A 72089-nucleotide genomic window follows, 5' to 3' on the forward strand; every position below is an offset into this window, starting at 1 on the left:
CCGCTAATTTTTGACCCTCACTTCTAGCCTTTATGACGTTAGCACAAACTGTTTTGTCCCTATATATCTTTGAAATTTTAACTTCTTGTGGGATTTCAACCATCTCATCATTGTCATCACCAAATGGGTCAACATCATCATCAAATAAAAGGGGATCCATACTTGTGTACCTACATTTGAAGAATAATAAAAGTTAGCTCACAAAGTATTGCATTGGTTTCCCACCAAAGGTTGATAAAACAAAATGCAAAGTACATTGTTCTAAAAGTGTTTTCATGTAAAAATCACTTAATTTGTCAAGTAACACTTAATTTTCAAACCATAAACCTTCACCATCCTCACGTAAACCAATGTTTGCATCCTCAATGGTTCCATCAGGAAGTGGTGCGTCAAGCACAAAAGTTTCTTGTTCGAGTAAAACATCGTCGTTGTGAGATTCTTTTAGGTGATAGTCTTTTGGTTGACTTGTTATCACAACCGACCAACGAGCATCTAAAGGATCAGTGACATAGAAAACTTGCTTGGCTTGGGACGCCATTATATATCGGTCAGAGTTGTGCCCTATTCGATTCAAGTCAACCAATGTAAATCCGAAGTTCTCTTGTTTAACCCCACTATCACTCTTCACCCAATCACATAAAAAAAGAGGAATTCGAACATTTATATAATCTAAATCCCAAATTTCTTTGACAACTCCGTAGAATGCCATATCACATTCTATGGGATTTTTATCTTTGGAACTAGATACTTGAAAAGTTTTGGCGACAATGCTAACACCATAATTTTGTGTCTTTCTACTATTATCATTATTTGTGTTAAATGGAGTACCATTTATATAATAAGATTGATATTTAATCACATTAAATGTAGGGCCTCGTGATATCCATTTTAATGATTCTGACATTGTATTAGGTGTTTTATTTAATTTAATTAGGACCTACAAACAAAAATTAAAAAAAATAAGATATATAAAATATAAAAATATCATCCTAACTAAAACTAGGCCCACGAAGCACAAAACAATAATTTTTTACCTGCTTTTCTAACCAAGTGCTAAAATTTCGATAATGTTCATCTTGTAGCCATTTTTTATTCTTCGAATTAGTTGGGTAGGAACTTTTGATCCAATTGAAATGCTCCCTTGAAAATAGAGTGATCCAAACTTCATTATTGTTTTCAAAGTTAACTACTTATATCGTTAAATTGCTCAAAATAATTATAATTAAAAGTATCTTACTCAATGTAAGGTTGAACATCATTAATATTTTGAAAGACTAAGCGATGAGCTTCATCTCGATCAACTTGATTTATTTCCGAAACTACACCACCAATTCCACCTTTACTAATTTCAATCTCAATTCGAGATGGATATGCCTCAACACTTGAAACACCTGACAAGTAATCTGAACAAAACTCTATTGCTTCTTCAACGATATAAGATTCAATAATGCAACCCTCAAGCCTGCTTCTACTCAATTCATATCCATTACACCATCAATCGATCTCCATAATTATTTTTCGCTATTGCTAATCATAAAAATATACATAATTTATATAATAAAATACCAAAAATAACTAAGCAAATTTCAATCACATAAAATGCATTACGAAACTTCTCAAGCATTTTATCAAACACTTTGTGTGCAACTCAAAATCCAAACTAACTTTTAATTTACAACCACAAATTCATACCATAAACTTTGAGATTTTAGGATTTTAAACTTTGAAATCTTTAAATCTATACAAAGAAATCAAATAATAAGTCAAAACTACAATTAAACATACATAAAACATAAATCTTAATACCAAAATAACAAATATTAACTCCTTGTTACCTCTATTGGTTACCTCTTCCATGAACTCCTTGTTTTTAAGCAACTGTAAGAAGGAAATAAGTTAAGAGGAATTCGATAACTTTCAGTACTTCCGAATAAAACAACATCCCAAATTTAAGTTTTGTGTGTATAAAATAATCAGTGGCAAACAAATGAGAGGTGAAATTAAAAAAAAAAAACTAGAAAGCATTTAGATGAATTTGGGCAGGAAAAAACATATTACATGTTCTACAAGCGAGGTTTTGGTGTACCAAGGTGCAACATAATTGGTTCTGATGTTATCTATGACCCATTCATAAGCCAGATTTTTAGTGAGCTAATTTATTGCAGCTGAATATATAGAGAAAGATAAAGGTCGTGAGCTGCTGATGAGATTATTTTAAAATGGAAAATGCAAGAGATATCATCAGATCAGAACGGCTACTCACCTTTTCTTGCCGCATATACGCTTCTGCTACTTGTATCAACCAAACAAGAAATAGAGGAAATGAACACGACATTTCCTACTCCAGATGCTTTCAAAAGAGGATGTGAAAGTTGACAAACGTGATACACGGAGTCGACGGTGTCATGGTGGGCTGGCTGGTGGAGGCTGAACGTTTTGGTTGGAAGTGGAGGCTTACTGTTTCGGCTGGAAGAAAGAAAGAAGAAGAGGGAAAAGAAAGAAAGAAGGAAGAGGGAAAAATTGAGGCGTCGTGGTGGAGGCTGAACGGTTTCGGTTGGAAGAAAGAAAGAAAGAAGGAAGAGGAAAAAATTGAGGTTTGGGGGGAAGAAATTTACCAGCAATTTTTTTTTAATGGGCAATGCCGACACCTATAAGCTGTCGCTATTCAATAGCGACAGCTTATCGGTGTCGGCATTGCCCCTTAAAAAAAAATTATTTTCTCAACAGCGACACATTTTAACTGTCGGCATTGCTCCAATACGTTTTTATAAAAAAAAATATTTAAACATATATATATATATTAATAAAAAAAATCATAACTAGTAAATTTATATATTAAATTTTTTTACAATATTTTTCTAACTAATAAAACAACTCTTTTTTAACTAATACAAATTTTATAAATGTGTTAAAAGAATAATATAGTTAATTTAATTTATAAATATGTTAAAGAATAATAAATTTAAATTTTGATATAAAAATTATTATAAAAATACAAAAGATAATAATATGAAAAATTTAGAAACGAAAAAAATCTAGTTTTAAAAGTTTTTAATAATTTATATAAATATATATATTTACATAATTTAGTTTATTTTTAAAATTATAATATTTATTAATTTTTTTACAATATTTTTCCAATTAATAAAACAACTCTTTTTTAACTAATGCAAATTTTATAAATGTGTCAAAGAATAATATAGTTAATAATATAATTAATTTTATAAATATTTTAAAGAATAATAAATTTAAATTTTGATATAAAAATTATTATAAATACAAAAAATAATAATAGGAAAAATTTAGAAACAAAAAAAATCTAGTTTTAAATTTTTTTAATAAATAGATAATTTTTATAAATATATATTTACATAATTTAGTTTATTTTTAAAATTATACTATTCATTAATTTTTTTACAATATTTTTCCAATTAATAAAAGAACTCTATTTTAACTAATACAAATTTTATAAATATGTTAAAGAATTATATAGTTAATTTTATAAATATGTTAAAGAATAATAAATTTAAATTTTGATATAAAAATTATTATAAATACAAAAGTAAACAAAAAATTTAGAAACAAAAAAATCTAGTTTTAAAAGTTTTTAATAAATACATAATTTTTATAAATATATATTTACATAATTTAGTTTATATTTTTTAAATTATACTATTCATTAATTATAATTTTTTATTTGAATTTTGGTGATATTTTATGACTGTCGACATTGGATTTTTATTAACTTTCGGCGTTGGAGTCAATAGTGACACCTTTTAACTGTCGGCATTGGTCTCGAATTAACTATTGGCATTGGGCTCAATAGCGACACCTGTTAACTGTCGGTATTGATCTCGAATTAACTGTGGGCGTTGGGGTCAATAGCGACACATTTTAACTGTCGGCATTGGTCTCGAATTAACTGTCGGCGTTGGGGTCAATAGCGACACATTTTAACTATCGGCATTGGTCTCGAATTAACTGTCGGCGTTGGGGTCAATAGCGACAGTCAAAAGCAACGGTGACAGTTATTAGCTGTCGGCGATGGTCTCTATGCCTACAGTTTTTTACTGTCGGCGTAGAGTCTTGCTAAGCAACTACGACAGTCAACAGAGTTTGCTGTCGTGGTTGGGTGTCGGGAAAGCCCAATTTTGTAGTAGTGTCTAATTCATATAAGTTCTCTCATCATGTAAAACATATTAAATTTGACCTATTCAATATCCAAGTATATCTATAAAGTAGACAGAGATTATCACACCATATTATGTTGTTCAGCAACTTGATGACATAATAAAAAAAACACTTAAGATATTATGACGCATAATGCACATCATAAGAAGAAAAATTATTAATAAAAACTTATTATGATGTACAATGGGAGTTATATGAAAAGCCTCATTCGTAAAATAAAATTAAAAAAAGCTCATATATGTAATTTGCTGCTAACTTATAATTTGCTGCTTTTTTCTTCTTCTTCTTCTTCTTCTTCTTCTCTCTCTCTCTTCCTCTCTCTTAAACCCTCAAACCAAACCTTCTATTTCTCCACACATCCACCTTCACCAAAGCTTCACTCCATACATTTGCCTCTCTACACGTCCACCTTCGCACGTATGCCTTTGAAAATGGCTGCCTCCACCGAGGTCATGGATCTGCTATAGTTGTGGGGCCTCTTCCTTTTTCACACTATAGGTCTTCACTTTCAACTGTGATTTCCTATTCCAAATATGTGATTTGAGGAAATTTAAGGTATTCCAAATATGTTTTTGTTTTGGGTATTCCATTTCTTGAATAATTTATTTTTACCTAATTTTTTTTTTTACTTTAAGAATTTTTTTTATTCTATTTTTTGTAAAAGTGTATGCTAATTTTTTTTTGTAATATATGATTTATCGTTTTGCATAAGGGTTTAGAAATTTTTTGGTACATTTACTTTTTGATTTCCATAGGGTTTAGATTTTTTATTTTTTTTACTTCTTTGCAAATTTGTATGTTGAGATTTTGGTATCCAAAAACAAGATACGATATTTTACTTAGTTATATACCATGGAAAGAAAATGTTTGTTCTATTAAAGAATAAGATCAATATAGAGAGAATGAAAATTGCATTTTGGAAAAGCATTGGGTATGAGCACTTTCGAAAACTCTTACAAATTACGTCTAGCTATGCTCGACGTAATGACACTTATTACGTTGAGCATAGCTTGACATAATATCCTCTTCTATTATGTCATAGGTTTGTACATTGTTTGACTATTTGACATAACAACTCTCTTATGACGCGTATTGGATGATGCAAAAAGCCCATATTTGTAGTAGTGAAGTAAGCTTTGCATTTGTGGGTGTGATTATCAAATCCTCCATTTTCTCTCAAAATTCTTCTTTGTAACGCCTTACTAATCTAGGACCGTACTATGTGTTTAAAATAGTGCTTAACTCATCAAGTGAGTCATTTGGCCTCAAAAGTATAACTAAAGCTAATAAAAGATTTAGGTATTTAAAATTTTGGTTAAACATGGGATCCAAAAAAAAAAGTGTTTTTTTGAAATGTAGCTACAACCAGGGTTACAAAAGTAGCTAGCCTAAGCGGAAAAATCATACTCATATCATATGCCCCTCAAAATAACTCGACCGTGACGATCGAGCTGGTCGAATATGTATGCCCTGCTCCAAAGCTCTCCCATTGAGCACCCGTGATCCGAAACCCAGCAAGAAAACCCCCACAAGGCATAATAATAAACGAATTGTTTATAAGCAATAAATATATGCTTCAAAGATAATAAATGCATTTATTCCAATCATATAAATCTTACACACGTTTCATAACTTACAAGTATATTTATTTCAATCATATGAATCATTTACATGGCCCAGGAAAAATATTCTAGCCGACCGAGTTGGGACAGCACCCTCAAAAGGATTTCACCGTCAATCCTTAACCAGTTCTCACCAACATATTTAACTCATATTCGAACCCCTATGGGTAATAAAACACTCTCTAAAATTTTATGCTAGTGTATGTCTCATACTTCTCCCAACATAAGTATTGTTGCCATACCTTAAACACAACATCATTGCTATCAACTCAAAGTCTTATGTAGAATATTTTTGTTCTTATTTCTTTAACTACCGTGAAGCATAAGCAATCACATTCCCAGCCCACGTACCGGCGCATCCTAGTCCCTATCGTACTGCACCTCGAAATACTACGAACTTCTCATTTTTAAACAGCATAGAATGTATCCACTATAAAGTCGTTGTATATCAGTCCACCATATACTTATACTGATACCATGGTGCAATGATCAGCCTCTGTTTCAACTCTTGGAACCCTAGTTCACATCTACCGATCTAGACAAACCTCAGGTTCTCACATGTTAATTTAGTCAAGGGTACTATAGTCTTCGAAGATTCTTCAACAAAAATGGTGATGGTATTTTTCCAATCCTAAGAAACTTCTAACCTCTGAAGCATTCCCTTGGCCCATCTTTTATTGCTTCTATCTTAACTAGATCAAGCATGATCCCATCCTTTTCCCTAACATAACTCCAAACATCACTCAAAGATATCAAAACTCATCCATCTTGAACCTTTCCTGCAATTTATGTTTCCTTAACCTCTGCAATAACCTGTGCAATTGGCCAATTTGTTACCAATAAACTCAAACACAAAATTTCCAAATAATCCTAGAACTCTTTATTCTTCAAGTCCACGTAGGCCGCTGGAGCATTGGTCAATTCAAAAGCTTTCACTGGGTAGTAATTCTTGAAATGTCTTTTCTCTTGATCCTTAGCTGGTAATAACCAGATCGAAGATCAATCCCTAGGAACACTACCTTATCTTGCAACAGATTACACAAGTCGTCAATTCTCAGCATTGGATACTTACTCTAGATAACCACCTTATTCAGCTATTCGTATTCGGTATACATCCTCACTGACTTGTCCTTCCTCTTAACAAATAATATTGGCACACCCCGTGGTAAGAAGCTCAGTCTAACCAATTCAAGGTTGAGTGATTCCTTCATAAAAAACTTTAGTCCTTTCCACTTTACTGGTGCCAATCTATACGGTGCCTTGAATACCAGTTCTATCCCTGATTTCGATTCAGTAATAACCTCAATCTCCCTATGCAATGGTAATCCCGGTAGACCATCTAATCTCACTGCTACAACCTTTGTGGTATCCACCACACTAACTAGGAATCCCATGTACCCTCCTTGGGATAAGTCTCTATCCTTCAATACCAAGGTTGATTTGCGAGGCCCATTCACAACACCCATATACACAAATGAATCCTTCAAACTCAAAAGTTACCATTTTCCTCTACAGTCTATGGTCGTTCCAACTTGGCCAACTAATTTTATTAAGCCCGCAGACTACTCCGTACTATTTACCTCTACTAGTAAAAATCTAATTCCACCTTCTAGAGTCTACCGATTTCACGTAGGCGACAAAGTCCCAAATTACACAACATACATACCACGGGGTCTACCTAGTTTATCAATAACCTATTTAAATAAACAATAGCATGTCTAGCACCAAAATAAATTCGTATTGTACAAGAAATGTCAATGCTAGAAATTTGACCTGTCACTGCGGATGGACTAGCCTTAGCCTTCATCTGTGTCAAAGCAATTACTCAATTCAGAATTGAATTATTTCCTTTCCTTGATTCCTCCTTTTTTCAATTGCGGGTACTCTTTCTTGTAATTTCCCAACACGCTGCACATGAAACATCCTTTAGCATGAGATTCTCCAAAGTGGCGTCTCCTGCACCGAGCGCACTTTGGGTAAGTCTTCCAGTTCTCACCCCGCCCTAACGGCTACTCTGAGCTCCCTGGAAGCCTCTCTCTGTTTTAGGGGGCTAAATGTGTTTATAGCCTTTCTTTTTTGATCCCTGGGGTCTCTGCCCCTACCCAATCCAATAAACAGAGGTACCAATCTCCGAGCGTCATGCCCTATGGTGCTCTCTCTCCATATCTCACCCTTTGCACCCTCAACAGTAAAGGCCTTATCTACTGCCTGAGAATAGATAAAAATCTCAGTTACTGGGGCAATTCTAACGCCCTGGGCTACCTTGAACTTTAGCCCTCGAATAAATCGCTCCTTCCGAGCCACAACAGTCGGCACCAAGTCAAAAGCAATCTTGACTAATCATTCAAATTTAATGGCATACTCTGTCACTGTCATGTTGCCCTGAACTAGATTCATAAATTCGTTTTCCTTCGCGATTCGTACTGCGTCATTGGAATATCTCTTATTAAAAAACTGTCTAAATTCCTCCCAGCTCATCGTAACAGAATTTCAAGTCTGGGATACCATTTCCCACCAAGTCTGGGCGTCATCCCGTAGCATACATGTGGTACAAAACTCTCTATCATTGCCTACCACCCTCATAAGGTTGAGGATGGAGTTAATCATGCCCATCCACTACTCAACTCTAAGTGGATCTACAACTCCCTCAAAAGATGGAGGGTAGTATGTCTGGAACCTATCGACTAGTGGTTCCCATCTGTTCTCAACCCTATATTGAGTCAAATCTGGTGCCACTACCAATGAAACAAACAGAGAAACATTCCTTAGCAGAACCTGCTGTCTCAACCATCTGATTTCTTCATTTTGCCTCTGCAATCTCGCTTGCATATTGGTAACCCTGTATAGCCAATCCCAAGGGACAAACAGAGGGTTTTGGCCTCTAAATCAACACTGCCTGGTCCAATTGACTACCTTGGATGCATAACTTCCAAGTACGTTTGCAATCAATGACTTGGCCTGCCAGGCATGATAATCGTATCCAGAAACCATCCCACTGTCAAAACCAAACAACACAACATCCACATGCAATAACAATACTATGACACAAGTCTATAACATTCATGCATCAATCAAAAGGCCAAGCTCTAACAATATATATTATGTTCTCTATTATAGCATGCAGATAAGGCATACAGTTCAGATAAACAATCAAACATGTATTCAACCCATTAACCACCAAACCCTGAGTCGAGCTTGTCTAAAGTAGCGAGCGTACATATTCGGTCAATCTTTAGGAACCATAAGCCTTGGTGGCTCTTATAAAAAGTTGTAATGTCATACTAATATAGGATCGTTACACTGTGTGTTTAAAATAATGCTTCACCTGATAAGCGAGTCATTTGGACTCAAAAGTGTAATTAAAATAAACGATGGTTTAGGTACTAAAAATTTTGGTCAATAAAATTAAACTTTTCATTAAAAGGTTTGAATATATACACGGGATCCCAAAAGTTTGTAAATAAAAGATAGTTATATTAAACATTACAAAAATAGTCGACTTAAGCGGCAAAATCGAACTAATGTTCTCAGTTCCTCAAAATAACTTGATTGTGTTGGCCAAGCAAGCCGAATATGTATGAGCCGCTCCACAGCTCTTAACTCATGGTTGGTTACTTAAAGCTTGCCCTTATTTACACCATAGAGCACCCATGAGCCAAGGTCCAACAAGAAAACCCCCACCAGGCATAATAATAGTATTAATAATCTCAATCCAATTATTCATAAGAAATAATCATATGCTTCAGAGTCGATAAATGCATTCATTCTAATCATATACTTCATAAACATGTTTCACAATTACAAGTATATTTCTTACAATCATATGAATCATTTACACGGCCTAGAAAAAATAGCCTTGCAAAGTGAGTGGAGACTGCACCCACAAAATGAACTCGCTTTCACGACTTGCATTACACACTGTACATCCTGATATTTCAGCCCGGGTCTTTCGAGGCAGCTTGAGTACAGCTGGTTGGTTAAGGAAAATGCTAGATAAGCTACAAGTTGAGATATCCTTTGCAAGGTAGTGAGACTCCCTGGGGAAAATAGCACGAGCTGAAGAATACGGAGCAGTAGGACACGAGCTGGAAACGCATATAAGCGCACCATCCTAGACGCGAGTCGGCGTTACGCCCAGGTCAGGGCATGCTGAAGATCTTCCATTTCCAGGAACCTTTATAAACCTGGATACGCAATATAAACGTGCGTGATCAGACATCCAACACGTTTATCCTTGCATTCTCAGACACATAACATAAACGTGCCTAATCAGACATCACATGCCTGATTATGCCAAACGATCCCTGATCAGTTTTATCTAATGATTAGACCTTACCTTAATATATATTGTAATATTCATCATTTGTACAAGACAGGTCATAAAAAGGATGTATATTCACGTGATGACCCCAACACCTATCCTGAGATGGTTCTTCTATAAATACCAAGACCTTGGATAGAAAAAGGGGTTGGGTTCTTTCTCTGTAATGCAAATACTCTGCCAAAATACAGAGAGATATATAGTAATAATATCGACTCGTGGACTAGGGGGTTTTGGCCCTCGAACCACGTAAAAAGGAATAAGTGTTCTTAATATTTTATTCCTGGCATCCCTAAGTGTTCTTATCCTTATTACAGTTTATCCTTAAGCATTAGTTTATTCCAGCTAATTACGTAATTCACTATTGGCGAAAAACCGCGTCAACAGTTTGGTGCTTTCATTGAGAGCTGCAAATTAGTGCCATTGAAAAGATTCATAACAAAGTTCATCATGGTGGTCACTCGTTCAAGGCACGGTTACGAAACAGATCAGCATGGTGGGCGAAGGCTCACCATACCGCTGTTTCCGACGAACGAAACCCGGAGATTCAGCAGCGGTCGGGAAAGCAACCGATGGGCCACGGTGACACTGGAAGTTCAGCACCTCTACTGCCGAATCCAAATTCGAACTCGAATTACTTGATTGCGGTGGAGTTGGAGAACATGCAGTTGAGGAGCCATCTAGCCAAAGAAAACAAGAAAATTGAGGAAGTCTTGGCTCGGCTACCCCCTCTTACAACCGACGTTATAGTTGGAAAGAGGTAAGGTGGGACTCATAAGCCCCGCCGGGATAGTCGACCTAGGCCCAGTCGGTCAGTTAGAACCTCAACTCCATGTTCTACGCCTGTTTCGCACTATCACCAAGAAACCCCGTTTGACAACTTTCCCAGGGATCGTCAACGGGCCAGCCGGTCGGTCAGGGCCTCGACTCCGAGTTCAGCACCATCGTCAAATGCGCGCAGGAGTGCCCATGGAAACCCATGTAGAGGGTCAAGGGAAAACTCATAAAGACGGCAGGCCACAACCGACTTCCCTGTACTGCGATCAGATCGCCAGACACAGAGAATCAGGAATGATGGAGCAGAGCGACCGCGAGCTAACTTGGTCTGACCTGATGGGATGAGAATCGCCTCACTGATTAGACATTCTCCTTCACCGATAAGGCATCCATCCCCACCTCGTTCAGCTCAAGACGTTCCTACCTACGGAAACAACAAGAGGAATCCTCCTCCCGTCGTTCCTATCTAGGCCCTGCGAGCACATGGAAATATCCCAGATCCTAATCCTCGACCACAAGCTCTGAGCAATGGAAAAGGCATTCTATCTGCTCGTGGAAGAGCCTCTAAAAGCTTACTTGAGAAAGTTCGCCAATATTGTTGTGCGAGCTAGGGACGCGGATGAAAGTTCTAGGCTCATGGCAATGAGAATAAAAATCCTTGTTAGGAGCGACCTATGGAAAGAAATCTAGAGAAAGGGCGTCAGCAGCATGGATGAGTTCCTAAACAGGGCTCAAAGGTGGATCAACTTGGAAGAGGCATGAGCTTCAATCGAAGGAACCAGCCAAGTCCCTACCCAGCTTGTTGGAGTGGTAACGGATGCCACAGCTATAGCTCAAACCGTTACCCAGAATAACCAAGGGGGAGGTAACAAGAGGAAGGGAAGTGGTGAGGGCAGCCCGAACGGTTCAAAGAAAAATAAGCTCATGGAGAAGTTCAAACTGGTCTATGCGACTTATGCTGACCTCACGGATACCAGAGAATACATCTTCTTGGCAAATTCTGCCCGCCTTTTGTGGAAAAAGCCGGAGCCTCTAAAAAATCAAAGCACGAAGATAGACCCTTCAAAATTTTGTCGATTCCACAATGACATCGATCACAACACCGATGATGCATGCATTTGAAGGATGAGATCAAGACGTTCATCAGGGCCAGGCCTCTGGCTCAATATACCCAGAATCGAGTCACTCTTAATCAGCTCGCTGGGCAAAACATTCAATCAGCTCTGGATGTTCCCGCAAATCAGGCTGGTGCTCAGGTGAATCAAGATACCCCTCCTCCGATAACAGGGGGAGAAATAACAACCATAATTGGAGGCCATCATCTGGCAGGCACGAGCAAAAGTGCCTAGAAGAGGTATGTCAACAAGATGAGGTCTCACAATGGAGTTGAGTTCATCCCAAAGCAGCGCCTATCTAAGCAGCAGATATTTGAGAAGCAGCCAATTATTTTTACTGAAGAAGATGTCAGACATGTACAGTTCCCGCATAACGACCCTCTGGTTATAACCGTCCAGCTCGCCAATTGGAGAGTTAGACGGACACTGGTTGATAATGGGAGTTCTGTGAACCTGCTATTCAGGACCACACTGGAGAAAATGGGATTATCTGTGACAGAGCTAAAGGCAACTTCCATGATGCTGTATGGATTTTCCGACGAGGGGTCGACAACTATCGGAACGATCAAGTTGGTGATAACCTTGGGTGAAGGACCACGAACTGTTTCAAAGATGCTAGAGTTTGTGGTTGTCGATTGTCCAACTGTGTACAATGCAATCCTAGAAAGACCCACGCTGATGGCATTCGAAGCCATAACATCTATCCGCCACCTCGTGATCAAATTCCCCTCATCTACGGGAATATGTACTGTCCAAGGCGATCAGCTTGCTGCCAGAGAATGCTATAGCATTTCCATGAAGGGAAAATCACAACCCGTGTAACGCCCTAGATAGCCAAGACCGTTACATTGTGCGTTTATAAAGGTGCAAGACTTTCTAATCAAGTCATTTAATTCAAAACGTGTTACTGAAACTATAGTTGAACTAGGGTTAAACAATTTTGGTCTCAAAAGCTGCATTTCTTATAAATAAACATTTTCTTTTTACATGGGATCTGAAAAATAATAAGTTTAAGACTGTTTACAAAAGATTCAAGATTTAATTACAGTGATTAGCCACTCTAAGGCAAAACAGACAGTTAAGCATTTCTCGTCCTGTTCCACTCCTCGGCCGTGGCGGCCGAACAGCTGACTATGTACATTCAGTCCCGTTGCTCTCCATCTCAGGGTGGTTCCAGCTGGCCTTTTCCTTTACCTGCACCACGTAGCACCCGTGAGCCAAGGCCTAGCAAGAAAACACAATAGCAGAGCATAACCATTCAACAGACATTTAGATAACTCATACAACATAAGCATGTACTCAACAGTCTAAGCATTCATGTTAATCAAGTATCCAGCATACCAAGTATATCATTCCATATCAATAATCAATTCACATATGATAACTAGGGTTAACGCCCTCAGGCCACACCCTCTATTTATCCCATTGACTCCGTCCCGCTTAAACCGAGCTCAGTGAATATTAAGCTGTCCTCAGCTACTAGTAGCCGAGCCGCACCCTGTGCGCAAGTATTAGTTACGACACCCTTAGGCCGTTTATCACATGTCCCATGGCATAATACCATCAATGACATCATACAGATATTGGGAACTCTTAGTCCCATCACAAACACATAACTGGGTGCAGTTTTCTTACCTTTAGATTCGCTAGCTTTTTTCAATTTGATCCTCAAGCATGATCTCGTCCGAGCCCTAGCGTACACCTAGTCATAGCCATTGATCAGAATCATCACCAAACCTCAAGTCCAAAACCTAGCCTCGGGACCATTCCCGAGCCCTCGGGAAGCCCTAATTCCACCAAACGGGGTGGGGAATCAAACCCTGAACCCCCGGGCAAAAACCCTTGAAAATAACCCAAAAACCCCTTTCTGGAAACAGGGTAGCACTACAACGCTCTAAGGAGAGCGCTACAGCGCCTAGTGAACCTTACCTCAAATGATGAGTATCCCCTGTCAATTCCTCAAGCCAAACCAGGGACCCTAGCCTCAAGCTCCTGCCTAGACTCTTCCTGAGTTTTAGCTCCAAGAAACCTCAAGAAATGGAGAAAAGACCTCCAACCGAATGAGAGAGAGAAAAAGACTTCCAATTCCCCTTTCTTTTCCTTTTCTCCCTTTTCCTTCAGACTTCTAGCTCTTTCTACACAATCCACTAAGTATAAAACTTAATAATACTTATCCCTTATAAACCAAATGACCAATTTTCCCTCCCTTAATTCCTAAGCCTTTAATCAACCTAGGGGCATTTTGGTCAATACACCCAATTCCTGCTAATTCATCGAGTGTCTCTAATATTTACCGCTTACTTCCCGACACCTGTCTAATCACCAACTATATTCCTCATTATCAAAATAGACTCCAATATATACTCTAAATTCCCAAAAATACCCCCAGGCTCGCCCCGAGCCGTGTATAAATCCCCGTCGTGACTTTTTCGCTAAATCGCTCACTAGGATCGCCTCGAATCACAGATTACAAATATATCCACATAATAATGTGGTCTCGAAAATTTATCACATATATATACAGTTATGCCCTCAACGGGCCAAAATTACAAATATGTCATTTTAACCTAATCAGGGCCTACATGCATACTAATACACATAGTCATGCATCACAGATATTTAAATAATCACATAACATGCGTTTAATCATTAAATCACATATAATCCAATTATGCCCTCCCAGCACACTAATCAAGGCCCTTAAACCTTATTAGCAAATTTGGGTCGTTACAACCCGGGAAGTAAGGATTGATCCTGGGATGGAAGAACCTCGGCAAGACAATGACAGGGGAACCACCCCGAATGATGATATTGATCCATGAATAGGCGAGGATAGGTCCGAGATCCAGGCTATTGAAGAACTCGAGGAAGTGAACATCAATCCCAAAGATGTTTCGAGAGTAGTTAAGCTCGGAAAAAGTCTTGACGTTGAAAGAAAGGTGGAGCTGGTCAAATTCTTACAAGTAAATCTAGATGTTTTTTCCTGGTCTCATGAAGACATGGTAGGGATCAGCCCGAGTGTCATAATGGAAACCCTCAACCTGGACAAAAGCATGCCTTCGAAGTCCCAGAAACAGAGGCGTCTGGGTACAACTCGAGATGAGGCCCTGGAAGAAGAACTAGCTCGACTCTTAAAATGCGGATTTATTCGTGAAGCCAAATATTTGACCTGGGTCGCGAATCCTGTATTGGTCCCAAAGTCAAATGGAAAATGGCAGACCTACATCGATTTCTCTGATTTAAACAAAGCATGTCCCAAGGATTGTTTCCCATTGCCTAGGATTGACCAATTGGTGGATGCCACCGCGGGGCACGAACTCATGTCCTTCATGGATGCATACTCTGGATATAACTAGATTGCTATGAACCCCGCGGACCAGGAGCATACTAGCTTTATGACTCCAACCAACGTTTACTGCTATAAAGTCACACCCTTCTTGCAGAAGAACGCTGGGGCTACCTACCAAAGACTGATCAACAGAATGTACACTGATCAGATCGGGAAAAACATGGAAGTGTATGTTGATGATATGCTAGTCAAGTAAAAAACTGCTGATAACCATGTTCCTAACTTGAAGGAATGTTTTGAGATCTTAAGGAAGTATAACATGAGGTTTAATCCCCAAAAGTGTACTTTCGGAGTAGCATCAGGGAAATTTCTGGGGTTCATAGTCAATACCAGAGGGATAGAGGTGAACCCTGACCAAATCAGATTGCTACTAGAAATGACTTTGCCCAGGTCGCATAAAGATGTCCAAAGTCTGACAGGAAGAGTGGCAGCCTTAATCGGTTTATCTCTAAAACCACTGACAAGTGTTTGCCATTCTATAACCTACTCCGGGGAAACAAAAGTTTGAATGGATGGAGGAGTGTGAGTAGGCTTTCTTCGATCAAAAAACACATATGGCCGAGCCACCAGTATTGTCTAAGCCAACGGCGGGAGAGCCCCTTTTTCTTTATTTAGCTGTTACGGAAAATGCCGCCTGCGCCGTGATGGTCAAGAGGAGGACCGGGTTCAAAAGCCAGTATACTATATAAGCAAAAGAATTCTTGTGGTTGAATCACGGTATCCCTTGATGGAAAAGACGGCGTTCTACCTAATTACGACCTTTAGGAAGCTTAGGCCGTATTTCCGATCCCATTCAATTCACGTCATGACCGATCAACCTTTAAGTCAGGTATTGCAGAAACCTGAGACATCAAGACGTCTATTAAACCTCATCCAGTTCAAAATAATGTACGTACCCTGAACTACGATCAAGAGCCAAGCCCTGGCTGATTTCATGGCTGAATGCATTGGATTCCAAGAGGAGCCCTTGAGAGAACCGGTGCAGGCATTATGGAGAATCTTCATGGATGGCTCATCTAATGAGAACGTGTCCGGAGCTGGGATCATCTTGATATCCCCAGAAGGGCATCGTTTCCACTCCACGTTGCAGTTTGGGTTTATGGCATCCAACAACGAAGCCGAGTACGAAGCCTTATAGGCCAGGCTTAGAGTGGCGAGGGAGTTGAAGGCCAGGGCCGTCCAATGTTACATTGATTCCCAACTCGTGGTAAACCAGGTGTCTGGGGAATATCAAGCGCGGGGGACCAAGATGGTGGCTTACCTGGCCAAAGTAAAGAAGGAGCTCTCCGAGTTTGAATATGGTCTAGTCGAGTAGATTCCTCACGAGCAGAATGCCAATGTCGACACTTTGGCTAGACTCACTACCTCAAAGGAGGTCGAGACTCTGAGCATAGTACCAGTAGAATTCTTGGAAAATCCAAGCGTGGCAAAAAGTATGATGGAGGTCAAGATGATCGATATCAGGCCGACTTAGATGACTCCCATAATAGAGTATCTTACGACAGAGAAGTTACCTGATGAACGAAAAGACGTGAGGAGGATACTTTATCAAGCTCCAAGGTATGCAATCGTGGACGAGACACTGCATTGACGTGGCCATTCCTTACCTCTTCTGCGATGTGTTCTGCCTATGGAAGCCAAAACTATTTTGCAGGAGGTGATCATGCTGGGGGCAAAACCAGGCCTTAAAAATATTACGGTAGGGATATTATTGGCCCACTTTATCAAAGGATTTCGCCTCCTATGTCCAAAGGTGTGACAGGTGCCAGCGATTTACCACAATTGCCGAGCTCCACCAGTCAAGCTAAAATTGATCTCATCCCCATGGCCTTTCACGTATGGGGAATCGATTTAATTGGAGCTCCGCCCACGGGAAAAGGAGGAGTTCGCTATGCGGTGGTGGCCATCGATTCTTTCACAAAATGGGCAGAGGCAGAGCCCCTGGAAACCATCACCTCGAAAAAGAGTCCTTGACTTTCTAGTCAAGAATATTGTTTGCCATTTCGGGCTACCAAAGAAGATTGTATCGGATAATGGAACTCAGTTCGACAAGGATCTCTTCATCAACTTCTGTGAGAAACATGGCATTCTTATAAGTTTCTCTTCAGTGGCTTACCCACAAGCCAATGGACAGGTCGAGGCCGTGAACAAGACGCTCAAGGCGAGCATAAAGAAAAGATTAGACGAGGCCAAGGGAGTTTGGCCTGAGCAGCTACCTCAGGTGCTGTGGGTGTATTGGACCTCCCACTGAACTTCTACGGGTCATACCCCTATTTCCTTGAGTGAGGTCGTCCTTCCCGTCGAAATAAGGGTAGCCACGCACAGACTCCAGACTTTCAGCGAGGAGCAGAATGATGAGTTGCGAATTATAGGAAAGTTGGCCCGCGTTATTCTCAAGGCTAGGATTTGACCTTCAGCAAGTAACTTACACACCAGCATAGTGTCATCAGACACGAGCTGCCAGTAGTCCTTCTCGCTGGGCGGGAGCCCCGCCAAAGTATCATATTGACCCCCAAGGGTCACTGATTTGGCCGTCATCGTGAAAATGGCTGCATGAAGACGCTCCATTCAATATACACGCAAGAAAACTAAGTATGAAAAGAACTTTCTTTTTTACGAGCAAAGAAAAGATAGAAGACTTACGAGGGCGGTTGAAATATCGATGTTTGCAATTGCGAAACCCATTCGACATAAAGAACTGGTCTTTAAAGTCGTTGGGATGACTGGGCAGCTCGATGACTGCGGATGAGTTCAGGAATCGGGTCAAGTAGTAGAACCCTTCGCCTCGTCCCTGTTGATCCGGGCTGGCTTTGAGGCAGAAGAAGTAGAGAATGTCCGCCGGAGTGGGGACCTCCCACTCATGCTTCAGAAAAAGGTACTTCAACCCCGCCAACAACTGATACGAGTTGGGGGGGAGCTGGAACGGTGCCAACTTCATGTAGTTGAGGAAGTTGGTGAAGTATTGATCAAGGGGAAGGAAGGCCCCTGCCCTTAGGTGCTCGTCACTCCAGGCCGCGAAGTCATCCTAGAGTGGTGCACAGCTCCGTTCTCCTTCAAAGGGAGGTCGAGCAATCAGGGTACCGGACCCAACCTCGATGTTGTGGGACAACATAATTTATTGACCCTTCCTTGGGTCGTGATCTTGGAGACGATCCTATTCGCCTCGAAAAATGCATCGGGCCCGACCACGACCTCCTCCTCCACCACAGGGCCGAACTGAGGGATGGGAGATTCAGAGGCAACCTCCTTTCCCTTAATGGCTTGTTGGGATGATGAGCCAGCTACATTCTTCTTGGATGTGCCTTTCTTGGGTGCCATTAGCTCGCCTATCGAACAAGAACGATTGAACTCTTAGTGGGCGACCTAGAATTTTTATATAGGCAAGAAATAACAAAGGTTGAGGAATCTAACACATGAGCTGATGCAATCTCAGCCCGCGATGTGATGTCACCCGCTACCTATGCTACGTGCCTAGACTTCATAACAGACCCCTGATGTTTAGGGATCCGTGTGTCAAAAAATCAGGCCACTACCCTCCTTGGGAAGTGGTTTAGGGAAAAACTGCCCAAGAAGCGTAGTCCCTAAGCAACCTACTATTGAACCCTCAAGAACCTTTCATCTTCCAAAAGCTGAATGGGTATTTCCTGAAGTTAGCCAAAAATCCCAGAACCTACCTAGTTTACGAACATCGCAATCCTAAACATATTTTAGGGTCTACTCAATAAACTCAAATCAAAACCTATGTACCAGAAATGCTTAGAAGCAACCTAGTGGTAATGACGATGAAGTAAAAATTGGCATGATATAAAAAAAAGAGGGGGAAAAACACGCGAAAACCAGTAAAACAAAAAACTTACAGTGAATTCTTTGGCGAAAGGAATGAGCAACGTAGAAGGAAAGTTCCTGGAAAGATACTTGGAGACTAGGTTTCCGAAGGTTTTGGTGATAGATTTCTGGGATTTTATGAGAAAAGGGAGAAGGGTTTTGAAGTGCAGAAGAGAGAAAATGAAGAAAAGTTTCGAGTGAAAGGTGATGAGACTGAAATTAATTTGCCCCTTTTATATGAAGAAGGCATAAAGCAACATGGGCTGTCTAATCAGTGCAGTCCAAGATCCAAGGATAGCACTTTGAAAGATGAAACGACGGCAAAAAGTTGAGCAACCCATTAAATGCAATCCTCGAAACCCGAACAGACGCCAATCGCGACGTTCCACGTGTCCAGTACTCAAATAATGGGAAAAGCCTGGATAATTGTGACAGAAGTTTAAAAGTCACTGCCGTGTAAATCAGAAATGACATAAAATTCATGAGTAGAGACTTGGGGGGCAAGTGTACGTCCTGATATTTTAGCTCGGGTCTTTTGGGGCAGCTTAAGTACAGCTGGATGGTCAAGGACAATGCTAGATGATCCACGGGTTGATATATCCTCTGCAAGGGTAGTGAGACTCCCTGGGGAAAATAGCACGAGTTGAAGAATACAGAGCGTTAGGACACGAGCTGGGCACACATATAAAGCGCACCATCCTAGACGCGAGCTGGAGTTACGCCCAGGTCAGGGCACGCTGAAGATCTGCCATTTCCAGGAACCTTTATAAACCTTGACATGCAATATAAACGTGTGTGATCAGACATCCCACACGTTTATCCCTGAATTCTCAGACATGTAACATAAACGTGCCTAATCAGACATCACATGCCTGATTATGCCAGACGATCCCTGATCAGTTTTACCTAATGATTAGACCTTACCTTAATATATATTGTAATATTCATCATTTGTACAAGACAGGTCACAAAAAGGATGTATATTCACGTGATGACCCCAACACCTATCCTGGGATGGTTCTTCTATAAATACCAAGACCTTGGATAGAAAAAGGGGTTGGGTTCTTTCTCTAATGCAAATACTCAGCCAAAATACAGAGAGATATACAGTAATAATATCGACTCGTGGACTAGGGGGGTTTTGGCCCCCGAACAACGTAAAAAGGAACGAGTGTTCTTAATATTTTATTCTGAGCATCCCTAAGTGTTGTTATCCTTATTACAGTTTATCCTCAAGCACTAGTTTATTGCAGCTAATTACATAATTCACTGTTGGCGAAAAACCGCGTCAACACACACACTTTTCGATCGACCCCACGTTCAAGAATGATGGCCAAATATAGATCATATCGTCATACAAAGATAATTTAATGCTAATATGCATAGCAACTAATCAAATCTATGTGAATATGCCAGTTTTCTACCTCAAGTCCTATGCTGATGACAAGGAGATCTCGAGTGTGATCCTCTTTCCTAAGCCTCGTGAAACTCCTAGCCACAAAATAAATGGTACACTTATTAAGGACTAAGTCTCAATCACGGGTTTCAAAACTAAACCCTAGCTCTCGTGACCTCCCATTCCATTCAACTGGGTAATGGAATCGTGTCCCGAGCCCTCAAGTGAGTTCCTAAATCCTTAAACAAATACATTAGCACCACGATGCCCCCTGCACTGCTGCGACTCTAAACGAACTGAGAACCCCTTCTAAAATTTGTGCATTTTGAACCGCGACAGTCCCATAAACAGAGAGCTTTCCCCTATTGAAAATTCTCACATTAGCATCGCAGCATCGTCTGGAAGGGCCATAGCACCATTGCGGTCTAATGGCAAACCCTGCCCTCAAGGAAACTCAATTTTGCCACGCTGCTATTCCCAATCGCCGCAGCACTACTGTGGAAAATCTAGAACTACATTTTTGCTAGAATTCCAATCTCAAAGTTTCGACCCCAAAACAGATTCCTAGCAGTTTATCGACCATAAAACACTTCATACTACTTAGAGAAACTATACCTAACACCAAGATACTACAAGATGCGCCCAAACTCAAAATTCAAAGCCAAAAGTTTCTAACATTCAAAAACACCATAGACAATGGATTTTTTTTAAAACAAAGAAGGAATTACCCACTGAAATTCAAGACCATAGGGACTAGATGATAATCTTGGCAGTTCTACTCCTGTTGGACACTTGAATATCCTAGCAATTTCCTCAAATCCCAAAAGATTGATCCTCTACTTAAATGTTCTAGCTCTTGAACTAGTTAATAGAGCAAGAGGGAAATAAAGGGAGAACGTGTATGAGCCAAGTTCTCAGCACTTAGTCCCCTGCTTAGTCTATACTAATGGTCAAATGACCATTTTTCCCCTACCGTTGACTTACTCTCAAAGCTAAGCAAATGGAATTTCGGTCATTTTGCCTAAATCTCGACTAAACCACAAATTTCACCACTAATACCCAATTAAATCCTCCAATATTCCAAATACAAATATTTTCCCCCAATTAATATCTTATATTAACCTTAGAACATATGAAATTAACAAATTTCCCCTTGGTTCACCGCAAGCTAGGTATAACTCCCCGTTGTGACTTTTTCGCTAAATTTCTCAAAAGGATCACTTCATGCCGAATATCACAAATATATCTAAATAACCATGTGGTCTCAAGTATAGCATACAAAATACAAATATACCCTCAATAAGTTAAAATTACAAAAAATGATCATTTTTAACAAAATCGAGCCTTTAACCACATTTAATACACATAATCATGCACACTCGATTATATTCTAATGTAATTCACACATTTCCTCCACTTGCCATCCCGGAACGTTAATCCAAGCCATTAATCTTATTAGGAAGTTTGGGACACTACACTGCTAGGGCCATTCTATACGGTGCCTTGAATACTGTATCTATCCCTGATGTAAGTACGGTAATAAACTCAATCTCCCGATGCGATTGTAATTCAGGTAGACCCTCTGATCCAACTTGTACAACTCTTGTGGTATCCATCACACTAGCTAGGAATCCCATGCACCCTCATTGGGATAGGTCTCTAACCTTCAATATCAAAGTCATTGGATTTGCGAGGCCCGTTCACAACACCCATGAACACATATGGGTCCTTTAAACTCAATAGTCACCATTTTCCTCTTACAATCTATGGTCATTCCCACTTGGCCACCCAATCCATACTCAATAACATGTCAAACTCTTTCACTACTAATTCTATTAAGTCCGCAGACTACTCCCTACTATTTACCTCTACCAGAAAAGATCTAATTCCGCCTTCTAGAGGATGTTGATTTCCAATAGGCGACAATGTCCCAACTCCCACAACATACATATTTCAGGATCAACTCAATTCACCTATAACCTTATAAAATAAACAATTGCATATCTAGTGCGAAAAATAAATTTGTACTGTGCAAGCAAAGTCAATGCTACAAATCTCACCTGTCATTGCGGAGGGACTAGCCTCAACCTTCATCTGTGCCAACGCAACTACTCAAGATGGAACTGAATTGTCAACTTTCCTTAGTTCCTCCTCCTCCAATAGCAGGCACTATCTCATGAAATGACCCACCACGCCACACAGGAAACATGCCTTAACACGACATCCTCGCAAGTGGCATCTCCTACACTGAGTGCACTTTGGGTAAGTCCTCCATTTCTCACTCCCACCCTGACGGCTACTCTGAGAGCCCCAGAACCCTCTCTTTGGTCCATGGGTACTCAATGTATCTATAGCCTTTCTTTTTTTTATCACTGGGGCCTTTGTCCCTACCCAATCCAATAGACGGAGGTTCCACTCCCTAAGCGTCGCGCCCTATGGTGCCATCTCTCCATATATCATCCTTTGTGCCCTCAACAATAAGTGTCTTCTCTACTGCCTAAGCATAGGTAAAAAATCAGTTATTGGGGTGATTCTGACGCACTGGCTACCCTAAAATTCAGCCCTCGAAAAAATCGCTCATTCTGAGCCACATCAATCGATACCAAGTCAAAAGAAAAATTTACCAACATATATAGAATTTAATGGCATACTCGGTCACTGTCCTGTTGCCCTGAATTAGATTAATAAATTGGTTCATATTTGCACTTTGAACTGCGTCATTGTAATACCTCTCATGAAACAACTCTCTAACCTCCTCCCAACCCATTGTAACTGTAATGCCCCGAAATCCCTAATGCGGTTTAATGGCTGGATTAATAGGCCGGGAGGGCCATAACTGTTTAATTATGTCATTAAATGAATATATGCATGTTTATGCGAATTATATTATAATCTGATGTTATATGCATGCATGTGGGTCCACATTTGATTATTAGGATGTTTTGGTAATTTGGCCCGTTGAGGGCATATTTGTATATTGGGTGCATATTGTGATTTTTCAATGAGATCCCATTATTATGGAGATATATTCGAGCTATTCAGCATGAGACGGTCTTATATTATTGATTAGCGGTTTTGTCATAACGGGGGTCTTTTATTGGGATATTGAGTCATGAGGATGTTATTTGATGTTAAATTGGGAGTTATTGAGATCATGAGGAAATTCTGGGAGTTTTGACTATAATGTCCCCGGGGGTGTTTTTGGGACCCCGAGCACTAGGTTTTATTTGAGGTTACTTAAGTTTGAAGTAGCTTGTCAGATAGAACCATATGTTAGAAAACCTCTCGTTCTCTTTCCGTTAGTTTGTTTTACCGTTTGAAGCATTTTCGAAGAAATCTCGAGTTCTAGGAGTCGAAATCAAGCGAGGATCGAGGCATAGCGATCCTAAGGAAGATTAGAAGCTTATTACCGAAGGATTTAGTTGGAAACAACTTAATTGGTGGTAATTCAAGTTTTAGGTTTTAAGTTTTTAAAGTTTTTAAGCTTAGAATTGGACATTATGAATCGTTGAGTTTTTGGTTCGTTTGAGCCTTGGGATTTGATGGTTTTGGATCATTGGGAAGCTTGGAAACTTTGATTTGATGATTTGGAAGTGTTTAGGTATGTTTTTGGAGGGTTTGGGATGAAGGAGAACGAGTTTGGGGATGGTTCTGGGTTGGGGGCCGAGAACCTGTTCTTGGGTGCCGCGGCCCTAGCTCGAAGAAGCTGGTGGAGCAAGTTTGGCCTTGCTGGACGTCGCGGTCCTAGGTGTAGGGCATCGTGACCCTTGCTCCTGGAGTGGCTGGGGGCCACGGCCCAAGGTGTTAAGTCCATAGCCCTTGGTCAGGTTTGAGCCCGTTTGAGTGTTTTGGCCCTAGGAACTTGGTTTTAGGCCTCGGGATTGTTCCTACTACTCGAATTAGTGGGGTTTGATGTCCCACAGGCTAGATCTTGGTTTGCGAACCTTTGATGTTTATTTTATTGATGGTGTCCCATATTTGGTTATGACTAGGTGACCGCTAAAGGATTAAAAGTTGATCGTTCTCAAGGGTCGTTCTTTTATTCATTCTCGCTTGAATCAGAGGTAAGAAAACTGCACCCTGTGTATATATGACATGCATGGTTATTCTTGATGCATGTTGGATGGTTAAATGGGACATGCATGGTTATTGTTGAGGCATATCAAGTGATTAAATGAGATGCATGTGATGCATGAGAAACATGTGATTAGGGCATACTATGAATATTGATTATGAGATTGATCAGAGCTTGAGTCTCTGTAATTGTGCATGATTATAAATATGCTTTTGATTACTGAATGAGCATGCCAAATGCCTTATATCTGAATATTTGACATATGATATATGTCTGTTTGTATTACCTAAATGAGGAAGCACTGACTTATTAGTCAGGGATTGGCAATGGTGTCAATATCAACTATGAAGCCGTGACTCATTAGTCATTTTCGGCAGTGGTATTGAGCACTGGCCACATTGGATTAACTTATAAGTCAAGTATGGCCTTAGCATGTTTAACGCAAGCCGATAAAAGATTAGATCTAATCGACATCTGCATTGAATGACTCGAATGAGCATTAATGCCGGACCAACCCTAAGGTCGATGAAACTTATAAGCGCTTGTCTAGTCTATGGGCTAGTTAATTAGAGCCAGAGCCAGAATGGCTAAGGTGAACTATATGTCACATGGCTAGGAGGGTATGGGAACTCCAGAGCGTGACTCATTAGTCACCTATATAGGGTATGACTCATTAGTCATCCACACTGAGATTGACTTATTAGTCATATATACCAAGTGTGACTTATTAGTCACCATTACAGAGTGTGACTCATTAGTAACCTATACAGGGTATGACTCATTGGTCATCCACATAGAGATAAACTTATTAGTCATCTATACAGAGTGTGACTCATTAGTCACCTAGACAGAGATGGACTCATTAGTCATCTACGCAGGGCATGACTTAGTAGTCATCTATACAGAGTGTGACTCATTAGTCACCTATGCAGGGTGTGACTCATTAGTCACCCACTCCGAGATCGACTTATTAGTCATCTATCCAAGAAGCAGGACCCCATAATCATTTATTTGAACTTATTTGCATGCATGATGGAAGCTATTATTGCTAGGCATGCACATTATGATTCGATGTTATGTTATTACTGGTCATGAGCATGTTGAGTTTTCTTGCTGGGCTTCAGCTCACGGGTGCTATGTGGTGCAGGTAAAGGCAAAAGAAAGCTGGACCATCCTTGAGTTGGAGAGCGTAGGTGACGACGTGTACATATGCGGCTGCTCGACAGCCACGGCCGAGGGTTGAAAGAGGAACTAGGGTTAAACCCTATTTTGCCGCTTAGATCGACCTTTTGTAAATATTTTCTTATAATAGACCTTTAAATTATATTTTTGGGATCCCAATGTATACAATAAATGTTCTAATGAAATGTTATATCTTAACCAAAATTTTTAATCCCTAAACCACTAATCATACTTAGTTACACGATTTTGGCCAAATGACTCGATTAGCGAGTTTAGCACTGTTTACAAGGCACACTGTAACGGTCCCTGGAGTTTAGGGCATTACAACTGGGTATCAGAGCGAGCCAAGGTTTATGGTTCCTGAAGACAAGCCAGGCTTGTACACTCGTCACTGAAGACAGCTTCACTCAGGGAATGGTTACTATTTCTGTAGTTATGTGCTTAACTGCTTAAATAGAATGTAAATGCTTTACCTGCAAATTGTATTAGGGAGCATGAGATTCTGATAGAGCCTGGCTCTTGACTATATGATTATATGCTCCGTGAATATTTATATGAATATGATCATATGATTACCTGCTCCATGAGTATATAACAGTAATATTTGCATGTTGGAGTTAGAGGCATGGTGTGGATATTGAAAGGGCAGGGATCATGATTAATGTATGAATGTCGTGGGCATGTTTTAGCACTGCAAGTGGTTAATGAATGTGGTGTGGTAAGATTTATTCTGTGGGGGAGAGCTCTTGATATGTACATTATGATTAATGGGTTAAGTTATTGACTGCAGATTCAATCAGCAGATTTATAGCCAAGGCAGATAATGAGGCCTGGCGATGGTTTTACAGAGGCTGGGAGTTATAGCCAGGGTATTAGTTCTTCATCTGCTCCTATGAATTTTCAGCAGATGTTTACAGATTTGTAATCAAGATTGCAGAGGCAGGAGGAAGAGGTTAGGTGTTTGAAGCAACAACAGAATCTGTTGGGGAGCACTTCTTCCTTTGTTGTGCCAAGAGTGGCACCAGCTTTGGCTTAGCCTAGGTTGAGAATAGATGGGAATTTCTCTGTGGAAGATTCCAAGAGTATTACCCTCCAGTCTTCGAGGGAGGCCTAGATCCATTTGGAGTTGAACAATGGATGGGCATGATCAGTTCCATTCTTGACAATATGGGGCTGGTGGGTCATGATAGGGTGATCTACGCTACATGTGTACTGCGGGATGACGCCCGGACATGGTGGGAGGTCGTATCCCAGACACGAAACACAGTTGTGATGGACTAGAAAGAGTTTAGGCAGCTGTTCAATGAAAGATATTATTGTGATGCAGGTAAGACTGCTAAGATGAATGAGTTTGTGAATCTCGTTCAAGGAAGGGCATCAGTAACCGAGTATGTTAGCATATTTGATGGGTTGGCCAAGTTTGCTTTAGACATGGGACCCACAGATGTTGCTCGGAAGGAAAAGTTTGTTCAGGGATTGAATCCTGGAATAGCTCAGGGCATTAGAGTTGCCCTAGTGCATGAAGTCTCTACCTATGCTCAGGTGGTAAAGAAGGTTCTTGCTGTTGAGAGCATAAAAGATGAGAAGAAGAGTGCTAGGAAGCACGGAGCTCAGATAATGGTATCTCCACTTATTGGTGCAAGTAAGAAGGAGCACTGGAGGACTTATCCAATATGTGTTCGATGCAAGAGGCGCCATTTGAAGGGGTGTCGACCAAAGACATGTTTCTTATGTGGAGTGGTTGGACATATAAAGAGGGATTGCCCAAGGCTAAGAGAGGATGAGCAAAAAGGGATAGACAACTCGATTCCAACTCGAGTGTTTATTCTGAGGCAGTCTGAGACCGAGACCAGTTCCTCGGGGGTGGCAGGTTAGCTTTTGGTCCTGATCTTTATTTTGTGTTGAATGACTTAGTGCCATGCTGTTCTTTATTTGTTGCATATAGAGAAGCATAAAGTTGCTACATAGGCCATATGGTTGTGTTGTGATGAAAAAGTGATATTGTATTGGTAATTTAAGAGATCAAGTGAATTATTGTGGAAAGGCTCATTAGTGGTTTTCATGAGTTGGTTATGACTAACTGGTTTTAGTATGATCCAGGGTATGGATTGGTTAGCTAAGTGTGGGGAAATTTTAAATGGCAAGGAAAGTATAGTAACTCTTAGGCTTAAGAGTGGAAAGTCCTGTGATAGTTGGTACTGCGCATGGATCTGATGTGTTTATGACATTTGTAGTGGGAGCTAGAGTTTTATGGCAGAGAGATGCATGGAACTCTTTGCTAGAGTGGTGGATCTTGGATCTAGTTAGGACCAGTTAGAGATTGGAGAGGAAGTTATATAAAAGACTGTGTTTGTATCAGATAAGGGCACTGGGAGTGCTGAGTATGTCTTGAGAATTTGTTTAATGCCAAGTATTTATGAATCAGATGAACAGAGCATTCAAAGGATTATTTGAATGAGATTTGTGACTGTCTTGGATGATGGTATTGTGGTATTTTCTCTGTGGATATTTGCCAAGGTTAAAGAGCGCCTTAGGGGCAGGAGTGTCCTTGGGTGGTAAAGATATTTCAGGTGCCTTGGGAAATAGTTCTGAGTCTTCCTGTAGGTCAGAACCAGTTAGTAGGTCGTTATGACATCTAAGTGACAGAGAAAAGTAATTGCCTATGCAATATGTTGGTTAAAGGATCTGACCAGAACTAGAGTATAGTTTCTGGTGGGCTAGGTGGCCAGTTTTATGTTTGAGATTATCATTTTGGAAAGGATAAAAAGGAAAGATGACTAAGTGAACCACAGATAAGAAAGATTGAATGGAAAGTCTTAGCTGGATTAGCTAAGATTTGTACAGTGTCAGATATGAATTTATTGTGGTATAGGATCGGATTTGAAATCCGATGGACACTGAGATTAATTGGGAGATTCCAGATGAATCTCGTGCTATTCTTTTATTCTCTTCATTCAGACATCATGGAAATGTAACAGGATATGAAAGCTTTATAGTGGTGGCCTGAGATGGAGAGGGATGTAATGGAATGTGCAATAAAGTTCTTAGCCTGATAGCAGGTCAGATTAGAGTCTCAGAAATCGGTGAGGCCATGGTAGCCTTTGAGTATTTTATAATGGAAATGAGATAGCATCGCGATGGGTTTCACGGTGGGATTGCCCTGGTTAGTGGGCCAGTATGAGTTGACATTGATTCATTGTGGACTAGTAGTCCAAGTGGGAATATTTTTGTCAGCAAGGGTGAATAATACAGCTGATCAGTATTCAGATCTCTTTGTGAGAGGGATAGAGCGCCTTCATGTAACTTAAGGTATATCTTATCAGATGAAGACTGTATTGTGACTTCCAGGTTTTGGAAGGGTTAAGAAGGCGATGGGTATATAGATGGAATTCAATACAGTTTATTACTCTCAGACTGATGGTAAATCAGAGAGAGAGGGTTATCCAATTATTATTGGAAAAACATCTTATAAGATGAATGAGTTAATATATATCTGGATCCTGAGGTGGTTCAGGGGACTATTGAGATTACTAGAGATTGGAGCTTGGATGCTCACTTCTCAGAATAAATGGAAAAGTTTTGCTGAATTGAAAAGCAGGAACATGGAATTTCAAGTAGAAAATTATATCTTCTTTAAAAAGTATCACCATGGAATGAGGTGATGAGTTTAGAGCAAGTCGAGCCCTAGAGTAGCAGAACAGTTTGAGTCCAAGATAGGACTGGTTAAGTTGATTTTGGTTCGACCTTGTCTTTGGCACTGCCAAGTATATACAGTGTATTTTGTATTGGCATGCTGAGGACATGGGTCAAAAGAAACTCACGAGCTGAGTTATGAGAATCAAAGATTTGAGACTGAGTTATCTTGTAAAGAATAGTTGGTCCAGATATGGAACAGAAAGAATAAGATTCAGAGGAACAAAGTTATACCTTGAGTTAAGGTAATGTTACAGAAACAGTGAGGTTGAAGGAACGACCTGGGAAACTAGAGTTAGTTGTGCGGAATTTATATTCCGGGCCGTTCAGGTAAATTTCGAGGACAAAATTTCTGTAAGGAGGGGATAGTTGTAAGGCCCCAAAATCACTAATGCGGTTAATGGCTGGATTAATAGGCCGGGAGGGCCATAACTGTTTAATTATGCCATTAAATGAATATATGCATGTTTATGCGAATTATATTATAATCTGATGTTATATGCATGCATGTGGGTCCACATTTGATTATTAGGGTGTTTTGGTAATTTGGCCTGTTGAGGGCATATTTGTATATTGGGTGCATATTATGATTTGTGAATGAGATCCCATTATTATGGAGATATATTCGAGCTATTCGGCATGAGACGATCTTATATTATTGATTATCGGTTTTGTCATAAAGGGGGTCTTTTATTGGGATATTGAGTCATGAGGATGTTATTTGATGTTAAATTGGGAGTTATTGAGATCAGGAGGAAATTCTGGGAGTTTTGACTATAATGTCCCCGGGGTTGTTTTTGGGACCCCGACCTCTAGGTTTTATTTGAGGTTACTTAAGCTTGAAGTAGCTTGTCAGATAGAACCGTACGTTAGAAAAACTCTCGTTCTCTTTCTGTTAGTTCGTTTTACCGTTTGAAGCATTTTCGATGAAATCTTGAGTTCTAGGAGTCAGAATCAAGCGAGGATAGAGGCATAGTGATCCTAGGGAAGATTAGAAGTTTATTAGCCGAAGGATTTAGTTGGAAACAACTCAATTGGAGGTAAATTCCAGTTTTAAGCTTTTAAAGTTTTTAAGCTTAGAATTGGACATTGTGAATCGTTGAGTTTTTGGTTCGTTTGAGCCTTGGGATTTGATGGTTTTGGATCATTGGGATGCTTGGGAACTTTGATTTGATGATTTGGAAGTGTTTAGGTATGTTTTTGGAGGGTTTGGGATGAAGGAGAACGAGTTTGGGGATGGTTTTGGGTTAAGGGCCGCGGCCCTAGCTCGAAGAAGCTGGTGGAGCAAGTTTGGCCTTGCTGGGCGCTGCGGCCCTTGCTCCTGGAGTGGGTGGGGGCTGCGACCCAAGGTGTTAGGGTCGCAGCCCTTGGTCAGGTTTGAGCCCGTTTGAGTGTTTTGGCCCTGGGAACTTGGTTTTAGGCCTCGGGATTGTTCCTACTACCCAGATTAGTGGGGATTGATGTCCCAGAGGCTAGATCTTGGTTTAGGAACCTTTGATGTTTATTTTATTGATGGTGTCCCATATTTGGTTATGACTAGGTGACCACTAAAGGCTTAAAATTTGATCGTTCTCAAGGGTCGTTCTTTTATTCATTCTCGCTCGAATCAGAGGTAAGAAAACTGCGCCCTGTGTATATATGACATGCATGGTTATTCTTGATGCATGCTGGATGGTTAAATATGACATGCATGGTTATTGTTGAGGCATGTCAAGTGATTAAATGTGATGCATGTGATGAACGAGAAACATGTGATTAGGGCATGCTATGAATATTGATTATGAGATTGATCAGAGCTTAAGTCTCTGTAATTGTGCATGATTATAATTATGCTTTTGATTAATGAATGAGCATGTCAAATGCCTTATATCTGAATATTTGACATACGATATATGTATGTTTGTATTACCTAAATGAGGTAGCACTGACTTATTAGTCAGGGATTGGCAATGGAGTCAATATCAACTGTGAAGTCGTGACTCATTAGTCAGGTTCGGCAATGGTATTGAGCACTGGCCACATTCGATTGACTTATAAGTCAAGTACGGCCTTAGCGTGTTTAACGCAAGCCGATAAAAGATTAGATCTAATCGACATTTGCATTGATTGACTCGAATGACCATTAATGCCGGACCGACCCTAAGGTCGATGAAACTAATAAGCGCTTGTCTAGTCACTGGGCTAGTTAATTAGAGCCAGAGCCAGAATGGCTAAGGTGACCTACATGTCACATGGCTAAGGGGTTATGGGACCTCCAGAGCGTGACTCATTAGTCACCTATACAGGGTATGACTCATTAGTCATCCACACCGAGATTGACTTATTAGTCATCTATACCAAGTGTGACTTATTAGTCACCAATACAGAGTGTGACTCATTAGTAACCTATACAGGGTATGACTCATTGGTCATCCACATAGAGATAGACTTATTAGTCATCTATACAGAGTGTGACTCATTAGTCACCTAGACAGAGATTGACTCATTAGTCATCTACGCAGGGCATGACTTATTAGTCATCTATACAGAGTGTGACTCATTAGTCACCTATGCAGGGTGTGACTCATTAGTCACCCACTCCGAGATCGACTTATTAGTCATCTATCTAAGAAGCAGGTCCTCAGAGAATGACTCTTTAGTCTTCTATTCAGATGCAGGACCCCATAATAATTTATTTGAACTTATTTGCATGCATGACGGAAGCTATTATTGCTAGGCATGCACATTATGATTCGATGACATGTTATTACTGTTCATGAGCATGTTGTTGGGCTTCGGCTCACGGGTGCTATATGGTGCAGGTTAAGGCAAAAGAAAGCTGGATCATCCTTGAGTTGGAGATATTAGGTGACGATGTGTACATATACGGCTTCTCGACCGCCACGACTGAGGGTTGAAAGAGGAACTAGGGTTAAACCCTATTTTGCAGCTTAGATCGGCCTGTTGTAAATATTTTCTTGTAATAGACCTTTAAATTATATTTTTGGGATCCCAAAGTATACAATAAACGTTCTAATGAAACGTTTTATCTTAACCAAAAATTTTAATCCCTAAACCGCTAATCATAGTTAGTTACACGATTTTGGCCGAATGACTCGATTAGCGAGTTTAGCATTGTTTACAAGGCACACTGTAACTCTCCCTGGAGTTTAGGGCGTTACAGTAACGATGTCCCGAGCGTGGGATACCACACTCCACCAGATCCGGGCATCATCTCGTAACATCCATGTGGCATAGAAAACTCTGTCATTGCCTGCCACCATCGTAAAGTCGAGGATGGATCTAGGCCTCCCTCAAAGGCTGAAGGGTAGCATTTATGGAACCTCTCGTATAGTGGTTCCTATCTATTCTCAACCCTAGGCTGAGCCAAAACCAGTGCCACTACTGGTGGTGTAGATAAGGCAGTGTCCACTGACGGAACTTCCCGTCGCAACTACCTAGTCCAATTATCTGCCTTGGATGCATAACTTCCAAGTACGTCTGCAATCAATGTCCTAGCGTATCAAGCATTATAATCTTATCCCGAAGCTGTCCCACGGTAATAATAAAAAACAATACACCATGCACATACAATAATAATGCTAAAACACATGTCTATAACATTCATGCACCAATCAATAGGCCTTGGTCTAACAATATATATCATGCTCTCTATTCCAGCATCTAGATAAGGCATACAATTCTGATAAACATTTAAACAGTTATTTAATCCATTAACCACCGAACTATGAGTCGAGCTTGTCTTTAGCATCGAGCGTACATATTCAATCAATCTTAAGGAACTATAAGCCTTAGAAGCTCTGATACCAAGTTGTAATGCCCTACTAATCCAGGACCGTTACACCGTGTGTTTAAAATAGTGATTAACTGGTTAAGCGAGTAATTTGGCCTAAAAAATGTAACTAAAGCTAATCAAAGATTTAGGTATTACAATTTTTGGTTAAACATATAAACTTTTATTTAAAATTTGGATGTTTACATGGGATCCAAAAAAAAAAATGAGTGGTTAACTGAAAGGTAGTTACAACCAGGGTTAGAAAAGTTGCAGGCCTAAGCGGCAAAATCATACTTGAATCATTATCCCCTCAAAATAACTCTTTCCAACTCAAGCCTAGTTACCATTACTTTGCCCTTAACTGCACTATAGAGCACTTGTGAGCCGAGGCCCAGAAAGAAAACCCCCACGAGGCATAATGATAAACCAATTGTTCATAAGCAATAAATACATGCTTCACAGAAACTAAATGAATTTATTCCAATCATATTAATCATACACATGTTTCACATGATTGAAATAAATATACTTGCAAATTTATTCTAATCATATTGAAACTGCATTAGCGTCGCGGCGCCCTTGCACCATCGCGGAACGAACTGAGAAGCCCCCTTCTAAAATTTGTGCATTTTATGTTGCAACGCCCTCTCTAAAGGGTTGCGGGGCTCTCATAAACAGAGAGCTTTCCCTATCAAAAAATCTTATATTAGCATCATGGTGCCGCCTGGAAGGGCCACAGTGCCACAATGATCAGAGGCGAACCCTGCCATCAAGTAAACTAACACAGGCGCAACCACGAAAAACCCAGAAAGTGTGACTTTCCCCTGCGATTTCTATCATCCATAAAAAACACACCAATGCTTGAAAAACTAAATAAACACCAAACTAACCTTAATCCTTGCTACAAATTCGAACTCCTCAGTTGGTTATAGAAGACTTTGACAATTCTAAGACCCTTAAACAATTCCATTCCTCTAGAACCCTTTCAAATTACTTAGATTTTGGTTTAGTTAAGAAAGAAAAGAACTAGAAGGCTCTAGGAGGAGGCTGAAGATTTTAAACGTGAATGATAGAAAAGGCTATATATACTTAGCCTTTTCCTTTCAAAATTTAGGGTCAGATGACCCATATACTCTTTGATATAACTATTCTCCTTTATAAACCTCAAGGTCAAAATTGTCATTGTCTATAATTCCTACTAAACTCAATTAATTCAACTAAATCCACCAAACCCAATAATTCCACCAATTTATTTATTTTACAAACAATTTCCCAAAATATCCGATATTACCAAAATACCCCACCGACTCACTCTAAGCCAAGTATTTATCCTTGTTGACTTTCTGCTAAAATTTCTTACAAGGATCCACTCCTACCGAATATCAAAAATATATCCACATAATCATGTGTTCTCAGACATACAACACATAAAATACAAAGATACCCTCAACGAGTCAAAATTACGAAAATGTCCATGTTTAACAAAAGCACGTCTTTAAACACATTTAATACACGTACTCATACATACTCGATTATATCCTAATATAATTCCCATATTTGTTCTACGTGTCGTCCCAGCAAGCTAACCAAAACCCTTAAACTTATTAGGAGTTTTGAGACGTTACATTCTCTCTTCCTTGAATTGCAGGTGTGGCTACTTATATGATCTATCTCAATATGTACTTTGTTATGAATTTGCATTATTTGCCAAGCCTTGATTTGAGTTTTAATTAATTTATTTTGTTTTATGGGTTATTGTTTTGTTCTATATTATTTATTTTGGATATGTTCTTTGCCCGACTTTATGAATTTTTTCTTTCATACATGTATTCTTTGTTTACTAATTTGTTATGTTTTGATTTTTTTTATTTTTGAAAATTCTTTTGTTTATGATTATTATTATTTGTATTTTTCTCTTTTAGTGCTCAACATAATAAGTTAATTCTAGCGATATATTACATTGATTTATGCTTGACATAACATTAGATTTTATGTCAGGCACCTGGTTGATGTAATAAGTCTTTTTTATAAAAACTTCTTTTTGTAGTAGCATGCTTGCAAAATGAGAATAACTTCAAGGGCTATACAAATGTGTGAAAAATTCAAAATGCAAATTTATTTCAAATTTGATACAAATTTAGCAATGCTAAGTAAAATGTAATTTTATATTCAGTGACCAGTTTGGCAATTTCGATAAATTCAAGGGTCAATGCTATAAATCCTTTACTATTCAAGAATTCACAATCATTATACTCTTAGTAGCCAAAGTAAAAACATTGATTCTGTAGCATTTAATAATTTAGAATTCTTGATCTTTATAACTAGAGTTAAATTTTGATCTATTAATATTTAATCATTCTAAATTGTTAAATTTTAAGTGCCCTACAAAATTCACAACCGTTTGAACTATCCTTTAATGTCATCCAAATTTCCACAGTAATTGTTGTCGACCAAACCCAAAAATACGAACTAGCCCACGAGCTATATAAGTAGCCTTGCAAACATCCTCTAGCTAACTTATGGTCTGACCCAAATAAAAAAGGTTTTTATTATACTTTTCTGAAGCTAGTATTATGCACAAGGCTTTCATCTTTGTCTTGCTTGTCGACCCAATATCGTCTAAGAAGGCATAGGTGGGGTCTATAGTTCATGCAATACCATACCAACATGAACCTCAACGAGAAGAATCCCCATTTACTCAAAACCAACGCCAAATTCGTGGACACCAAAAGTGGATTGAGGAACAAGACCTCGCGAGCACTTTAAGACGTCAAATTAACGAGGTTTGTGAAAAGAACAGGAGACATTTAAGATACACTGCCTGGCTCAGGCCTTCATACTTGAACTCTCTACCTCAAGCTAATCCTGTTTAAGCCTGGTAAGCTAGAATTTGAAATTATATCCAAGCCTCCTCACCACATTAATTCTCCTCGACCATAAAATATGGAAGATGATAAAGAAGAATCTTCAATTCCCAACTAATATTTTTCAAAGTAGATAAGATTTCTTCCTCCATCACAACTCTTAAACAGGTGAATCGAATACTTGGTAAGCATCACCTAGTGCAAGCAAATGAGTTGCAATGCTAGGCTCCAACACCTAACAATAGGAGTTGTTTTCCTAATGTCGAAGCTACTGGAGCGACAAGTATGAAGGTTGGCGCCCTATTGCCTCTCAAGCAATATTTAAAAGATTTTCTCCACTGGGTTCACATTGCCCCATTCCAACTCCAAACCAATTCATATCGGCTCTTTAGTGGATTAAAGGTGTTGTGCCACGAGCTAGGGTGGGAAACACCTAGCCCTAAGGAGATTTTATACCTTTATTGTTTCAAACCGAGCCCATCCAAGAAAGGAGTAGGTGATAGATTTTACTACCTTGCCGGGTGTCCTAAGGACAAGGATGGTATTCTCGACGACATTCCAAACCATCCTCCAAACCTCAAAAATGAGTTCTTCTGGACCTCCGAACTTGCTCCTTCTGACCACTTCCATTTCCAGAGAATGGGTAAGTTTACCTCAAAACCACATTATATGTTTTCTTTTTTCTTTTTTCTCGAGCTTACAATTCACATTTTCCCGTGATCGGGACTTTATGAGAGATCAGATCCTTCTCCCACCATGTAAGAATGTTTCTCTTAGTTAAAGAAGCCAGATAAGAGCAAGATGTCACATAAATATCTTCTCACTTATGAGAAATTAAAGGCCTATGGGTTGCTCAATGTAGATGAGACAACAACTAATGATGTACAAGAAAAAACGAGAGCCTTTAATAGCGAGCCACCTTGAAAACTCAGGAGGAGAACCACCTCAGAAACATTTGGCTCGTAACTCATCATGGTTGACTTAGGTTCCTCTCCGAACAATAGGTCTCAAGGATTTTCCTCCTAGAGTTGAGGTAATATTAACACATTTATATGGTCCCCATCTCTTTTTAAACATCAACCGAATGTCCGGGTTATAGCTAAAAATCCCAAAGCTTATATCTATATTTACACCGATGTTGATAGCCTAGTTCACAAATTTGATCATAGCCTGGAATAGGGATGTATTAAATATGATTATGATTAGCACCAATGTTTCGACAACACATTTAAGCAATATAGTAGCAATAGGTGGGAGAACCTGTCTGGTCTTTCCATAACTATTTAACAAACAATTTAGGAATATGAACAGTATGATCCTACGGGGGATTCTAGCCTTATTCAGAAACCTAGACAAGCTTGGGATAACATAGATTCGATTAGCCTAAGTTCAAGTTGTAGTATTGTTGGTGGGGTTTATGAAAATTCTTTATATACATGCTCACTTTGTGATGCTATCTAATCTTACTTTTTCCTTAGGTGAAGATATAGGCATTGATAGCCTTTTGATGCAAGGCGAGGCTAAAGTTAAGGCGGGAAAATGAGGTCGGAGTGCCAAAGAAAAAGGAACATCCTTGGAAAAAAATCCATGCTTCATCCACCACCCACAGTTTGTAAAACTTCCAAAACAGCAGTCGCCTCTGGCTCCTCCTAACCTGTCTAGAAGCCTAAAGATAAGCCTTCTGAAAAGCCAATAGAGTAAGAAAAACCTACTACCCAGTTGAATCCACCCAAGGTTTCATTCATTAGGGAACAAAAGAAATTACTCATTCTTCCTCCATCCATCGCCTCCTAATTTATTGTCCTCCCCACTACATTGAGGGGAGGCAATCATAGTTTTCTTCAGCTCCATGAGTCTTTTGGAGCTTTTGGCCTAGTGTCCAACATTGTCAACAAGATCGGACTAAGAGCCTAGGACATGAACAAACGGGACTGGGATTTTATCCGTGAGGACGAAGACATATGTTATAATTGGTTAAATACTTAGTAAAATGGGTTAGGCACGAAGAGGTGCAAAAACCATAACGATCTCACTTAAGACAGTACAGTGACATTTTTTTTGGCTCCAAAATTAAAATTAAAATGCTATAATCTCATTGGTTTAGTCTAATAAGGGTTCCTATAATATTTAAATGGGTCATTTGAGTTTTATTTTTGAATTGATCACTCACCTTTCTCTATCTTAAGATTACTAGTTTTCTCCAAGATCTTCATCAAGAATGCTTGACTGGCTTGAAGATTCAAGGCTTGTAAATCCCAATCTCATTCCACTTGTAGTAGCTTCAAGAAATCTCTAAGGAGAGGCTTGGAATAGAGATTTTTAGACAACAAATCTCAATTTGTACCAAGCCTTTGTTACATTCATTGATTTCCATAAAATCATTGACTTGTGATTTATGTAACTAAGGTTCTACATCTCAAAGGTCCATTCCACTACTTGATTTTATTTATGTTATTTTGTTTGTATTATTCTTCCATTGAAGAGTAGATTATCTTCGGTTTATTCTTTTGAATTGTAATATTCAAAGTTTGTGTATAGCCATATCTCTAACAATAAAAAATATCTATCACCAAACCCTTATTTTTGTCTTCAAAGATTGTCTATTTCAAAGGTTTTGCACTAACCAAATCCGTGGAGGAAGTTCATCAATATCAGCCCTCAAGTTCATGTCTCAAGATCTAGTGACACTAGATCGATTCGATGTTTCCAACATTGTGCGATGGCCAGACAAGATCAAGTTTCACCTCACAACTTTGAAATTCTACTCCATACTTGACAAATATTTGAAGACTTTGGGTGCTCCAAAGGATGATGACTCTCAAGAAGTGATTAAAGAAAGGAAGAAGCGTGAAGAGGATGAGCTAATATGCCGAGCCTACAATCTCAATGCTCTCTCGGATTGTCTCTATAATCTCTACATCAATATTACATCGGCAAAGGAGATTTGGGAATCTTTTGAGAAGTAATACAAAATCGAAGAATAAGGTACCGAGAAATTCCTCATAACTCAATACATGGAATTTAAATTTTTTGATGGAAAACCCCTACTCCCCTAAGTACATGAGTTGCAAGTTATTGTGAATAAGTTATCTACAATCAAGATAACATTGCTAGAGTCTTCCATTGTGGGTGGGATCATAGCCAAGTTGCCTCCATCTTGGAGGGGTTATGAAAGAAGATTCTCCATAATAATGATAAGATATGTTTGGAGGAGATCCTAAATCACCTTAGGATTGAAGATGAGTCTTGTTCTAGAGACAAGTGTGTGGAAGAGACCAATGTTGAGACCAACAAGGCTAATGCCATAGAGAAAACCTCTCAATCCAAGGGAAATACCCACAACAAACCCCAATTGAAGAAGGACAATTACCTAGCCCCAAAGAAGAATGAAAGGCAATTCAAGGGTGTCAGAGACCCTAGTTATGTTTGTTTCAAGAGTGGTCATTTGGCTAGGAATGAAAGTTGTGAAAGCATACAAACTTTGGATCCAAGGTCAACACTGTTAGGGTTTATACCCTAAAAGCATGTAAAAGACATTTTATTGATTAAAATATATGGAGGACAAAACTATATTTATTGATTATATCAATGAACTACAAAAGAAAACTCTTTAAATATAATTCTATAAATTCTTAGAGTGCAATTCCATAATTATAGTAGAGTAATCATTGAATTAATAAATAAGATTATTGAATTAAAGAGTTTAATTAATAATCTAGTTTATTCGAGCTTCGTATTATAGGTCTATGGTCCCCAAGTCGCCTTTATCCTACACTGTCAAGGGTAAGGACGTCACAAGAAAGATTAATAGAGAGAAAGACTAAATTGTAAATGAATTAATTTTCCAGGGCAAGGAAATAATTATGTGATAATTATGGAAAATTGATTAATTGTGAATTAATTACTTTATTAATTTACTTTATAGTTTTTATTTGAAAAAAAATTATATTCGCTAAAATAAATATAAATGGCACCACACACATACCTATCCCTGGGATTTGAAGTTTTAATTTCAAATTAATTTGTTAATTAAATTATTTGATTATTCTTTTAAATATGATTTAAATTAAATATTTAAATAGGTTGTAACTGATAACTTTTATTTTAATTATATAAAGATTAATTAAAATAGTTTATTTATCTTTATTAACCTGAAAGAAGTGATTCTATTCTAAGTCAGTTGTTTCTAGGTTATTAGACTCTCAAAAAAAAACTATAGAATTCTCAAAACCTAAAATTTTAGATGTTTCCATAGCATCTCTCTTCTAAAACCCTCTAGATCTCATGTGTTGAGTACATCTAGAGAGCATATTACAACCTATGATTCCTACATGCCCATACACATCCTTGTGTGTTAGATGAATGCCTTAGAGGGCTAAGGTGTGAGCTTTCATAAGGATAGAAAGATCATTGATATTACTAAAAGACTCAAGGACACTTGATAGGCAATGAGAGTTAATCTCTATTCCTTATATGTGTTATTTCATATATCTATATATGTATGATCGTGACTGGTATTAATGTTTTTTTTTTAAAAAAAATCCCCTCCCTATACATTACGCTGCATATTTTGATATTTTTCTTATTTAACACCAACAAACACGACGGAAGAGGAGTTGGTTACAATCTTGAGTGAGGTAAATGTCAACCAAGGAAAAGTACAAGGATGGTGGTATGAAACTTGTGCCACCATTCATGTAACTTATGATAGAGAGGTCTTTTGAAGAATCTAAGATGGCCATGAAATCTAAATGGGGAATGAGAAAAGATCCAAAGTCATGGGAAAAGGATATTTTTATCTCTACTTTACATCCGGAAAGAAGGTTCGTCTTACAAATGTGTTGTATGTTTTGGACATGAGTAGGAATCTTGTTAGTGGGAACTTGTTAAGCAAACCGGACATCAACGCATTGTTTGAGTATGATAAGTTGATTTTGTCAAAAGGGAGCTACTTTGTGGGGAAAGGGTATGTATGTGATTGAATGATTCAGTTGTGTACACAAAACTCAAGTTCTAACTATAATGGATCTTCATCTTCATGTTATATGCTTGACTTTAATTCTATTACTATATGGCATAATAGACTTCCTCATATAGGTTATAGTATAATTAAAAGAGTTACTAAATGTGGTTTAATTGTATTCAATATTGTTGAGCATAATAAATGTAAGTTACGTATTAAATTCGTGATGGTAAAGAAACCTTATCCAAGTGTTGAAAGAGAAACTAACTTGTTATATTTGATACATAATGATTTATGTGAATTGAATGGAATAATTACTAGGAGTGGACATAGGTACTTCATGACTACCTATTATATACACTCATTTATGTCTCTTTTATCTTGATATGGTGGTCTTACTTCAATTTTTTATTTGGATTTGATGTGTTATGTTAAAGTGTTTAGGAATAAGACTAGTTAATAATTTTGTGGCCAACTTTGAACTCCAAGCTGAATTTTACCCATTATTCATTTATATTCTGAAAAAACTCTTAGAAATAGAAGTTGTATATATTTTTCTCAACTTTCCATATTTTTTTAAATCGTTGCATTTAGAGTTCAAATGAAATAGTTGTGCATATATTTTACTAAGTAGTGTAGAGGCAGGTGGAAAAAACGGGAATCAGGAGATGCTTCGTCTGATAGGCTTTGATGCATTGCCACTTGCGCCACAAAAGTCAAGTTTTTTGTATATTGCACACATGTTTCAGCCAAATTCAACCATAGGTCAATCAAATATGTTTCTAGAGGCTAGGTCACGCCCAAAAGACTTATATAAAGGAAAATAAACACAATATGAAGAGGATAAACACATTCGGGGCAACTAGAGAGCAAGATTAAAGAGTTTTTCATCATTCTTCTTCATATTTTCTTATCTTTTTGTCTTTGTTAGAGTATTGATGATATTTTGAGATTATGAACCATATCATCAGTGGCTAGTTTTCTTATTTGTTAGGGTGTAAATGAATCTCTTATTATGATTCTAGTTTTATGATTTAATCCAAAGTTTAATTTAGTCCAATATTGCTCTTGTGTTCTACTTTGATTAATTGATGCTATATTTATGATTTAGATATTGTGATGCATTATATGATTGTACTTAGGGCTTTGTTTAGATTGTGAGTGTTGACTGCCTTTTTCGCTATAAAGGTAATCTAAGAGCTTGACAGAAACTAGAAGAAAATAATATAGAGGTTTTACGTGGAATCAGGCTATAAAAGAGCCATATTCCACGAGTCTTTAGTATTAGTGAGTTTGAAGCTTGTTTTAGCAAGCTTCAATGGAGTCTCAGACAACGTATATATTGCTCTGAGTTTACAATGCTTAACTAGCCAAAGTTTTGAACCCTTTACAAGGAGATACCCAGCCCTATTTATAGAGGCCTGGGTCATTAATGCCATTAATGAACAATTAATACAACATTCCCCATTATCTGGGGAGTAAACTGCTAATTAATTACATAGGGTTGCATTAATAAGGACCATGGGCCCGGGTGGATTTCACGGGACCCATTTGCAGAAAGCTGCCTACCAACCTTATGTGGAACAGATATCTGACTGTGTCAAGATACGGCGCACGTTTTCCCATGTTAGGTGGCCTTGTGTACAATCTCGACACCACTACTCAAGGCTCACCAAAAGTTGCCAGACGATCTTCTAGTGGGCCACAGCTGCGGCGACTGACACATGACAGCTACTCCAAGTCCGAGGATAAGAATCCTCGACTTGGGGAATTGGCGAATGAAGAAAAGCAAGGACCATCTCAATGGTCCTCGGGGTGCGACCTTACTAGGAGACATCCACACCTTGGAGACGGGTCATGGGACGTGGCCTCACCAGGAGACATCCACGCCTTGGAGACGAGTCACGAGACATGGCCTCACTTGGAGACATTCACACCTCGATGAAAAGCCTCGGAGCGTGGCATCACTTGGAGACATTTGCGTCTAGCTAAACCATAGTACGATACCTCACTAGCCCTCTAGGAGCTTAATTTCTACTCTATTGAATGCCACGTGTCCTCTGGTGAAAAACGCAGACAATATTTTCCCCCCAAGTCTTCACTTGTCCTCGGACAGTAGAGACTTAGACTGAGAGAAGTAATTCGAAAGGCCTTTGGGAGGAGACGCTTGGGCTCTTCATGGCGTCACTCTTGAAAATGTAGTGCCACATATCAACTCCTTATTGTTGGGCCTGTCATACTATGTCATTACCGAGGATTCCACTTTACGACCCAAAACATCTAATCCGTACCCTAGGTGTCCTTTCACCCCATACTCGAGGCGTCTTTTTCCCATGCCAATGATCACGATCCACACCTCATGGATTCTAACCATTGGATTACTCTTGAGTGCCTATGTCAAAGGTAATCAACAGTTGAGGTGGAGTTGCTTCAACCTTAAGCTGTTCGAGGATAAAACTTCAAGAACTACCTCTCAGAAATCACTTTTAGAATTCGAAATTCAAAATCTCATAACCGCCAAACCCTCTCGTCCTCTTCACTTCATTGTTTTCCAAATTTCCCCCATTTTTTGAGTTTTCGACGCTAGAGATAATTGGCAAGAATCATCAAACTTCTGGTCAAACGCCAAACAATTTTTCAAAGTCAGGCTTCATCTCGAGTAAGTTTTACTTCTTTGTCTCTTGTTTGGCTTTGAATTTATTTTTGAATTTTGTTGAGGATTTTAGGTACATTCCAATGATTTTGAATTTTTGGCACTTCGGAGGTCATTTGACATCTTTTAGACCTTTTGGGGCATATTTTGACTTTAAAAACTATCAAAATGGCCCTTTAAGCTTTGCATGCGACTTTTTGCATTTCTAGACAATCAACCGGAATCTGAAAAATTCCAAGATTCTGGCAATGCTTATAGTTTCTGGTAGTGCTCTCCAGCGAGCATTTATTGGCCCTAAAGACACTCCAGTCCTTTAGAATTTTCCTTCTTATCTTCCCGAGCAGTAGTCTTAGGGGTTCTCGTTTTTGGCCTATGTTTCTTCGGGTCATGAAGTTAACTGGTTGGTTTCTTGTTTAAGATGTTAGAGGAACTTCAACAACTACACCATCAGGCATTCTACACATTTGTCTCAAAGATATTGGAGATGGATTGAGAAGCAGGAAGACTTCCCGAGAAGAGGAAACAAGTGGTGGAGAGGCCCCTTCAACCCGACCTCTCGGAGAAAGAGGCGAACATGGGTACATTGCTATTGGACAAAACCTACATGACCGCAGGTTTCGAAGTGAAGGTGACCCCCATCAGGCTCAGACACTAAGGAGCTCTAGAGAGGATTACAACCCACCACAGGGTGGATACCAATGCCATGTGGGTATGCCTATCTCGGGAGGGCAAGAGAGCGCATGAGAGCGACCACGACCACGACCTCAAGGTTTGGAGCACATCTCATCTCCAAGTTGGTGCAACTCTACCATTGCACCAGTACTATGTCAAATTTTATAAGTTTGTCGGCATAGCTCCATTCCATCTATCCCTGGATGGATATTGGGTGCTGGTCGAGCTATATGTTTTGTACAAGAGGCAGAATTGGCCTGCTCCATCCTCAGTTGAGATATTGTATATTTACAATTTCTGACCATGCCAAAAGAAGGATGAGCGGGACGAGTACTATACTTTGATGAAGCATACATACTCAGGGATGAAGTACAAGGCCCTGAGCGACAATGAGATCCACGCGATGGACTACAAGGACCACTTCTTCTGAGCAAGTGGCTTCCCCACGAGGACTAACTCGACTCTTCTCATGGACTTCGCCAGGGTTGGTAAGTGTTACTTGTTGGGTTATTCAGTTTTTTAGTCCCCCGCTTGTAGTTGCTCCTTAGTCTCAATCGTTTCTTTTCAAGTCCCTTCCGTCGCCCAACTTTCGTTGATGCTTACAACGAAAGGTTCAAGAAAATGAATGCCCTCCCCGAGGAAGAGATGAATCTTAGCTTCCTCATCACTGAGGCCCATCTTCGGCAGTAAGGCCTACTTCGAGAGGGGCAAAGGATAAGCCTCAGGGTCCTCCCCAGCTTTCATTACTCGAAGAAGTCACTTTACGAGGTGAGGCTCCAGACAAAGTATATTGCGATGAAGGCTCAATATGAGTACGAACATTGTCTTCATGAGGAGAACACAGAAAACGTACTCGTAAACCAAGTCGTCGTGGAGGCGAGAAAGGATGAGGAACTCGAAGCTGGGATCGAATCATCCTCAGTGCCTCAAGGTAAATGCTCAATAGTTGTGTACTACACCCATCATGTAAGGGAGGGATCTAGTCTTGACAAATCCTTATTCTCGCCATCACTCCTCGAGTGTGGGAAAATCTTGAGGCATCCCTGCACTAATAAGGATTACCATGACTATCAAGACCTAATTGAGGTGACGCAGGAAACTCCCCCAAGGATTCGTGCCTCCGGACGAGGTGACGTTCATGCACGTGATACGGTTTTGTCAATATGGAACCAATGCAATGCAGGAGATGGGCTGACTCATCCATGAGTTTGTCCTTTCCGTTCTTCACCTGGAGGAGCCTTATTCTGGTGGGGCTCCCGATGAGACTTCTTTTTATGTCTTGCATGCATGCTATTTGTCTTTACAGAGTTTTTCCTTTCTTTTCCCTCTGAAGACTAACCCTATATATTTTTTTGTGCAGAATACTTGGCCCTGCCCAACTTGGTCAGGCAGAAGCACCAGAGGGTGACAGGGCCCTCACAAATAGAAACCTTGGAGGCTTCATCCTTAGCACCTTCGCCCTGAGCAGCTATGCCTTCGTCCTCGATGGTCGCGCCTCCACCCACGATGGCTCTTGCAGTTCCGGAAGCTGCTCCATTGGCCACTTATCTTTGGTCAATGGTTACCGATGAGGTCATTGACCTCGAGGTCTCCCATCCTCGAGATGATGGGCCCTCTCGAAAGGAAAAGAAATCCCTTTTAGGGTGTCTTACTTTCCTCTGTTTGGGACAACTATCCTAGTTGTCTTTCTCGAGCACTTCAAGGGAGAGGACTTAGAAAGGCACCGATGGGTGGTTGAGTACTTCAATGCCCGTCTTGAAGAGGGTAACAAGGACTTCGAAGTCCTCGTAGAGTACCTATGGGAAGATAGCCTGCATGGTTGAGTTTCTCCTCTTAGCCGCGAGGAGATGGAGTCACTCCTCGCGGGGAGTGTAGAAAGGACAGATCCACTTGCCGCGGAGCTGCTTCAGGGATTGGTAGGATCCTTATGCGACATGCCCTTCTGCATGTTCACTCGCTATGGTAATGACAACTAGAACTCGCTGATAGCTGCCAGCTGCCACATCACTCTGAGGGTAAGTCTTGAATCTTTGTCTTCCATTTTTTTTATTTATATTCTTCATCAAGCTAACAAGTGTAATTTTGGTGTAGGGGGAAGCCTTTAACAAACAACCCAGGGTCATCATTACCATGAGGTCTTTCAAGCTGAAGCGGGAGGAGATGGCACAACTCAAGGAGACTGTGGTCTCATTGGCGGAGCACTCATTGCTACAAAAAGACTTGCAGGATCTCAAGGCTCGTGCCTTAGAGTTGGAGAACCAGCTGGCCATGGAGCAGTGGAAGTTTTCATCTCTCAAGAATATGTGTACTTGCTTAAGAATAAAGACGAACCCTTTATCATATTTAAAATCTATATAGCCAAAGTTGAAAATCAATTGGAAAAGAAAATTAAAGTTTAGAAATGATAGGGGCGGTGATTACTTTTCCAATGAATTTAGTTTGTTTTGTTAAATGCATGATATAATACATGAAAGTACAACCCCTTATACACCCCAAAAAAATGGTATAGCTAAAAGAAATAATAGAACGTATGTTGAAATGATAAATGCTATATTATTACATGCAAATTTGAGTTTTGTGTTATGGGGAGAAGCCTTGCTATCCGCTTGATATATTGTAAATCGAATTCCTCTAAAGAAGAATCAAATTTCACCATATCAGATATTGAATGGAAAAAGACCTAACCTAGGGTATCTCAACCAACTAAGGGATTGTTATGATTTGTTAATTACATAGTGAAATTGGTTAGACATGAAGAGGTGCAAAAACTATAACGGTTTCACTAAAGTCAACATGTGTGAGTTGACATTTGGTATAGGCATCTATAAATTATCTTTTAGGCTCCAAAAATGTTTCTTTGGATTGTATCATAGTACCCAAAAAAATTTGAGGCATTTGGGGATGTTTTCAGAGAAGTTTTGGGGCTCCAAGTTAGCGAGACATGTGTTGTGTCGCCTCTGGGAGATGACGCATCGATGGGTACTGAAATCATCATTGGTTAAGTCTAATGAATGTTCCTATAATATTTAAAAAGGGTAATTTGAGTTTTTTGTGAATTGTCACTCACCTCTTTCTTTCTCTCTAAAACTCTCTCTCTCTATGTAACGCCCCACGTCACTATGGCTGCTTTCTGGAATGATGACTGGCCCTACAAACCAACACGAGTCTTTCAAGTGTGCTTTGTCCTCACTCGCACGCTTCTTGGGAAAACTTCCCAGGAGGTCACCCATCTTGAAATTACTCCAGGTCAAGCACGCTTAACTTTGGAGTTCTTAAGTGATGAACCACTGAAAAGAAGATGCATCTTGTTGGCATAGGTAGTACCCATCAATCCATTTAAGTCTTATTCAACTATGTAGTCCCATACCTACACAGTCTTAGAATCATCACACTTGACCTTCCCCAGGTAGTGTGGGATAGCATAACTTTTACCCGGTCTTTCCCCTTACTGATCATGGGATTCTTACTGTCACAATCACCCCCCTTATGGGCCCGATGTCCCCGCCGGCCACACTTCCGGCTGGGTCAAAGCTCTGATATTATTTGTAACACCCCACATCACTATGGCTGCTTTCTGGAATGACGACTGGCCCTACAAACCAACACGAGTCTTTCCAGTGTGCTTTGTCTTCACTCGTACACTTTCTGGGAGAACTTCCCAGGAGGTCACCCATCTTGAGATTACTCCAGGTCAAGCATGCTTAACTTTGGAGTTTTCAAGTGATGGGCTACCGAAAAGAAGATGCATCTTGTTGGCATAGGTAGTACCCATCAATCCATTTAATCCATCTTCAACTATGTAGTCCCATACCTACATAGTCTTAGAATCATCACACTTGACCTTCCCCAGACGGTGTGGGATTGCATAGCTTTTACTCGGTCTTTCCCTTTACGGATCACATGATTTTGACTGTCTTACTTTAGTTCTCAAGATTACTATTTTTCTTCAAGATCTTCTTCAAGAAAGTGTGACTTGTTTGAAGATTCAAGGCTTGTAAATCCAAATGTCATTCAACTTGTATTATCTTCAAAATATCTCTAAGGAGAGGCTAGGAATAGAGATTTTTGGACACAAATCTCAACTTGTGTCAAGCCTTTGTTTCATTCATTGATTTACAAAAAATCATAGAATTGTGATTTTATGTAACTATTGTTCTACAACTCAAAGGTTCATTCTACTACTTAATTTTATTTGTGTTATTTCCTTTGTATTATTCCTCCGTAGAAGAGTAGATTATCTTTGGTTTATTCTTTCCAATTGTAATATTCAAAGTTTGTATATAGCCATATGTCCAACAATATCTCCATGCTAAAGATGGCAGAGGGGCTCAGAATTACAGTATGCGCTACTTTTTTATCTTTCTTATTTTTTTTTTTTAAATTTCTCTTCTTATTCTTGACCCTTAACTCTTGTCAACTATTGTCATATGATGATGGCCTACATTCGCCTCACCCAACAACTACATTCACAGCCCGCAACGGCCAGAGAGGCACAAACTGTTGCCAAATTGTGGGCAAATACTTTATCCTCTTACTTGAAGAAAGCTCGCGAGGACTCAAAGAAATCTGCCAATGAAGCTTGCCAAGCCATTATAGAGAAACAAAGAATTGTAGTTGAGCTCAAAAATAAGGTTTCAAATTTGAACAAACACGTTTCCGAGCTTGGGGCTCAAAAGTAAAATGTCTTCGATTTCACTGAAGAAAAGAAAAAATGAATCGAGGAAGAATTCAAGGTCAAGAGAGATAAGTAGACCAAGTTCACCATTTATCATTGTTTGTTTTACAATCAAGATGGTGACTACTCTTTCCTGGGTGAGAAGCATTACGAGTTCATGGTGGAGTTCTAAACACTTCTTGTTGCTGAAGAGACCGACACCATTACCATGAAGAATCATTCTGGTGAAGAAGCGGGGGACGAGGTATCTTCTGAGGCTCAAAAAGGCAATTAATCAAGCTCCCACTTTCTATGTTTTTTTTTTCTTTTCCCTTCTATACCCCTACCCCTGTGGCCCAAACATCTGCTACTTTTTATTTTTTTTCTTTAATATTTATACAATTCATTATGCTAGGAGGGTCAAGAATTCCTTTACTTTATAATATGTGAATATTTTACTCGTTATTATCAAACTTCAATAATAATTATTTTCATTTTCTACGAATCAATTTGTTTGTTTTCACAAATTTAACAATTGCCTTACTTATTTACTGGAATTTTTTTAACATGTCTCTATAGGTTTTGCTAGTTTATTATATTGTTTATATTCCGAACTTCCCGAAATATTTTCACAACTTTAACCTATCTTTATAATCAGCTTGGGTACACCACATATTAGTCCAAATGTTGATTAATTTGTCCCATTTTGGCTATGGGTTTGTTCATTCACAAATTTTATAAGCCTCATATATGATAGTCGCTAGTCGCCAAGTTGTGGTATAGTTACATCTATACTTATGTGCCCTCTGAGTTAGCTATGCTAAGAATCCTAGTTTACTTTTAGGTTGGGTTCGAGCAGGGGAAATTTGTTAATGAAGTAAAAAATGGAAATAAAAGTGTCATTCTATGGTCATTACGGTAATTTAAGTAAATGGAAAAGAACATAGGAGTTTATAGATACTCCATACAATAACTATATGAAATTAAGAGAATTCCAAACATGTTTTAAAAATTATTGATAGTACGACCAAAGATGTTTGCTATTCCAGACCCTAGGAATTAGCTCCCCATTTAATTGAGCTAGTTTTTAGACTCCATATCATATTACTGACTCGATTTGATAAGGTCCTTCCCAATTTGGTCTAAGTACTCTTGCAGAGGGATATCGTCCTGCAAGAAATACTCTTCTTAGTACCAAGTCACTGACTTCGAACTGTTTATCTTGAGCCCTGGAGCTAAGTACTTTGTCACCCAATATTGATAGGATTCATGTCAAAGTTGTGATTCCTCTATCTTTTCTTGGAGCAAATCCAAAGACTCTGAAAGAATGTGATGGTTGTTATTCTTCTCATAGAATTGTCATCAATGTGAGAAACATTCACTTCAACAAGTAGCAGTGCCTCACTTCCATATGCTAGGGAAAAAGAAGTATCTCACGTGGATGTCCAAACTGTTGTTTGGTAAACCCATAGGACTTGCGGAAGTTCATCAGCCCATCGTCCACTTGCTTCTTCCCAGTGTTTTTTAATTTAACTTTTTAATGTCTTGTTGACAACCTTAGCCTGGCCATTTTCTTGAGGATGTTCTACTGATGGGAACCTTTTAATTATCCCATTCATCTCACAAAATTTTGTGAATAGGTCGCTATCAAACTATGTTCCATCATCAGAAACCAATTTCCTTAGGATCTCGTATATGCAAATTATGATTTTGACCACAAAATTCAGGACTTTCTTTGAGGTAATTGTTGTTAATTCCTTGGCTTAAGTCCGCTTAGTAAAGTAATCAACAGCGACGATCACATATCTAATGCCTCCTCAAACTATGGGAATTGATCTAATTAGGTCAATGACCTACACCGCAAATGCCCAAGGCGAGGTCATCATGGTTTGTTCAACTAGTGGTACTCAAGCAATTGTGGAAAACTGTTGGCATTTTTCGCACCTTTTCACAAACTGAAGTGAGTCCTCATTAATTGTAGGCCAAAAGTAACCATGTCTTATGAACTTTCTTGCAAGACTTTTTCCCCAAGGTGGTCTCCACAAAATCCTTCATGGATTTCTTTCATTATTGATTTATCCTCTTGAGGAGTCATACATCTTAGGAGAGGCATAAAATATCCTCTTCGGTACAATCTTTTGTCAAGAAGAGTATATCTCATAATTTTGTATAGTAACTTCTGAGTCTTATTCCAGTCTTTTGGTAATGCTCCGATCAAGAGGTACTCCACTATAGGAGTCATCCAGTTCGATTGTGCATCAATTATTTTGGCCTCATCAGTTTGATCCTTTGATATGTTGGGATGTGGCAGGATTTCTACAAGGACCACATTTAGTGTGTCCGCTACTCTAGTGGTAGCGAGGTGAGCTAGATGGTACGCATTAGAATTTTTCTCACGTAGAACCTGTTTGGTTAAATAATAGTCAAAATACTAAAAATCATGTTGAATTTTTCCATGTACAATGCCAATTTTTTTCCCCAAGCTTGGTATTCTCCAAGCACTTGGTTTACCACAAGCTAGGAATCACTGAAACATTGCCTTCACTCTGAACTCACGAGCAATCCTCAAATCCCTAAGTAATGCTTTATAATTTGTCTTATTATTTGAAGCACTGAACCCAAATCACAGTGTTTAGAGGAAATGATGTCCTTTTGGGGCTACTAATATGATTTCAGCACCCGAGTAATTTTCATTGGAAGAGCCTCTACAAACAGTTTCCACAATTCTTGGAATGGTATTATTACCTCTTTATTAGGTAACCCAATTCATTTAGCGATGAAATCGACCAATGCCTATCCTTTGATGGTTGTTCTTGGATAGTAGGTTATCTTGAACTGTTCGACCTCAATTGCCCATTTTAATAATCGACATGATGCTTCAGGTTTTGATATTACTTGTAGTAAAGGTTGACTTGTGAGTGTGCCTGAAAATAGGGTATGGGCTTTCTTAATGCATGTACTAGGAAAAAAGCAAGCTTTTTCATGATCGGGTACCGAGATTCTTCAGTGAGAAGCCATTTGTTTATTTAGTACACTGGATGTTGTACTCTTTCCTCTTTGTACAAGAGAGTCACGCTTATAGTGTGCTTAGTAACTACGAGGTAGATGAACAAGATTTCCCCAGCGATTGGTTTGGAAAGATCAGGTGGTTTTACTAGGTGTTTTTCAAGGCTTGGAGGGCCTGGTTGCATTCCTCTATCCATTCAAATTTCTTGCCTCTTTTTCACAAATTGAAGAATGGTAGTCATTTATCTGTATATTTTGAGATGAATCTGCTTAGTGTCGCCATTCTCCTCGTCAGACTTTGTACATTTTTGTGCTTGCGAGATGATGGCATATAAATTAGTGCCTTAATTTTCTTTGGGTTGGCTTCGATTCCCCAAGAGTTAACAATAAAATAAGGGAATTTTTTCGAGGACACTCCAAATGAACATTTCTATGGGTTTAATTTTATGTTTTACTTCTTCAATTTGACAAAACATTCCTCCAATTCGGTTACATGGTCTTTAGTGTGTTTTGACTTTACCAGCATGTAATCTACATAGACCTCCATGTTATGCCCAATCTGGTTGGCAAACATTTTATTTATGAGTCGTTGATAAGTTGCTTTACTTCTACAATTTGACAAAACATTCCTCCAATTCGGTTACATGGTCTTTAGTGTGTTTTGACTTTACCAGCATGTAATCTACATAGACCTCCATGTTATGCCCAATCTGGTTGGCAAACATTTTATTAATGAGTCGTTGATAAGTTGCACCTGCATTCCTTAGTCCAAAGGGCATCACATTATAAAAATATAACCCCATGTTGGTTATGAAGCTTGTATGCTCCTAATCTGGTGCATGCATTGCAATCTAGTTATATTCAGAATATGCATCCATAAATGACATCAACTTGTGTTCGGAGGTAGCATTGACCAACTAGTCTATTTGAGGTAAAGGGAAAATGTCTTCAAGGCGTGCTTTATTCAGTTCTATGTAGTCAATACATGTCATCCATTTCCCATTTGGTTTTCAAGCCAACACCGAGTTTGCCGCTCGAATCGAATAACAAGCTCATCTTATGAATGTGATTGCTATTAGTTAGTCGACCACTTCTTCTAACGCCTCCATCCTATCTTCATCAAGCAACCTTCTATTTTTTTTTTTTTTGGCAATATCAAGATTGACTTGAAGGGCATGAATTATAACTGTAAGGCTTATTCCCACCATGTCGGAATTATCCCAGGCGAAGACTGGCTAATTATCCCTAAAAAATTGGACCTACTAATCCAGGATCGTTACACCTTGTGTTAAAAATAGTGCTTAACTCATTAAGTGAGTCATTAGGACTTAAAAGTTTAATTAAGGTTAAATGATAGTTTAGGTATTAAAAGCTTTTGGTCGATAAGTTGAACTTTTCATTAAAAAGGGTACAATAGTTACAAGGGATCCCAAAAGTTTCTAAATAAAATACAAGTTTATAAAAATTATAGACTTAGCTGACCTAAGCGACAAATGACTATTGACTCCTAGTCCTCAAAATATCCCGACCGTGGTGACCAAGCAGGCTGAGTATGTACACGTAGCCCCTACAGCTCTCCAACTCATGGCTGGTCCAACTTTCCTTTGTCCTTACTTGCACTAGGAAGTACCCATGAGCAAAGGATCAATAAAAAAACCCAAACAAACCATGCAGATATACAGATGAACCTTAACATATATTGCATACTCTATAACCACAACTGGTTCACATAGATTTTTCAAACAATATATGACTCATGCCGAGTAGATGGTTATCGCATCTTCACATTGGCACCGCCACTATGGCAGATATCACATCCGCATTAGGGCCCCACCACTCTGACATACATTACACATGTAGTGCCAATAATTGGCTCCCGACCGAGCGATCATAACAAACAATTATAACAACAAAGATTCATACAAAGTAGACATTTAACTATAAACGGATGCATGACATGGTCATTCCGGTGCCCTATAATTGGGGCACACACACTACACTCGGTGCAAGGGTCGGTTTTATTACCTCAAGCCCTAAGTGATAGGGTAAAGTGAAAACGAGCACGATCCTTTCCTTTTAAGCCTTGCGGTACCCCTGGTCACAACATATTAAAGGATACCCATCAAGAACTAAACAAATTAAAAGCATCAAGATTAAATCCTAGCCTTCAGGACCTCAAATTCTACCAAACATGGTAGTAGGATCCTTCCTGAGCCTTTAGGTTTGAGTCCCCGGAACTCAAAAACACATTTGTTCATTTTCCCCAATTATAGTCGCGACCCGCTCTTGAAAGGTAGCGGCGCGCCTCTAGGCAGAGATCCCCGAACCACAAAAACAAAGGACACGCTCCGCGGTGCCAAGGCGTTTCAGAAGAACCCCAGCGCCTCTGAGTTCATGCGGGCCGCAGCGCTCCAGGAACAGCACTGAGACACAACCCCGCCAACTGAGAAATCACAAATCCTCCAAAATCCACCTGAAACTCGATTTCCACCCCAATTTCAACCACCAAAATAGTCCAACAACACAGATACTCAACAAACCACAAGCAAAACTCTCTAAAACACCCCACAATACAAATACCCAAAGATTCATCAAGAACACACAAAAACAACATTAGAGAATAAGCTTAAGGAATTACCTCCAAATTTTTTAGATTCTTAATGAGAATGGTGTTCTTCTACAGCTCCTAATCCCACCAGGAACGTCAATTTCCCTATAACAACCTCCAAACTTGGTGCTCTAAGATGCATTCTTCAAGAACTATAGAGAACCACTTTGAGGGAGAGAGAGTTAATGCTGATGAGAACATGAGAGTGTGTAGATGGCTTAAGGCTGATCTGCAATAGAGGAAAAATACCCATATGCCCCTGCCTTAATCAATCATCACAACTAGCCCCCAAGGCCATTTTAGTCATTTGACATCAATTCCCCACTAAACCTCAAATTACCTTTAAAATTCCCAAATAAATCCACTAATCTACCAAATACACCTATTTTCTCAAAATACCTCTCATAACCTAATAATTCCTAATAATTCACCAAATTACTATAATAACCCTAGGCTCACTCCGAGCCAGGTATTAATCCTCGTTGTGACTTTTCCGCTACTTTGCTCAAAAGTATCGCCTTATGCTGAATATCTCAAATATATCCACATAATAATGTGGTCCCACTCGTAAAACATGTATAATTTTGGATATACCCTCAGAGAGTCAAAATTAAAAAAAAATGCCATTTTTAACAGAAACGTACCGATAAGCACATTTAACACACTTAAACATGCATAAGCAGTAATATCATAATATAACTCATATAATTCACATATATAATCACAATTAAATCATACTAACACATAAACATCCAATTATGCCCTCCTGGCATAGTAATCAAGGCACTGAGCCTTATTAACAAATTTTGGACGTTACAACCAGCTGCTACTTCACCTTCTTCTTTGAGATTTTTTCCTAACAAACTACCCAAGTGAGGTTCTTGGTGTCAAGGACAATGTCTTCAAGATCCTCAACCGACCCCAGGTCTTCTTGTTCATCCCCAATCTGAGGATTGATTTCTTCACTTTCCTTTGCTTCGACCTCCATTAAATTTTGTTGATTATTTCATCTTCAATAACTATTAGATGGACCCCAAGTTATGCTCTGACCCTCATTGAGATGTATTATTATTGAGCATCGAGCTAATCTCAAAGTCGTGGAAAAAAGCTCCTCAATCTCAGCCTTTAAGTTCATGTCTCAAGATCTAGTAAGATTGGATAGGTTTGATGGCTCAGACTTTGTAAGATGGAAAGACAAGATCAAGTTCCTCCTCACAACTTTGAAGTTACACTACACTCTTGACAAAGATTTGAAGACTTTGGAGGCCCCAAATGATGATGATTCTCAAGATGTGATGAAAGAAAGGAAGAAAAAGGAAGATGATGAACTCATTTGTAGATGTCACATACTCGATGCTTTGTTGGATCATCTCTATGATCTCTACACAAACACTACATCAACAAATGAGATATGGAAGCTCTTGAGAACAAGTACAAAACTGAAGAAGAAGGTACCAATAAATTTCTCATTACTCAATACATGGAATTTTAAATTCTTTGGTGGTAAACCCTTACTCCCCCAACTACATGAACTTCAATTTATTGTGAATAAGTTGTCTACTCTTAATATAACATTGTCGGAACCCTTCATTGTAAGATGGATTATAGCTAAGTTACCTACATCTTGGAGAGGCTATTGAAAGAAGATCATCCATAACAATGAAGAGATATCATTGGAAGATATCTTGACGCACCTAAGGATTGAAGATAAGTCTCGTTCTAGAGACAAGTGTATGGAAGAGTCCAATGTTAGGATATCCAAGTCTGATGTGACTCATGTTTTGAGTTATGAAGATCTGGAGCTTGAGGCAGATCTCTCCTTTGAAGAGCAACCAGTCTAGATACTTGACAGAAAGGACAAGGTCCTCAGAAATAAGACGATACCTTTGGTTAAGGTATTGTGGAGGAATAGCAAGGTCAAGGAAGTGACCTGGGAGCTGGAGCCAGATATACAGAGTCAGTATCCCGAGCTGTTTAGGTAAATTTCGAGGATGAAATTTCTATAAGGAGGGGATAGTTGTAATGCCCCAAATCCCTAATGTGGTTTAATGGCTGGATTAGTAGGCCGGGAAGGCCATAATTATTTTATTATACCATTAAATGATTATATGCATGTCTATGTGAATTATATTATAATATGATGTTAAATGCATGCATGTGGGTCCACATTTAATTGTAAGGGCATTTTGGTAATTTGGCCCGTCGAGGGCATATTTGTATATTTTGGTGCATGCTTATGATTAATTGTTGAGGTCACATTATAATGTGGATTTGTTCAAGTTATTCTGCATGAGACGATCTTAGAATATAAACTATCGGTTTGGTCATAACAGGCTTAAGCTTGGGGCTCGGGGTGAGTCTCGAGGTGTTTTGGTGATTAGAGTGTTACCGGGAATTAAAGGGTAATAGGTTGTGAATTATTGGTATTTGAGGATATTGGGAATTGGAGAACGTTAATTATGATTAGCGGGTTTAGAGGATAAATGTCATTTTTTCCCTTACTAGCCTTTAGAGGTTTTATTTAACCTAGGGGCAATATGGTCTTTTGGCAAGGGTTATATGGGATTCTAGTATGCTGTAGAAAGAGCTGAAGCAAAAATAGAGCAAGTTCTCTTCCTCATGTTCATCATCTTCCTCTTTTCTCCTTTGGAGTTTTTTATCTCAATTTGAAGAACTAAGCTAGGGAATTAAAGTTTGGAGCTTAGGACTTTAGTTTAACCATTGAAGAGGAATTAAATCCAGCTTGAGGTAAGAATTCATCCATGAAACCTTAGTTATACTCTATTTTTCTATTGGTTTTTAGTTGAGAAATTTATAGTGCTTAGATGAGAATTAATGGAAGTTTTGGAGGAAATTCACTTGGGTTTTGATGCGTGTATGCTGGGTAAGTTGCAGTAACAATAGGTGGCTTTGCTTGGTGATCTTAGGGGAGTTTTAATGAGGTTTTAGAATGAGTTTGAAGGGAGAAAAATAGGGATTTTGGCTAAGTTTCAGGTGGGGTCGCGACTCTGTTCTAGAGCGCCGCGACCCAAGCTTGAGATAATGGGAGGAAGAGGCTGAAGGGCTGAAGGGCTGCGACATGGCCAGGAAGGGCCGCAGCCCATGCTGGGAGCTGAAAGGAGGCCGCCTCTGGTTGAGGGGTGGGCCATGGCATGGCCATGGAGGGTCGCGGCCCTTAGTGGTATTTTGGCCAAAAGTTGGGTTTTCGCTTGGGGATTCAAGCCTTAGGCCTTAGGATCGATCCTACTACCCGGTTTAGTAGGATTCGATGTCTCGGAGGCTAGGTTTTGGTTCGGGAACCTTTGTTATTCATTTATTGATGGAATTCCATAATTGGTTATGACCAGGTGACCGTCAAGGAACTAAAAGGTTGATCATTCTCCATGGTCGTTCTTATACTAATTCTCGCTCGAACCAGAGGTAAGAAAACTGCACCCTATATGTGACATGCATGGTTATTGTTGAGGCATGTTGATTGTTAAATGTGGACATTGATTGCATATTAAATTCTTAGCAAATCTTGCTTACTTGTGTATGGCACTGACTATTCAAAATCGGCATTGGTCGCGTATTAGTGACCTAAGAGTCAGGAACGGCATAAGCGTCATGAACACAAAGCCAATAAAAGATTAGATCTAATCAATATCATCGTTGAATGACTCAATGAGTATTAATGCTGGACCGACCCTAGGGTCAATGAAAATTATAAGCGCTTGACTAGTCTATGACTAGTTACTCAAAACCAGGGCCAAAGGCCTAGGTGATTGTTTGTCACATGGCTAAAGGAACGGAATCCCATCATTGTGACTCTATGGTCACTTGATAGGGTTATGTTGGTGACTATTTCATCATATACCTATCTTGTTTAAGCTAGTGAAAGGATCACTTATCTGAAAAGGTAACGGAACCCACCTTAGTGACTTTACAACTGTCACTCCTCTGTTTTGGACTAAAATTCTTGGATGGTTATTATGATCATCGTTTGATACTATATTCTTGCAGTATTGAGTTTTCTTGCTGGGCTTTGGCTCATGGGTGCTATGTGCTGCAAATAAAGGGAAAGAAAAGATCACCCAACCTTGAGTAGAGAGCTTAGGTGGTGATGTGTACATATGCGGCCACTTGACCACCACAGCAAAGGAGTTCTCAAGGGAACTAGGGGGTTCACCCTATTTTTGCCACTTAGATCGGCGGGTTGTAAATTTCAAACTGTAATGACCATTTTGTATCGTAAATAACTTATAAACATTTTTATGGGCCCATGAACAGTTTTATGTTTTAAATAAAATATATCCTTCCCTTTTGATTGGTTTTCCACCATAACCTATTAATAACACCTAGAAGCACATTTTTAACCAAAGAACTCGATTAGCGAGTTAAATTCACGGTTCAACGTTCACCGTAATGGTCTTGGGGTAACCAGGGCGTTACAAAAAGCCTCAAGAACCAATCTCATTAAAAGGAACTCAAGAGGAGTCACCTTCAATGGGTTGAAAAGCAATCGATATTTCCTAGAAGAAGTCAAAGGCTTAAAGAGAGTGGATCACAAAATGAAACCTCTTAAGTGAAGACTCTTACCTAGTAGAGGGAAACCACAAGGGAGTCACTTAGAAGTATCCTATGGTACTTCAAGTGGAGGATGTCCTAAAACATTCCAAGAAGCTATGTCCTCAAGGGACTCTAACTTTTGGAAAGAGACAATAAAAGATGAGATGGATTCAATTATGTCAAACCACACTTGGGAGACTGCTGATCTACCACAAGGATCAAAGCCAATAGGTTACAAATGGGTATTTCGAAAGAAATACAACACTACTGGGACCATTCAAGCCTATAAGGCAAGATTGGTATTTAAAGGGTTTAGACAAAAGGAGGGCATAGATTATTTTGATACCCATGCACTGGTAGCAAGGACAACATCTATAAGATTTTTATTTTCTTTATCATCAATACACAACCTATATTTTCATTGAATAGATGTCAAAACATCATTTCTAAATGGTAACCTTGGTGAGGTGGAGTACATGGAACAACCAGAAGAGTTTTTTCTAACGGGAAATGAACATAAGGTGTGTAGGCTTGTTAAACCATTATATAGTTTAAAACAAGCACAAAAACAATGGCATGAGAAGTTTGATGAGGCCATTATTTCAGATGGGTTTGGACACAATAGTGCGGACAGGTGCTTATACTCTAAGACTTGTGATGACTATGTCATCTTAGTGTGTCTCTATGTTGATATTAAGTAATGACATGAAATGCATAATAGAAACAAAGATGTTCTATATTCTAACTTCAAAATGAAGGACCTTGGAGAGATTGATACCATATTAGGTATTAAAGTTAGAAGGAATGTGGATGGGTATGCCTTAGGTCAAGCTCATTATGTTGAGAAAATGATTGACAAGTTTGGTCATCTTAATATCAAAAAGGCAAACACACCCTTCGATTCAAGTCTAAAGCTTGAAAAGAATGAAGGGAGAGTGGTCGTTCATTGTACTAGAGTGGACATTGCATTTGTAGTTGGTAAACTAAGTAGGTTTACTAGCAACCCTGGTATCTTACATTGGAAGGTTGTGGAAAGAGTATTTGGATACATTATAAGGAACAAAGAGTTATGCCTCCAATATTCTAAGATTCCTAAAATACTTTAGGGATATTCTGACACAAGTTAGATATCAGGTGTATGAGATAATCTCTCCACAACCGGTTGGGTGTTCACCCTTGGTGGGGGTGCGGTTTCTTGGGGATATATGAATAAAGCTTGTATATGTCACTCAACCATGGAGTCTGAGTTTGTAGCTCTAGCGGCAACCGGCAAAGAGGTCGAGTGGCTATGAGATCTCATGTTGGATATCGAAATCATGGTTAATGTATCAACAATTTTGATACATTGGGATAATCAAGCCACTTTGATTAGAGCTTACAACAAGATATATAATGGGAAATCTAGACATATAAGTCTAAGACATGATTATGTCAGAGAATTGATTAATAAGAGTATAATATCAATTTCATATGTGAAATCTTTTGAGAACTTAGCGAATTTGTTTACCAAACCTCTTGGGAGAGATTTGGTTAGTTCCACAAATAGATTCCCCAACGATGGCAACCCAACTCAAAACTTGTATACATTAAGTGTAAAGTTCAATGGTTAAGAACAACTCATAGATAAGAGAATAATTTCAACATTAACAACATAAAGGTCTCATAAATGGTGAGTTAATGTTGGTTGCTACCAGAAATGAGGGTTTAGCTATAGAATTTTAATGGAATTCAGTTTAAGAGCAACAAGCATCTCAAAATGTAACAAAGATGTTGTAAGAATTTCACCTAAGTGAACCTAGAGGTGGTGCCGCCTCTCAAGAGAGTAGGAGTTTTCTCTCCGGATGATTCATGAATGGATCAAGCACAAGGCCATTAAATGTGATAAGCGCAAGAAATGGGAAATACATGAGTAATCAGATAAAGGTGTTTGAGACATTACAAGTTTTTATCACTAGGAATGTTAGGTTCAATCTTTTAAGAATGCCTTAGCATTTCGGTAGAAGCTTTGTAGTGCTTTCACTAAGGGAAAGCTCAAACCCAAAAGGTGTTTTACTTTATGTATTAACATCATTTGGCTAGAGAATTGAGGATGTATTTAAACAAGTGGATGATTGATATTATTGGTTAAACACATGGTGAAATTCGTTAGGCACGAAGAGGTGCAAAAACCATAACGATTTCACAAAAGTCAACATGTGAGAGTTGACTTTCAGTATAGGCATTTATAAATCATCTTTTTGGTCCAAAGTGTTTCTTTGGAGTATATGAGAGTACCCATAAATTTATGTTTGAAGGTTGTTCTTCAAGAAAGGTCCACTCTACACTTTGTCTTTTGTGCTTATGTAATTTATGAATATCTTCCATTAGAGTTAGATTACTTATTGTTTATGCTTTGAGTTGTAATAAAAAACCAAGTAGTGACCACTAAAGGATCATTATGTGGGAATTTTACATGAGCAACATCCTCTCCCGTAAATGTGATGGGCTATTCTTCGAGGAGTTGCAGCTTGGGAGCTCAAAGTTCGGGGATAAACAGGGTATTGCCCTCGTTTTTTAATTCATGTGCATACCCTTTTTGTGCTCCCTGCATGTTCTTGCCATATGTGGCCCTCCTGAGATGGTTATAATGTCTTTTCCTTCAATCATGGGAGGTAGGTTATTGTTCCAAGCTGATTGTGGAGTTAGAGGTTGTGGTGGAGCTACCTATTGATTGTTTGGTGGAGTTGCTGGTTGTTGGTTCATAACTCAGTTGCAAATATATTGTGACAAATGTACTGCTCGAATTAGGTTCTCTATTTTGTCTTTCAGCTAGCGATATTCATCAGTGGTGTGGGCTATGTCTCTGTGAAACTTGCAATATCTATTCGGGTCTCTCTTTGCTCATTGTTTCCTCATAGGCTCGGGTTTCTTGAATGGCACTCGATTCATATTGGTAACGAATATATTCTCCTGAGTGTCTATGAGCTTGGTGTACACCGTGTATATAGAAGCATATTTTTCACTCCCTTTGTTCATTTTACTATTATTAGTAGCATGGTCACAACCTTCATTCTCTTTCCTTTTCCTACCAATATTGTTATTGTTTGTGGTAGGAGCAGGATTTGCTACCGGAGTTGGTGGTATTTTGGTAGTATTAGATTGATTGGTCGAGTCCCACGCTACTATCTGGCATTAGTATGTTAAATATACTAATATGATTTCTTGGATCAGTAATACCATCATAGGTTTGCATCTTAGGCATCTTAAAACTTCAAGGGTAAAGAGCTGATGCGATGTGGGGAGAGAATGGTTTGACCTCCTCGTCTGAGTTGTAGTCAACAGCTGGCTTTTGGCCTTTTTGGAGCACTTGCAGTTGTTGTTCTAAGGCAGCTAACTTATCTTGTGTCGGGTCAATCTATGCCATAAGGGGATGGCTGAACTGATTTTATCCCATCGGGAATCCAACTCTTATTGGTGCTACATATGGGTTTGTTAGGGTTGGTGCCCTAAAGGCATGTAATAAGATATTTTTTTAATTAAATAAAATTACATTTTCTTTATAATTGAATATTTTAATTATTGTTGAATAATTATAAATATCATAAAATTATGTATTCATTAACTAAATTATGATCTTGTATGAGTACGAGAGGATTAAGATCATAGATAATGAATAAAATTATCAACAAGTATGGATTCCTTAATTAATGGTTGCTAGTACGGTTTCCTAAGAATTTTTTGATAATGCATGTGATCTAGATCCAGATTACTCATGTGGATAGACAGACGTAAATGTACTTTATATAATTAAAGTATATATGACTGGATCGATGTGAATTAATTTACTTATAAACATATTGTTTGGCATAAAGATTTAATTCATATCTACAAGAAGATCATATGTAGATCAATCTAAATCTTGAGTAGTCATGAACTCCTATTCATGTCTATTGACTCTTTTAATTCACTCGTTAAGATCTCTTAGTATAATGAGGCTAGTGACTTTTGTTTTGGAGATTCAATAGTATGAATGGCTAGGAACATGATCTTATGATAAAAGAATCCAAGCTAACCTAACGAATCGAATATTGGTTCTCTTAAGGGTTAATTCTGGAACTAAACAGATTTTTAGCTCAAATTTATAATATAATTATAAATTAAATGTTCACTAGTGAGTTAATGATACTTAAGGAACAAGAGGTAATTAGAAGGATAAAACGATAATTTTGACAAGCTTTAATTAGTGAACCAATAAATTGGAGGACAACCCTACATTAAGTGATTATATTAATGGACAAATCGAGATAATTCTGTCAATTTAATTTTATAATTACTGAAAGTGTAATTTCATATTTATGGTGGAGTAAAAATAGAATTAATACATAACATTATTTAATTAAATAGTGTAATTAATAATCTAAATTATTGGAGCTTAGTATTATAGGTCCATGGTCCTCAAGTCACCTCTATACTACACTGTCAAGGGTGAAGATATAATTGACAAATTAAAAGGAGAAACTGACTTAATTTTTTTGGGGCTAAGTTGTAATTATTTGTAATTAATTAAATAAACTAATATGCTTTATTTGATAACTATCTATTAATATGCTTTATTTGTAATTATTAGTTGTATTAAATATTAATTAACTTTGGGTTAAATAATAAGGAGAGAAAAAAATATTAATTTATTATATGATAATAAATTATAAGATAAATTTAATTTTGAATTAACTCGTATATATGCATTTGTGAAATATTATTTTATTTTAATGCATAAATATATTATCTTATTAATTAAATAAATAAATGAGATAAAATTCTGGAGGCGCATGTGTGACTGGTGTGTGACACATGTCACAACCCAGTTTGTTCAATTCAAATTTTAATTGTTAAGAATTTGAATTATTTATTTATTAAATAATTATTTTAATTTGATTAAAATATTTATTAAATAATTTAAAATTTTTGAAAACCTATTCAATTTTGACTGAATCTAATTTTGTTAGATTAAGTTTAGGTTTATAAAGTTTAAATTATATATCGAAAGAGAAGCGATACAAGTTATCATTTTTTAAGAAAACCATAAAATCTACAATAGTACTCTCTTAGAGCCTCTATCTTCTCAAACCTCTCTTGATCTCATGTATTGAGTATATCAAGAGAGTCTAATTTTTTCCACAATGTCCTACGTGCCCACACACGTCCTTGTGTCTTGAGGATTGGATTGGAAGATCTTGGTGTGGATCTCAGAGTTGTTTCATTAGATTTGATGATCGCTATTGATTTGCAAAAAGATAGGGAGGATTGTTGATAGGAAACGAGAGGTATGATTCTATGCTTATGAATCTTGATTTAATGTATGGGTATATGTGTGATCTTGGATTTAGTATTGGATAAAAAATTTATTGTCACCCTTCCGCTGCACACTCTGATTTAGACAATCAATACTAACAATTGGCACAACAGTTGTTCATATATATGTATACATTAAATGTTGTGTGGGTTTCTTGCATTTGTTATATGTATGTTGATATATATGAATGAACGGATGGTTTTGTTTTTTGAATGTATGGTTGAATGATTGATCTTGTGTTTATGTTTTTGATCAAATTTCTAGATCTTGTGTAAGTCATTGTGGGGCATAAGAATTTTTTGTAATTTTATTTTTGAAATATTATTTTAAAATTCTACACAAGAGAAAATTGAAGTGGAGGACCCTAAGCCCGAGCACCTACTGCGCGCGCACCCCAGCAGCTCCACCAGCCGCACATGCATCTGATAGCCTTTAGCTCTGACGCTACTTGCGCACCCTAGCCCCTAGCTACCACTCCGCGCACAGACCTGAGCCCCTGGCTCCCACTTCGTGTGTGCACCCAAACTCCTAGCTCCCTGCCAGCCGCACCAGCCAGCCCAAATATGCCCTAGTGTCATGGGCCTTAGCCCATGACACACCTAAAAACCCTGAGTGTCAAATTTTGAATAATCATTTAAATTTTTTTCTTGATTATTTAAATTCAACTAAATTAAAAGATGATAAAATAGTTATTTAATTAAAAATTAGTTTTAATTATATAATTATTTTAATTAGAAAATTATTTTAATTAATTAATGTGTTGGGCCTAAAACCTAAAATTATGAAGATGGACCTCAAGTGGAGAAGAAGCATTTTTGGGAAAAATGTATTTTTGAAGCCAAATTTTGTAAATTTATTAATTTCTGTTTTTTTTTCAAGTGGTTGTAAATCTAAAAATACCTAGTAGTCATTGATGTAATTGATAACATGATCATGCATTAGTCGATTACATGTTATACATGAAACTCCACACAATTTTTAATCATGCATCTCATATATAGAAATAATATTATTTAGGATTGTCATAATTGCTTATATGAATTGTATTTGCATATAAGTTAGTTAAACTTGGTCAATCACACCATAATAAAGGCATAATAAAGGCATGCTTTTTAATTTAAGCCTTTTAAATAATCAACTTTATATAAAAAGTGTTTTGTTTAAGTTTGATATATGTAATGGTATAATTAACTATTATATTTCTCCTAATTTAGATTTAGGATCTGTTATGGATGAAATGAATTAATTATGTTGATAAATGTAATGGTATAATAATAATAAATTAATTATGTTGCATTCATGGGAATATAATAAACTAATAATTAATTTAGAATTAATTGATTAGTTTAATAAACACATTCAATTCAAAATAGTAAGTGGGAGAATGTTGACATCTCAATGTGACATATGGCTCCATTATTAGTACAGCACTACGAGCTATGGTTCGGGCCTTGAGGCAGCTTTGTTTAAGTCCTCCTATGGAAGGTTTCTAACCATATCAATACCAAGGTTGAGTTTCTTACGAAGATAGGACAAAGTGATGTATTTTAGGCTTGACCGACTCTAAGTCGGCATTCTCTAAGTTAAGTCATGGACTCTGAAATAATAGGTTACACTTACAAAGATACAATTAAGTTTTTATAGTGGATAATTGTGTCCTAACCAAACAAATGGTACTCTATTTTTGAAAGAGAAAATATGGGATATTTTAAGTTTTAATTAATAAAGACAAGATTGTCTTGTACACTGTCTGAAATTAATCTAACCATATCGTAGAATAGTAAATTTTAAGTTTATGTGTTTTAATTATTACTGTTATCCAAAATATTAGCATTGATGACGTGGCAAGTGATCCCTAGACACGTGGCTGACACCTGGAGGAACTCTGCTAGTGCATCGACCAGAAGACGTGTTAGAAACAGTAAGCAGCCCAGTCTTACCTGCGACCAGTCTGGTCGATGGTTCCGCATGAAATGTCATATTACTGTAGAGATCTTTGTAGATCTCGAATTTAACTCACACAATCTCCTGAATATCTGATTATTTAGGAAAGAATATCGGCAACTAAATCATGTAATCCCCCTTGAGCCTATAAATAGCAAAAGATAGCTCAAGAAAGGGACTTTTTGGCTTTTGAATTATTTAGACTAGAGTAATTCTCCTTGGAATATTGGATTGTCCTTAAAAGGTTAGTGAAACTCATTGAACTCCAGTTCTCTGATCACTCCTTTGACTCTTATATCAATAACAATCTAAGTGGACGTAGGTCATTACCAGATCCTGGAGCCGAACCACTATAAAATATCGTGTTCTTATTACTTTTTGTCATTCGATTCTTCTCAACGTATTTATCCACATCAAGCATATTCTGACTCCGTGTCAGTTGGCCAAAATCTGGGTCAACAATTACATCCATGCATCATATTTACTTTCTGAAAAATATGATATTTATTTAAATTATATTGAATCTTGAATGTTTAATTTCCTTTCCAACTATTTAAAAATGTCTAGTAATTAAGAAGTTGATAATATTCTCAACAATATTATATTTGATCCTGAAAGAACAACTACCTGTTTTTGGGTATGTTGACGATTTCAAATCAAAAGGATTGATAGTGTAATTGTTCATAAACCTCAAATGTTTCCATCTTTAACAGACGACTATGAAGAACATAGGAAATATAGTGATTAGATGAGGGTGAATCATATAGCTCATTATTGCATGTATTACACCATGTCTGATAAAATGAAACAAAGGTATTTACATATCGAGATTGCATATGAGATATGGAACTTGATAAGGGATGAGATTAATCAAATCGCTATGCCTACTCGCTCATCATCATGAAATGGAGGAATATATGATTTACTCTCAATTTTTGTTGAATAGTTGATTCAAACAAGCCACTAACTATAATCTTGTTCATCCTTCCAGAGTGTAAATCTTTCTTGGAGAAGGATAACTGCTTGGGAACTAAAATAGCATGCTAAAAAAAAGAGAATGGAAGAGGAGAGCTCATGTAGGAAGAAGCGTTGGGGACAGTCCATTTAGTTTTATTATTAAAGGAAAACAATTATTTGTTTAGAACAATATTTTAGTTTATTTCTTTTAGGAAAAATCAATTTCCTTTTATTGCATGAATAATTAATTTTTTCCTTAAAGTAGTAATATGATTATTATTTTTAAAAGAATGTTTTTAAATCAATGCAATAGAAAAAAACAAATGGACTGTAGATGCTTAGATGAACTAAAAGATCAATTAATAATTCTGAATTATTCAAAGTAGTTAATCCTAAAGGCAACAAAAGACAAAAGGTTCCTCAAGATGATGACACATATCTATGACATCTAAGATGGACCTTTAAGGGAAATAAAGTTGAAACTCTTCCGGTTTGTGAATCTTGTCTATAAGGTAAAATGACCAAAAGACTTTTCTCAACAAAGGGCAATAGATCCAAAGAACCACTAGAGTTTGAGCATATTCATGTATAAGGTCTAATCAATATACAAGCTAGAGGTAGTTATGAGTACTTCATCACTTTCATTGATGATTACTCAATATATGGTCATACTTACCTAATGCTTAGGAAGTTTGAAACTTTAAGCAAATTCAAAGACTTCAAAGCCCAAGGTGAGAAGCAGTTAGGTAAAACTTAGAACACTTCAATTTGATTGAGGTGGAGAATACTTGGATTTGTAATTCAAGGATTTCTTGCTGGAGCATGGTATTCAATCCCAATTCGCAACACCTGGAACACCACAACAAAATAGTGTTTCAAAAAGGAGAAACATGACCTTATTGGATATGGTCAGGTCTATGTTGAGCTACTCTGAGCTTCCACTTTCTTTTAAGGGTTATGCACTTCAAATGGCGACCTAAATTTTGAATGCAGACCCATTTTAGACAATAAACAAGATACCATTCGAGTTATGGAATGGCACAAAACCTAGTTTGAGTGATTTCTGTATATGGGGGTGTCCAACTTGTGTTCTTAGACTTAAGTCTCGGTAACTAGACTCAAGGTTAGAAGTGTGTGTCTTCGTTGGTTATGCTTTACAGACTAGAGGTGGTTACTTTTATAGTCAAAAGAATCAAAAGGTGTTTGTGTTGACAAATACAACCTTCCTTGAACATGACTATATGGTAAATTGCAAACCTCGAAGCAAGGTAGTTCTTAAGGAACTAGCCTCTAAACTAATAAAAAAATCCATCATCATCATATTAAACCAAAAAAATCTACAGTTCCTGAAAAAGGAAGCCTCGGTGCATCATCGTAGTGGGAGGATTGTACGACAACCTATTCGCTATGAACACGAAGCACATGTTCTTGTGTCGGACATAGATAAGGACGATCCATTAACCTTTAAAGAGGCAATGGATGATATTTAAAAGGAGAAATGGCAAGAGGCCATGAACCAAGAAATGGAATCGATGTATTCTAATTCATTCTGGGAACTTATAGATCCACCTAAAGATGGCAGGCCCATTGGATGCAAATGGATTTACAAAAGGAAAAGAGGTGCAGATGGGAAAGTAGAGACTTTCAAAGCAAGGCTTGTAGCCAAATGTTACACTCAAAGTGAAGGTGTTGATTATGAAGAGACATTCTCTCCCGTCGCTATGCTAAAATCCATACACATTCTTTTATCCATATTCACTGCTCATGACTATGAGATATAACAAATTTACGTCAAGACATCCTTTATTATTGGGTATCTCGACGAGAGTATCCATATGGTACTACCAGAAGGGTTCGTGAAAAAGGGGCATGATCAAAAGGCTTACAGACTGCTTAAATTCGTTTAAGGATTAAATCAAGCATCTAGAACAAGGAATCTTACCTTTAATGAGACTATTACAACATACGAATTCGAAAAAAATATTGACGAACCATTTGTATATAAATATATCAAAGGAAAGATTGTGGTTTCCGTAGTTCTTAACGTTGACAATATTCTACTCATTGGTAATGATGTAGAAACTTTATCGAATGTAGGGAAATGGTTGGGTCATAAGTTCCAAATGCAATATTTGGGAGAAACAAGCTGTGTTCTGGGAATCCAAATCCTAAGAGATAGAAAGAACAAGTTGCTTACACTTTCTTAAGAATCTTATGTTGACAAGGTGCTGGAAATATTCTTTATGGAAAATTCCAAGATAGGTCAGTTCCCAACTAGACATGGAATTTTTCTCTCCAATGAACAGTGTCCTAAGACACCTTGAGAAGAAAAGGATGTGAGAATATATCCCTATGCTTCAGCAGTGGGTGGTATGATGTATGCCATGTTGTGTACAAGACCAGATATCTACTATGCAGTGGGAGTAGTCAGACGTTATCAATCAGATCCAAGTGTGGAATACTAGATTGCGGTAAAGCACATTTTTAAGTATCTTCGGAGAACAAGAGATTGTACGCTTGTGTATTCAGGTGGTGACCTGAACCCCATAGGATACACTGATTCTAATTTCTAATCAGATAGACATAGTCGCAAGTCGATGTCAGGCTCAGTGTTCACTCTTGATGAAGGAACTGTAGTCTATAGAAGTATTAAACAATCCAGGATTGCATATTCTACATAGCGGCTTATGAAGCAACTAAAGAATTGGTATGACCCAGAAAGTTCTATAATGATCTCGAAGTTGTTCTAGATATTGACAAGCCACTAATCCTATATTGTGACAACAGTGGAGCAGTGGAAAACTCCAAAGAACCAAGGAGTCATAAAAGGGCCAAGCATATAGAAAAGAAGTACCACATGGTTAAAAAGATCGTGCATAGAGGTGATGTGACTGTTATGAAGATAGCATCTAAAAAAAAAGTAGTTGACCCATTTACCAAGACACTTCATACTAAGTCGTTTGAGGGTCACGTACGAAATATGGGATCAAAATACATGTCTCGTTTTCTTTAAGGGCTTGTGGGAGAATGTTACGGTTGGTGCCCTAAAAGTATGTGATAATACATTTTTTGTTTGGAATTAAATAAAAGTACATTTTTTTATAATTGAATGTTTGAGTTATTGTTGAATAATTATAAATATAAGAAAACTCCATATTCATCAATGAGAGTATGATCTTGTATGAGTACGAGAGGATTAAGATCATGGATAATGAATAAAATTTTCAAGAACATATGGAAACTTTAATTAATGGGTGCTAGTATGGTTTACTAAGAATTTTTTTGATGATGCATGTGATCTAGATCCAAATTGCTGATGTAAATAAAACATCTTAGTAAAGGTACTTTATATAATTAGATTATATTTGACTGGACCTATGTAATGTCCCGAACTTGCTATTAAAGCTGAGTGCCTAGATTATTGTGCCATGAGGGCATAATCGGATTTTTATGTTGAATTAATTGGATCTATGTGTGATTATGTGGTATAAATGGTTTGTATGGTAATGAGAATATTTATGCATGTTTACGTGTATTAATTATGCATGTGGGTCCGTTTTTGTAAATTGGAGCATATTTGTAATTTTTGACCCGTTGAGGATATATTTGTGTTATGTATGCGTTATGAGAGAGACCCTAGAGTTATGGGAATACATTTGAGATGTGTGGTCCTAGTGAGGGGATTAGCGGAATAGTCACAAAGGGGTTAAATACCCGATTCGAAGTGAGCCTAAGGGTATTTTGGTAATTTAGTACATTGATGGGGTTTATTGGGTAATGGGAATTTATTTTATGATGATTATTTGGGTATGTTACTCGAGGATCAGCGGGAAATGTGGTATGAAGACAATTTCGCCATTGGGAGCATGAGGGAGTAAGTTTTGATCAAGGGACATTTTTCGTCTTTTTGGCCAAGGGATAGACTTAACCTTGGAGTAAATTAGCCACTTAGAGACTTTAGGAAACTTTCATAACTAAGCATAACAAAATAAACACTCAGTCATCCCTTTCTCTCTATTTTCGGTTATCTCCCTCTCCCTTGAGGCACTTAGGAGTTTCTTTGAACTTTTAAAGAAGAAATCTTGGAGTTGAGGGTTTGGAGATGTTCATAAATCTGGGAAGTAAAGGAGTGCAGCAAGGGGTTCAAAATTTGTCTAGATAAGGTAAGATTTACTTACTTTATTTTGCTAAATTTTTTATAAGTTAAGCTTTTCTTATGTTCTTAGGTTTGTGATTGAGTTATGTATTGGAGTAGAGTTTTGGCTTAGCTCTTGCTGAATTTGTGTTGTCATAAGGGTATTACTAAGGTTTTGGGACTTAATTGTTGCTAGGGTTCTTGTTTAGGATGGATTTTGATAAGTTTGGCTCGGGAAAAACGCAGGGAAACTACTGGAAAATATGGGTTTTGGGTTCGAGTTGCGGCCTTGTTCTTCAAGCGTCGCGGCCTGTGTACAAGAAATTGATTGGCAGTTCTCTGAAATTGCCTAAGCTTCGCAGCACTGGTTAGGGTTCATCGTGGCCCGTGTCTCATTGGAGAGAGCATCAAGCTCTCTGACTTGTAGTGCGT

This window comes from Humulus lupulus, chromosome 2, assembly GCF_963169125.1.
Source record: "Humulus lupulus chromosome 2, drHumLupu1.1, whole genome shotgun sequence".
In the NCBI taxonomy this organism is placed as follows: Eukaryota; Viridiplantae; Streptophyta; class Magnoliopsida; order Rosales; family Cannabaceae; genus Humulus; species Humulus lupulus.